Raw genomic sequence first — 72089 nt, 5'->3', positions numbered from 1 at the left:
CATCTTTAAATTTTATTAACGCATGCATTTGCACTAGACATACCACACTCTGGCCTCTATTCTGCCAGTCCAAATGAGAACGCGCGAAAGATAGAGCACATTAATAAATGTGCAGCTCACGAGCACGAGCACAAGCACAAGCACAAGCACAAGGATATTATTGTTTATAAATAATTTGCATATAGTGGCCCTTATCAGCCGAATTATTGCTAAATATTCTAGACACCAGCTCTAATCAGGAGCCGGAAACCTGTTAGGTTTAGTTCATTGGATGCAAGGTTGGCTTGAAATTAGGCACTGTGAAGATCGGAGTGATCAACACCTCGAACAAGACACTAGAGCTACTGTTGAAAACCTACAAGACATGCTACAAGTCCAAGACACCTAGTAGAACAAGCCCGGAAGGGAAGACACCAAGAGAAGGAGCAAAATGAATTCCAGAAGGCGTCACTGTTGTAATTCATCTGGCTTCGATGGATGCTACCTCTAGTGGTTGCCCTTCAATTCTCGGTGCCCGCTTGATGTGTGGGGGTTGGTCTTGCAGCGTAAAGTCGGAGCTGCTGCGTCAAGGGATGTGGCTAGGCAACGATGAAAACGTTTGTAGCAACGGGACAATTTTTTTGTAGGGACGGCAGGTGATGGAGCCGCCCTTACAGTGGGCGTGCTCAGGACCCACAAGACCAGCCGCCTCTATAAATGGCACAGTAGGGGCGGCTGGTGGTATGAGCCGCCCCTACAAGTGAGTCGATTTGTAGGGGCGGCTCACTCACCAGCCGCCCCCGGTGTTGTGATTTGTAGGGGCGGCTCAATCACCAGCCGCCCCTATAAATGCCCCACGTATAAAAACCTGCAGCCCCTTCTTCCTCCTCGGGTCACTCACTTCAACCCGTGAAAAAGGTAGGGAGGCCTTGGGCACCTCCCAAAAATTGCTCTACTAAGGGGGAAAGTTTTGATCTCAAATCATTTGGTGGATAGGTTGTAGAAGGTAAGAAAATATTATTTCACACTTTTTTTGAAGTTTTAATGGTTGGTTAGTGAGTAATTAGAGTTTTGCTTTTCTCCCTCTTCTATGGTGGTTGAGCTACTTATGAAGCAAATGAGACCCAAGTTTTGAATGTACTAGGATAAATTAGGTAGGAGAACAAGATCATACCCTTATTTGATCCATGTTTCTTGATTTTAGTGAACAATTAGTTAGTCTAGATCTAGGGTTTATTTTTTTATTAATTTTGTTTTTGTAAATTTATGTTTGATGAAATTGGACTAGGGTTTACATGAAAGATATTGGGTAAAATATTAATCGTTGCTAATTATTGTCTTTAAAATTGTTTATTGTAATCAACAAATATGCATTTTAATTATTTATGGATAAATAGGCCATTAATTAATTTTCCTCCACCATGGTATGTTTGTATGCTTCATGTAATTATATTTGATTTATATTCATATATATCTGAAATATATATAATTATTCTTAAGTAATTATTAATTTGATTTTTATATATATCTGAATAAGCAGTCCTTTAATGTTTTTTATTATTGTTGTAAAAGATGGAGTACAGGAACTGTTGGATGTATGGTTCGTTAAGGTTCAAGGCAGGTTTTCGTGAAGAGGTGGATAAATTTATTGAAGCCGTAGAGAAGCATGCAACGACGTTGACAGAGAATAATGATACAATTATTTATCCATGTAAAGATTGCAAGAACCGTATGGTATGGATAGATGTGACTATTATCAGATCACATTTGATTATGCGAGGATTTGTTGAGGACTACACAATGTGGATTCATCATAGTGAAACAGTTATTGTTAACGACGATGATGAGGAGGAATACGACGACAAACCCCTAGAATCCCTGTCCCAATATTCAGTAGAGCTTGATGCACGAATGGATCCCGAGTTTAGCAATGAACAAGGTGGTGATGCTGGTGGTTGGGATGGTAACGACGAAGGTGGTGCCAATAATGATGACGGAGGACGTGTCGGGGATGAAGATAATTTGGAGGACATGATTCGAGCCCTTGGACCAGAGATTTTACTAAAAAGCCCGAAAGGTCTAGAAAATTTGGAAAGAATGACAAAAGCATCAAAGAAGACTGTGTATTGTGTTGAAAAGGACTATCCGACACATTGGACATTGCTACATTTTGTGCTTGAGCTACTTATCCTGAAGGCTAAGTACGACTAATCAGACTGTAGTTTCAATGATCTATTGCATCTTCTGTCATGGGTGCTGCCACAACCAAACTTAGTTCCCGCCAACACATACCAAGCGAAGAAGGTCATAAGTCCATTGACAATGGGGGTTGAAAAAATCCATGCATGCCCCAACCACTGTATCATTTTCGTGGCGAAACGTTCAAGTCACTAGATAAATATCTCTGGTATGGGGCTAGCCGATACAAGAACAATGACCTTTACGGTGGGAATGAAGCCTCCACGAGGAAAAAGAGGAATTTGTGGCCATCACCCGCATGTGCTACTTCTTTTTTAAGATCTCACAGAAGACGATTGGCAAGAAAGAGCTAAGTGACCTATATGAATTTATGGTGGAGACATAAAACCAACTAGAGATGTGTTTACCTCCTGCTTTTTTTGATATAATGACATATCTCATGATTCACATGGTTCATCAGATACAGGCGCTGGGCCCTTGCTACTTTCATGAAATGTGGTCCTACGAGCAGTTCATGTCAGTTCTAAGCCAATACGTGCATAATCGAGCATACCCAGAGGGCTCCATGATAGAGGGTTACAGTACTGAAGAAGTCATCGAGGGCTGTTAAGAGTACCTAAAAATATAGAAAGGGATTGGTAAACCCGATTCTGGTCACAAGGGTAGGCTGGCTAGGAAGGGCACCAGTGGTAGAAAAGTGTTCATCGACCATGATTATAAAAAGTGAGTCGAGCGCATTATAGTGTCTTGTAGAGTACACAACTGATGCAACCGTATATTGATGAACACTTATCTATCATTATGGCAGAGAGAAATAGTCGTTCAGATGATTGGGTCATGAAACAACACAAGCAACGACTAACTACATGGTTGAAGGACCAAAACATACTGCCTGGAGAAAACCATAGACTCTATTACCATCAGTAGGTTGATGGAGGGGGCATCGAGACAAGTGACATCTTGGAAAGCTTATGACATCATTGGGTAAACGTACTATACCAACACAAAGGATAATAAATATGTGAACCAAAACAGCGGCGTTCGAATAGAAGCTCTCGATGGAGTGGGGTGAAAGATTCAATACTTTGGTATCATTGAAGAGATATGGAAACTTGACTATGGAAGGAATATAACAGTAGCCCTGTTTTGATGTCGCTGGATCAAACAACACCAACTAGATAAGATCGAATTGAGAGTCCTAGATCTCAAGAATCTAGGCTACCAAGATGACCCTTGGGTGCTCGTTTCATGTGTTGCACAAGTTTTCTATATGCCTGACCCACAAAATAACCTCTCCCTGAAGAAGAAGACAAAGCACGTGGTTGTCTCCAAGAAACAGGCACTTATTACTACTGCAACATGTTCGGACTACTATTGAAACACTTAAAACAAGCACTTAACACTTTATGAAATGAAGAAATAACCAAAATAAAAGTTAGAGATCTTGACGAGTTATACAACTTTTATATTCATCACCTTTACAGCTGAAATCATTTAGTGGTTGAAAATCAGGTTTAAAGTTGTCATTTTCTAAAATTCAAAATTTAAATTGTCCAAAATTAGTGATAAAGATAGATGATCAGACTAAAATGATTGAGCATAATTTAAAAAAAAATCGAAAAAAACATCACATTTGGAGTTAGTATGAGGGAGAAAAATGAGTTACAAGTTTCAACCACAGATTAAAAAGAGAAATCACACTTGTTCATCATTGATCATCATGAACAGTTGTGATTTTTCTTTTTAATCTTTGGCTAAATTTTGTAACTCCAAATATGATGATTTTTTCCTAAAATTTTCTAAAGTCATGCCCTATTAAGTTACTGTGTTGATTTGGTCATTCTTTTCGTTTGACAAAGTTTGAGCAATTAAAATTTTCAAATTTTAAAAAATTACAAGTTCTAACAAGATTTTGAAACACCAAATGATTTCAGCTGGAAAAGTGATAAATACCAAATACGTATAGCTCATCAAGATCCAAAACTTTTATTTTGGTTATTTCTTCATATAATAAAGTGATAGTAAACATTGTTCATAAATCAACATGTCTCTCATATAGTTCATGAAACTATGAGTGATATGTGAATTTGTTAACAATGTTTACTAATACTTTATCAAATGAATAAGTGACCAAAATAAAAGTTGTAGATAGTGATGAGTTCAACAACTTTTATGTTTACCACTTTTCTAGTTGAAATTATTTATGGTTTTAAAATCTTGTTTGAAGTTGCCATTTATTAAAATTCAAAATTTGAACTGTTCAAATTTGGTCAAATGAAAATATGACCAAAATATAAGTTGTACATCTTGATGAGTTCTACAACTTTGGTATTCATGAGTTTTTCAGCTGAAATCATTTAGTGTTTCAAAATCTTGTTTGAAGTTGTCATTTTTGGAAATTCAAATTTTGAATCGTTCAAATTTCATCACAAGAAAAGATGACCAAAATAAAAGTTGTATATCTTGATGAGTTGTACCACTTTTATATTCATGACTTTTTCAGTTGAAATCATATACTCTTTCAAAATATTGTTTCAAGTTGTAATTGTTTGAATTTCAAATTTTAAATCGTTCAAACAAAGTCACATGATAAGATGACCAAAACAAAAGTTGTACATGTTGATGAGTTATACAATCTTCATGTTTACAACATTTTTATTTTAGGTCATTTAATGTCCTAAAATTATAGTCGAAGTTTTAAAATTCATTTTTTTAATTTTTAATTTTTTTTGTTTTCTATATTGTTTTGAATATCAGCAAATTGTTTATATATATTTGTGCATATATAGAATAATACAAAATATTATATACATTTACTTTGTGTTTTTTGATATAAAAAATACAGAATTAATAATTTAATAAAATGAAAAATATTTGTAGGGGCGGCTATATTAGGAACCGCCGCTACAAATGCATTTGTAGGGGCGGCTGGTGTTTTAAGCTGCCCCTACAAATCGTCCTGGGTATATAAGCACGGGCGCTCGGGGGCCGAAATTTCGTAAGTGTTGGGCGCTCACTTCTTCCTCCCGACGCCGTCAGGCTGCCAATTTTTCCCCGGCGCCCCGCCGCCACCGCCTCCCAGAGCTCTCCCGACGCCGGCGCCCCCTCTCCGCACCCCCGGGCCATAGCTCGACATCCTTGGGCCACCAGGACGCCGCGTGCCCTATCTCCATGGTGGCTAGGGTTTGAGAGCCCTCGGTCGGCCGACCTGCTGCCTCCTCCCCATCTCCGACCTTGAGCTCTGCCAACCCGCTCCATCGCCCGAGCCGCCAAGCAAGTTAGGGTTTGTGGCCGTGCCGTCCACATCCACAACCCGGTCTACCGCCGCCTTGTTTCCGACCTTGAGGTGCCGCGCGCCTGCTCCCCGCCCTCCCATGGCCTAGGTGCTCATGCGCTCCGGCGTCTGTGCTCCCTCCCCCGGCGAGCGGCCACTATGCTCAAGCTCTCCGACGTCCGTGCTCCTTCCCTAGCGTCCAAGCTCCCTCCCCTGGCTAGCAGCCCCGGTGCCCATTAGGGTCCAACAGTCGCACACCTCCAACGGCGAGTGGCCCGGCTGCCCGTGCTCTCAGGCGTCCTCGCACCTCCACCGGCGTCCGCGCTCCTCCATAGCTTCCCCTACACCTGACAGGTTTGAGTACCTTATCCTGATGAATCTAATGCCATACTATTAGTCAGTACTATTTTCTTCTTCCAAGATGTTTCCAGTTCTTCATATGGAGTATGTATTCACCAGTTCAGTAAGTACTAGTCTTTTCTCTTTTTGACTAACGAGAATGCCAATGAAAAAGAGACGGCTTTAGCATGAGCATGAATCTTTTAAATTTGATTTTTGGTGTGTTGACAAGCTAAGTTCTGTACTACTACACGATGCAATAGTCAAACTTGGTAGGCTTTAAGTTTCCAAAACCTGACCATTTCGTAGCTTTGTAGTCTCTCCATGGATCAATTATACTGAAAAGCTTAGTCTACTATGACGTCACTAGTCATAGAGATTTTGCAAGTACTTATCTAAACTTGTTATTCTAGGAGATGGCAACTGTGTACTACTACTATCTGCTGCCTATCGATCTATTACCATCTTTGTTCTTCCATGTTGCCAATTCATTCATTTGTATGATGATTCATCAGTTTAGTACTTGTTATTGTTTTTAGTACTCTTTGATTAACTAGAATACTAGTGGAAAAGCGACAGCTTTAGCATAAGCATGAATCCTTTTTAATTGATTTAAGGTGTGTTGACTAAATGCAATACCCAAACTTGCTATTCCTTTGAATTTCTAAAAATCCATAATTCTGATAGACACTAGAAATAGTTGTTACAAGTTGTCATTTTGAAACTATGCAGTCTCAACATGGATCACTTGTATCGAAAAGCTCAGTCAACTATGACCTTATTAGTCGGAGAGATTTAGCAAGCACTTGTCTGAACTTGTTATGCTAGATGATGATGTGTGAGTCATATATTCAGTGCATGTCGATATACAAGATTTTATACTCTGTTCAAATGTTCAGACTATACACACTGTTTATTCAAGCAGAGATATGCATTTGATGAACTTATTGAATGTCCTCTCTTAGTAAATAGTACTATACACCCCTATTTTCTTACTTTGTTTCGCGCTCAGTGTTCCTAGACCCTAGTGATGTACTGTCATAGTCATAGTCGAGATAATCACCACTGGAGGGTGTCCTGGGTGGAATCAGTTATTAAGGATGAGAAACTGGATCATCATGAAATAGAAGTACAGATGTAGATGAGAAATTAGATGGACTAATTCTTGCTTGGATCAAATGAGGCGAATGCCACAGCCTTATATAAGCTAATAAATTCAGCTTTACGATCAACTCTTTCTCTTTTGTTCTGATCTCATCATTAAAAATTTGGAAGCGTTAAGGTTCAATTCTCACAGGCGAAGCTATTTGATGTGGCTAGTTCTTTCTTCTTCTCCTTACGAAACTTCCTTCTATCTTACAGATCTATCAGGCAACAGAAAAAAGAAATTCTAATGCATATGAGGTAGCTCATATGATGATCGAATGACCCCCTACTTATAAGCAGCTGTTGTTTTTTTTGTCACCTTTCCTATCCTCTATGTTTGGGAAGCAGCAGATGCTTTTTTTACATATTTTTCTCTCTATGTTTGTTAAGCAGCTGTTACTTTTTTTTGCCAAATCTCCCCTCTCCTCTTGTCGATAGAATATCGTCGGTAGTCCTCCTAGGGGTATCCCATGAAGGTAGATTGATCAGCAGAGGAGCATGAGCTCAAGAACAAGAAGGTAACAGAGACACACAAGTTAGATAGGTTCAGGCCATCAGTATGACGTAATACCCTACTCTTGTGGTCTGTTGGTTTGTATTAGCTATCGTATGATATTGCGTGAGTTTGGAGGGGGTCCCTGCCCGCCTTATATAGTCCGAGGAGCAGGGTTACAAGTCGGTTAGATCTGAGAGATAACCGGAAAGTAATAACTGATTACAGGAATCTTGGAATCATACATATCTAAACAGATCTCGTAGTATCTTGAGGATATCTTCTAGATGTCTTGCGGAAGGCGCTGACCAGAGTCGTGCCCTGCAAGGCTTCGTCTTGTGGGCTGGGCCACCCCTGAGGGCGCAGCCCATGTGGTCTGCCATGGGTATCCGGGGTCATACCCCCCATAGCTAATCCCCGAGCGCCTTGTACCCAAAGTGCAACGCCGTCTTGAGCTTGTCCGGGTAGGTGTGAACGAAGCCAAGCAATCGAACTCATGGTCTGACCACCATGATGAGTTGCCGAGCAGTTGTGAGCAGTTGCCGAGCAGTTGTGAGCAGTTGTGAGCAGTCATGTGGTGCTAGGGTCAGAAACATAAAAGTAATACAAAGACTAGCTGAGCAGGCAGCCAGTCCCCGAGCCGTTTACGGAGATATCTGGAAACCCCAACTGTGGAGAAAAAATTGGAGTAATGGTTGTACAGTAACTATTACCGAGCCTCAATAAATGGCGGAGAAGTCAGTGATTTATTCGACGAGTGATAACCAACGGTAGCGATAAATTAGCGACGTGGGATGCGGTTGCGTGAAAGCCCATGTTACGGCCCAACAAGCCGCGTCGAAGAATTCGGAGGGGCGCAAATCGTGGGAATGGTTTCCCAAAAACCCTCGAATGCGAAAGGGTGGGAAAAGTGCTTTATAACTGCGCCGCCGCATCCCTCGTTCATACCTTTGTCACTTTGCCATTTTGTCTACATCCTCAGCCCTCACATTTCTAGATTCGCATCCATGCATGCTCCCGAGGCCAGTCCCCATCCAGATCTAAGACATGGCACCGAAGAGGAGAGCTGTGAACCCAAAGAAGGTGAGCCCAAAGAAGGCAGGAACGAGAGCCAGTCGCGACGACGAGTGGGTGCCATCGCGCATGGGGGAAGCGAAGCTTGAGAGATTGGTGGAGGAGGGCGTGCTTCCTGACCGTGTCACCGCCTGATGGCGGCCAGCCAATGGTGAGCCCTTCCCGATGCCTAACACGAATGAAGCTATAGTCTTCGAGGATTATTTCTGGCATGGGTTGGGGTTCCCTGTTCATCCTTTTTATGGGATTTGCTGGAGTTCTGGGCGATTAGTCTGTGTAATCTCTATCCCAACACCATATTACACATCTCAGTCTTTATTCATTTCTGTGAGACGTTTCTGGGGGTTCTGCTGCATTTCAACCTCTTCAAACACCTGTTCTGGTTGAAGAAGGGCAGCGGTGGATCCAAGGTGGTCGGCGGCGTATATCTTTAGCTCCAGGATGGAAAGGCCAACGAGTACATTAATGTACCGCTGAACACTTCTCTGAAAGGGTGGAACTCCAAGTGGTTCTACATGAAACAGAGTCATCCTACAATCCGCTGCGACGTCCATCATATCTCAGAGAACCAAAAAAGTTGGTCAGAGAAACTGAACAGTGCTAACATGGAACAAGTGAGGGAGCTCCTCGACCTGCTTGAAGGCATAGAGATTAGCGGTGAACTAGTGGCGGCGAGCTTCATAGTGCGCCAAATCTAGCCCTATAAAGAGAGGGCCCACCCAGGCTTTGACTATAGAGGTGATGACGATGGGACCCAGGAGAGGACAGAACGACTGACAAAACAAATTGTCCTAGAGCGGGCCATAGAGCTATTCGCTTCCAACGCCTTGTTCAGCTAGCCAAAGCAAACGAGGGCCTTCAACTGTACAAATCTGCCTCCTTAGGTAACCATCTTGATTGTTTTTTTCTGATACTTTTAATCCTAAAGCATTGTCGAGCAGTGAACTGATTCACTTATGCAAAGATCCATTCATAGGAATGGGCGGTGTACTTCTCTGGTGTGCCGAGGGGTGATTGGCCAAGGGGTGTAGATGCCTAGCCACCGGCTCGGCCTGAGGGAGATGCGGCCAGCGCTTCGTTAGAGCCTGAGGATGGTCGGACAGAAAATTCGCCCATAGTATCAGAGAAAGTCTAGGGAAAAAGAGCAGCAGCAGATGAGCCGGCCTAAAAAGAGGAAGACGGTGGCCACCGGTCCCCTCAAACTAGGCGGCATCTCGCTTGGTGGAGACCAGACCACTCGACAGCGGAGGACCACGGTGCTCAAGTGGTCGGACGACGATGAAACTTCGGTGGCTCCTCCGCTGAGCACTGAAGCACCTCCACGCAGCATTCGCGCGGAGGAACAAGTGAGGAGAGGCGAAGAAGTTCCCGAGCATCGGGCAACGGGAGTCCCCAAGCAGCAGATGACGGGAGTCCCTACACAGCAGGTGGAGGGAGTTGTAGAGCGGCAGGCGGCATAGAGGCCAACGGTGGAGGAAACCGGACCTCCACCCTAGAGTACGAGAGTCGACCCCATTGCCGCGCCTAGGTGTTCGGGTAGGCATCACCGGTTCAAGAAATAGTTCCGACAGACCAAACTATGAGTATACTTTCCTTAGAGATACTTTGTTGTCATTTCTTAGCTTTTTTGGCGCTTGACGAACTAATCTGATGTAGAGCAAAACGTGCGGAGGGTCTGACCCCATCAGTCCAGACTACCAAACCACCAAGGGCTGATCCCATGGTGGAAGCAACACCGACAGCTACCGTCCTAGAGTCACCAAGGGCTCGGCAGCCGAAGGAGGAGTCAACCGCTGCTGTTGGCGATCTTGGTGATGACGAACGAGTAGCGTTGGTGATGGATGGATCGGTGGCAGTGCCTAAGGCAACGGCTAGAATCACCGGACCTTTGGGAGTAGAGACTAGAGTTGCCGGCAATGTGCTAGAGTCTGGGGCGGTGAAGCCGGTGGTGTCCAAGGAGCAAATGGTGCTTCCTGAGGCATCGTAGGGCATGGTCAGAGCCGCTGTCTAGCCACGGAGCCCCCCAGGGGTGCCTCGAGCTGCAACAGAAGAGGACAAGGTGGAGGAGATCAAGCGCGCTGAACCTCGACCCCAAGCTATCTGAATCCTCCATAAGCGCAGCGATGAGGTGGTGGTTATCGAGGACGAAGACACCACCAGGGAGATGAGGAGATTGAAGACCACCCTCGCTGGAGTGATGAAACAAATCGAGGTTAGTACTACATCTGGAGTGGTCATCTTTGACGTTGGAGATCGAAGTTCATCATTATAATTATGTATTTGCAGGGGATAACTCGGACTGCCGAGCAACGTCACCAGCTGATAAAGAGGATGGAACCCCTCACCGAAGAGAACGAAAAACTCAGAGAGGCCATGAACCTGATGGAGAGAAACATCTAGAGAGCCTGGCATGAGCGAGACCTTGCTGAGTCCAACACCCGAGATCTGGAACAACAGAAGGGGGTCCTATCTGAGTAGCTGGCGGCTGCATCCGAGCAGCTGCGGAGCAAGTCTGAGGAGCTGGCGAGTGCCTCCACGCAACTGGAACAGACTTTCGAGCAGCTCAGAAGTGTATCCAAGCAGAAAATAGGTACGGTATATCAGCGAATGTACTTTGTATTGCTGAACAACCATATTTTTGGTGATAACTATTGTGCTTGTAGAGCAAAGCGTGGAGCTTGGCCAACTGCATCAAGCCATCGAATAACTCTGACGGGAGAAGGCGAAAGAGTCAGACCGAGCAGACAAACTAGCCGAGGAGCTAAAAGGTGAATACCTCCTGGTCGGAGTTACTGTTGAAGTAGTTACCTTGTATGATGGAACATTGTAATGCTTGCAGGCTACCGTCATAAAGCCAAGGCACAGTTTGATGTGCTGGTGCAAGAGGCCAGGACCCAAAGGGATAACTTCAACGCTATAGTCACCGTAATTAAACCGATGCTTGACTACATCGACCTGGAACTGGCTCCTTCGCCTATTGATAGGTAGCAACATTCAGACACCATCATCCAGAGGTGCAAAGCGGCATGGGAGAACTTCAAGATCCTCAACCGTGATGCCATTGTGACCGTCGCTACTCACGCCCTTGCGGTGATTCGGTCCCACTACCCAGCCATCGACCTTCAGGCAATAGAAGGTGGGTTCGACGAAGGGCTAAGCAAGGTAGAAACCTAGCAACTGGAGGATGAGGTGGAGGACGCAGCGAAGAAGTTGATCGACGATATAGACTTCTTTGGCGAGACGGACGGTGATGGCGGAGCACAATGATCTGCTCGGAGGGTATTGTCTGTAAATTGTGGACAGTGTGGTTAGAAAGCGCGAAAGCGCAAAAAACACTTATGTATATGATAAATGTTATAAGGTGCATGTGTATGCAGTTAGCTTGTATTTTGGCGAAAAAATATTCTTAGTTTTAACCATAATGCAATTATATGTAGTACAAGTAGCATCCAAGTAGTTGGTTTGCTACTGAACCCCATGGCCTCGGCTAGCCCATGGTCCATAACGTCGACCGTGGAGCCCGTGCATGTGTAGGGGGAACAAGCATGAACAAGGAACCATAGCCGACCACCCATAACGCAGAGCACGGAGCCCATGGCATGTGTAGGGTATGATCGGAGACTGGGTCTTCTCCATAGAGAACAGAACGGAACGTGTGCTGCTCGGCGGTTATCGAAATAACTTGGAGATATAGGTAGTATAAGCGGCATCTGAGCAATTAGTTCTGTGCTGAGCTCTCGGCCTTGGCTAGCCCATAGTCCATAACGTCGAGCATAGAGCCTATGGACATGTAGGAGGAACAGGCATGATCAAGGAACCATAGCCGACCACCCATAACACAGAGCGTAGAGCTCGTGGCACGTGTAGGGAGAGATCGGGGACTGGGTCTTCTCTGAAGAGAATAGAAAAGAAAGTATGCTGCTCGCTGATCGATGAAATATCTTGGAGATTTGGAGCAAAGTGTTCAGCGATTTGGAGAAAATCGTTTGGCGATTTGGAGAAAATGTGTTCAGCGATTTGGAGAAAATGTGTTCGACAAAAACGTTAGAAATTTGGAGAAACGTGGTCGGCGCAGTTATGGCGATTTTGAATTGGAGTTCGCTATGGAGTAGCATAGAGCTCGGCAACCGTAAGTGGGGGTTAAACCACAATGGAGAAAAAGTGGAGACAAGTTATGGAGACCAAAACTTTATTCAACATAAAGTGGAGAGTACATATGTAAAGGGTTTCAAGGATAGAAACATATAAGGTGCTCGATGTGCCATGAGTTGGGAACATCGATTCCGTCTAAGTCACATAGGCGATAAGGCCCTAGTCAGGTGACCTCTTTGATGATGTAAGGCCCTTCCCAAGGGGAGAAGAGCCTGTGCATCCCTTCAGTTTTTTATTTTCTATGGAGAATGAGGTCACCGATAGCAAATGAACGACCTTTGACATTACAGTTGTAGTACCTCCGCAAGTCTTCTAGATATTTGGCTATGCGGATGCAGGTGATTAGGCGTTCTTCCTCGGCCTTGTCGACGTCCTCTGTCCGAACAGCTACGGCATGCTCTTCATCATAATTTTCCACCCTAGGTGCTTAGAATGCAATATCCGCTGGTAGTATGGCTTCTGAGCCGTAGACCAAGAAGTATGGAGAAACACCGGTGCTACGACTAGCTTGAGTACGCAGTCCCCAGACTACAGCTGGTAGCTCCTTGAGCCATCTACCCGGGTGCTTTTCTTCTTTCTGATATAGTCTCTTTTTGAGGGCATCAAGGATCATGCCATTCGCCCATTTGACCTAGCCATTGGCTCTAGGATGAGCAATGGAGACGTATTTGACAGAGATGCAATGGTCCTCGTAGAAGTCCCAAAAGTGATGGCCAGTAAATATAGTTCTGAGGTCGGTAATAATACTGTTCGGGAGACCAAATCTATGGATGATGTCTTCGAAGAGCTTGACTGCTTTCTTTGTAGTAGCCGAGATGAGCGGTTTATACTCAATCCACTTGGAGAACTTATCAATGGTGACGTATACGTACCGGAAGCCACCTGGCACTGGCTTAAAAGGGCCAATCATGTCTAGTCCCCAGCATGCAAAGGGCTAGGAAGATGGAATGGTCTGGAGTTCTTGTGCCGGCGCGTGTATTTGCTTGGCAAAAAATTGGCATCCTTCACAACATTGGACGAGGTCTTCTACATCAGAGATGGCCGTGGGCCAGTAAAAGCCAGCTCGGAAAGCTTTGCCGACCAGTGTTCTCGAAGCCACGTGGTTGCCGCAGGAACCAGAGTGAATTTTGAGAAGTAACTTCACTCTGTCTTCTTGGATGATGTATTTTTGCAGAATCCCTTCCTTGGCACTTTTTCTCATCAAGTTGCCGTCCACCAGCACGTAATGTTTGCTTCGACAGATTAGGCATTTGGTTTCAGTCTTATTGGTGGGTACTTCGGTGCTGGTAAGGTACTTGATGAATTCTTTCCTCCAATCGGTAGCCGGCAAAGGTACCACCAGTACCAGCTGCTCGGTGGGGGGGACTTCCTGAACTTCCTTAACTTCTTTAATGGATGGCGCCAGGAGATCTTGAATGAAGACCCCCGGTGGAATCACGGCGCGAGAAGAGCCCAACTTGGATAAATGGTTGGCGAGCTGATTCTGGTCGCATACCATGTGGTGGTACTCGATGTCGTAGAATTTTCCTTGAAGCTTCCTGATTTTGGCGCAATATGTATCCATCTTCTCACTGGAGCAAGACCAATCTTTGCTATGTTGGTTGATGACCAGTGAGGAGTCCCCATATACCATGAGGCATTTGACGCCGAGCTCAATGGCTATACGGAGTCCATGGAGACATGCTTCATATTCGACGACGTTGTTGGAGGCCGGAAAGTGTATCCAGAGAACGTATCGGAGCTTATCCTTGGTCGGCATAATGAACAGAATGCCCGCACTAGCACCATTAATGTTAAGGGTGCTGTCGAAGTACATCACCTAGTGCTCGGGGCAAGTGGCGGCGATGGGCTCTTGGATCTTGGTCCACTCAGCGACGAAATCAGCAAGCGCCTGAGACTTGATCGTAGGCCTGCTTCTGAATTCAATGGAGTAAGTGCTGAGCTTGATAGCCCACTTGATGATACGGCCGTTGGCCTCTTTGTTACGGAGGATGTCCCCTAGAGGGAACTCGGTGACCACGACGATCTTATAATACTCGAAGTAGTGATGGAGCTTACACGATGTGATCAGGATGGCATACAGCAGTTTCTGGACCTAAGGATAACAAGTCTTGGGCTTGTTAAGAACCTCACTAATGAAATATACTAGATGTTGCACCTTATAGGTGTGCCCAGCCTCCTCACATTCGACCACAATTGTTGTGCTGATGACGCGAGAAGTAGCGGCGATATAAATCAGGATAGTTTCGTCTGGCTGTGGCACCGTCATGGTCGGAGGCTTTGTTAGGAATAACTTAAGCTACTCAAAAGTTATGTCTGCCTCTTCTAACCAGGAAAAGCGCTCAGAGGCCTTGAGGAGTTTGGAGAAAGGTAGCCTTTTTTGTCGAGGCGCGATATGAAGCGGCTTAAGGCAGTCATGCAGCCTGTAAGCTTTTGTATATCCTTGACGCATGTTGGCTGTTTCATGTTGGTGATTGCAGAGACCTTGTCAGGATTGGGTTCGATGCCACGAGCGCTGACAATGTAGCCTAGTAGTATACCGGATGGAACTCCAAAGATGCACTTTTAAGGGTTTAACTTCCATCGGTACTTTTTTAGGTTGGTGAATGTTTCTTCAAGGTCGGCAATAAGATTATCAGCGGTCCTGGACTTGACGACCACATCATCAATGTAAGCTTCGACATTGCGGCTGATCTGTTGATCGAGGCACATCTAGATGGCCCTTTGATAGGTCGCCCTAGCGTTCTTGAGTCCGAAGGACATGGTGGTGTAGCAGTATGCACCGAAGGGTGTGATGAACGATGTCTTGATCTGGTCTTCTTCCTTGAGAGGGATCTGGTGATAGCCGGAGTAACAGTCAAGGAAGGAGAGCAGTTCGCAGCTAGCGGTGGAGTCTACAACCTCGTCTATCCGAGGCAAATCGAAGGGGTCCTTAGGGCAGTGTTTGTTAAGATCAGTGTAATCAACGCATATTCTCCATTCTTTATTCTTTTTTCAAATGAGAATAGGGTTTGCTAACAACTCAGGATGATACACTTCTTTTATAAATCCGACAGCTAAGAGCCATTTTATTTCTACCCTAATAGCCTCCTTCTTGTCTGGCGTGAATCGGTAGAGTTTTTGCTTGATCGGTTTGGCGGTCGCCGAGACATTCAAGGAGTGCTCGATCTTCTCCCATGGTACCCCGGCATGTCTACAAGTTTCCAAGCAAACACATCGACATTGGCACGTAGGAAGGAGACGAGCGCACTTTCCTATTTAGGGTCAAGGTGAGCCCCAATCTTCACGGTCTTGGAGGGGTCATTGAGGCCGAGGCCGACCTATTTTATATCCTTGGACATGGCGGAGGCATGGGTAGGCTCTAGCTCTAGGATCTCCATGTCATCGATGGGCAATGTCTTGGCTTCGGTGGCCATGCTGGCCATCTGGATGGAGAGGTCGGTGGCTTTGGTGAGAGCAAGACTCTCTATCTCGCAGGTGTAGGCGATGGAGAGATTGGCCCACAGGGCTCGAACATCTTTAGGTGAAGGCATCTTCAGCACCAGATACGCGTAGTGCGATACAGCCATGAACTTGGCCAGAGCTGGCTAACCAAGTATGGCATGGTAGGCAGTGTTGAAGTCGGTGATGTAGAAGTTGATGTGTTCGACGCGGTAGTTGCTTGCCGTGCTGAACTGTACTGGTAGGGTGATCTCTCCAAGCGATTTGTAGGCCCTGCTAGGTACCACACCCCAAAAGGAGGAGTCGAAGGGTGTGATATCTGATAACCCAAGGCCTAGCTCCTTTAGGGCTCCGGTGAAGAGGAGATTCAGAGCGCTCCCACCATCGACAAGCACCTTTCTGAAAAGCACCTTCTGGACGGTTGCGTCGAGGACAAGGGGGAAATGCCCTGTGTAGGGGATGTCCACCCACTGGTCAGCCCTGCTGAAGGTGATAGGGACCTCGGACCATGGGCAATAACTAGGGTTGGCAGTGGCATCTTCCGTAGTGATGGAGAGCACCCACCGTGCGGTGAGCTTCCATTCTCTTCTGCTTTCAGTGGAGGTGAGGCCCCCAAAGATGGTGGCGACCAACTTGTCATGGTCCTAGAAGGCATTGTGGTTGTCCCCAGGTGGTCGGTGGCCTCTGGCTCCGTCGTTGGCTTTGTCTTCCTGCTTTTTGTCCTAAAACTCCTTAGCCAAGCCAAGGCAGTTCTTCATCTTGTGTTTGGCGTTCTTGTGAAGAGGGCACAAGCCATTGAGGATCTTTTGATACTGCTCGGCATAGTTGTGCTTGGCATGAGGTTGACTGATGGCGGCGGCGATGTGGTCTGGCTGGCGGCGGTGATTTTAGCTAGATTTGGGTCCTTCTGTTCGATCATGGCTGCTGTCACGATGGTAACTGCGGTCGTCAAAGCAGCGGTCGCTGTGGCATCAGTCGTCGGGGTAGACGTCGTAGTGGCAAGGTGGGCGATGAGGGCCCACATCCTCGTTGAAGTGCACCTCAGCTTCCTCAACGTCGGCGTACTGGTTGGTAGTAGTGATCATCTCACCAATGCCTATGGGCAGCTTGTGGTTGAACTTAGAGCGAAGCTCACGATGGTGGAGTCCTTAGATGAAGGTGGTGATGACCTCAACTTCTATGATGCTGGGAATAGAATTCCTCATCTCAAAAAAGCATTGAATGTAGCTACGGAGGAGCTTGGATGGCTTTTGGTTGATGCGGTTGAGATCATGCTTGGTGCCCGACCGAGTACACGTAGCCATATAATTGTCGGTGAAAACTTTTTTTAGCTCTTCCCAGGATCCGATGGAGTCTGGGGCAAGGCTAGTAAACCAGCTCATGGCGGGTGGCGTGAGCATGACAGGGAGATAGTTCGCCATGACACTAGTGTCTCCTCCGGCGGTGCGGATAGCGGTGGCGTTAGCCTGTAGCCACTGTGTTGGATTCGTCCTTCCCTCATAGGGCTCGACCCCAGTGATTTTAAAACCACAGGGCTACTGAAGTGTTCAGAGCGCCCTCGTAAATGCTGGGGGCCCTTTGGGGTTGTGGTCGGCGTCAGCCACAGCGTTGCTGGCATCGATCGGCTCGAGAGCTGAGTCTGGGTTTCCGTACTCCTACTTGTACTCTTGGCAACAGCGTACTTCGTCTTCATGGCGATCGAAACGACATTGCTCAGTACACCGTCGTGCATCCTGGAGGTTGCTGAGGTGCACTCAAGCATCCTATTCGACATCCTGGTCGTGTTGGCGATGGTGTACGATGCGGTGGCCCTCGGCTCCCCCTAGAGAGGTATTGACTGGTCGGCGAAACAACTTTGACTGGGGCGGCGATTGGATCTCGACACAGCTGATGGACGAATCGTGCTTGTAGAGCATGAAGGTCTCTGATCATTGCGGATTTCATTAACCAAACAGTGTGCCGCTTTAAGCATGGCAGCGACCTTGACGAGCTCAGGTGTCTACATGAGGCGAGCGAGCTCATTGGCGGCCACTGCCAGCTTGGTGCTTGGAATCTTGAAGACGTCGTAGCCATCAACATGGACAAACTCTTCATCGAGGTCGCGGTGGAGCGGGAGTGGCCTTCCTTGTGAGTCGAGCCGATTCTTTCGAGCAGCCTCGGCCCTCGCAATGGTTGCCTCGTTTTCTCGGCGCTACGCGTGGTTGACATTTCGGTTCTCATGAGCGACATGTTCCTCCTTGGTTTCACCATTCCGAGGAGGGCTGTCGATGCTAACGATGAAGATCGCGCCACCCCGAAAGGGTGGGAGAAGAAGTTGCTCGGTGAAGGTTTCGGCGAGGGTTTCCATAGAGCCCTGAGACTCGGAGCCTATATTTTTCTCCAGGATGGTCTGGAGGGACGCTCTGGGGCACCAACCTTTGTGTAGCATGTTGACAACTGGCGGAGGCTAGATGGCGAGCTGGTCGGCGAGTGGATGGGCGTCTCCCACCTGGTCAGCTAATTTTCCCCTCAGGGCATCTTGGTAAGTAGCGGCTACGTTGGTGAGCCCGAAGGGCAGAGCTGTAACTCCTGGAGTTTTCTGAGCAGCCTCCGATAGATTTGGATCAAAGGGTGGTCAGCGCTAAACCAAAGTGTCCAGGGTCGATTCGGTGATGGAGAGGCAATCGGTAAGCTTTAGACCGACCTGATCGATGCACTCGATCAGATCGTCGTTGTTGATCTGCCTCCTCTAGTAGCGAGGAAGCGGGCAGCGAATTGCTGATGAAGGTGACCTCGGAGGTGGTTCTAAGATCGGATCTATAGTCGTAGGTGTGGGGATGATCGGCGCAGAAATGATCTACGCCGGCTCGAGGAGCTCTCCGACTTCGTCAGCGTTGATGATCCAGGAGATCGATCTGACCGTGAAGATCTAGCCGGGCTATAGGAGGGACGAAGAGCCTGCAGAAAAAAACCATCTTGTTCCACAAGGAAACAGCACGTAGTCCCCTACCTAGGGCACCAACTGTCGATAGAATATCGTCGGCGGTCCTCCGAGGGGTATCCCACAAAGGTAGATTGATCAGTAGAGGAGCGTGAGATCAAGAACAAGAAGGTAACAGAGACACATGAGTTAGATAGGTTCATGCCGTCAGTATGACGAATACCCTACTCATGTGGTCTGTTGGTTTGTATTAGCTATCGTACGATATTGCGTGAGTTTGGAGGGGGTCCCTTCCTGCCTTATATAGTCCGGGGAGCAGGGTTACAAGTCGGTTAGATCTGAGAGATAACCAAAAAGTAATAACTGATTACAGGAATCTTGGGATCATACATATCCTAACAGATCTTGTAGTATCTTGAGGATATCTTCTAGATGTCTTGCGGAAGGCGCCGACCAGAGTTGAGCCCTGCAAGGCTTCGTCTTGTGGGCTGGGCCACCCCTGAGGACGCAGCCCATGTGGTCTGACGTGGGTATCCGTGGTCATACCCCCCACACCTCTCCTCTCCTTTATTTTGCCGATGATGAAATTGTCTAAGTCCATACATTATATTGAATATGAGCTGATGATCAAGAACTTATGAGGAACTTGGCATCATTACCAGCTGCCCCTACTGTCTTTTTCTATATGCTCACTATTTTTTATATATGCTCACTGTGTTTATGATGTCTTTATGCTCCAAGTTCTTTATCAAATGAAGATTGACATGTTTCTAAGGCCTCTACCTCTACTACTACTATTATTACTCGTTTTGTGAGTTAGTTTGAACTTGATTGATGGCTATTTTCTTCACTTCCACTAGGAAATGGACCCTTGCTATGTTGTTTTCAATGGGAAGAAACTTAGGATTTACATGTCTTGGCATAAGGCTAGTGAACATGTGCTTGGGTTCAAAAATGCTATACACAAGAAATACAACAACTATGACCATACACTTAGAGATTTCAATGCCTATGTTGGAGCAGCAACTACCTCCCCTAATCTAGTCCCAACTAATTGTGGTGAAAGCATCCCCCTTAGAGTGGTAAGAGTGGTTCTTGCAAGAATGTGGTGATTATTAGTCTGTTGGTGATGGTGTTTGGACTTTAGATGAGGCTTTCCATGAGCTGCCAATGCAACTGCAATACTTAGGCCTGTGATGACACAATTACATGGTCGATGTAGTTGGATAACACAATTGTATGATAATTTGATTATGGTGTCTGAGGCTTATTAGTTTGGATAACATTAATTTATGTTGGCAGCGATATTTTGGTTGTAATGCAACATTATCTATTAATAATACTGATGCTGCTTTGTAGACCCTCCTCTCCTAGTCCTATTACTTCTACTCTTCTCCTCTCCTGTCCTCTGCTCCTACTTCTCCTACTCCTCTTCTCTTTTGTTCCTCTACTATAATTGTTTTTCTTGACATAAATTTAGGAGAAGATATGATCGAACTCCCTTCGCTGGATCTGCCAAATAATTATGTGTATGATCTAGACTTCCAACCAGCATTGGGGAGGGCAAACCACCTATATCCAAGCATAGTAAGTAGCATGTTTTAAAGACACCTCTATAGATATTTTGTTCTAATATACATAATTCTTAAATGTAGACAATTCATCCTATACTATGGTTCAGAGAGACACTCTCAAATTTCATGGTTGATTTCCTCAATGTTGATATATTCCCTATAGATGGTCGACTCAAGCAATGTCGAATTGGCTTTTCTATTCTCGCTAGTGCGGGTAACCAACAAGGTATGGTTTTATACATTGATAGGACGAGCAGCGGTCAATCTTATGACATTAGTGCGCAAAAATATGTTGTGCAAGCATGTTTAAGAGCGTTTCAAAATATTGGGTACAATATTCCTACATACTCCTTCATTAGGATTGCTGCTTTGAATGTGGGCCTCCACCACGATATTGGACTATTTTGTGCAAAGCTTGCCGAGGATAACATGAATGATGTGGTCAGTCTCATAACTTATATCCAGATTAATTGTTATGTCTATATATATGCATGGTTCTGATAACTACATTTTTCCCAACACTTGCAGATTCAGGAGAACAACGTAACATACGTAAGTTGTAGCTTTGAAGCCATTTTAAACTAGGCCATATATCACTTGGGTCGTTATAAATGGGAATATGGTAGCCCTGTTCTCACTTCCGAGGGAATCCAGGAAAAAATCTTGTGACTAGGAGTGAAGATTCTCGACCAATGCTTATCGTCATCAGTAGACCTTGTGAACGATCTTGTGAAGTAAGGGAGAGTGCACTAGTAAATACATTGCGCTAGATCAGTGACATTTTGACATATGAAATGAATGATCTGTACTTCTCCGTGTACGCAGTAGGACGTTAGAAAATTCTAGGAAGTTAAATTACTGTTAGTTGTAATAATGAACTGATCTAAATTATTATGTTTTGTAATAAATAAATTTAAATTATTATGTGTTTGTAATGAATGGGTTTGCAATGAAGTAATTTAAATTATTATGAGTTTGTAATGCATATATCTTTTTGTCAATTAGTTGTTGATATAATGTCCTTATGAATTATATTATATTATATATATATATGTATATATGTTCTGTTCACATTTAAATTTTCAAATTTCAAATTTTTTATGTGAAAATGTACTGTAGGAATGGTTTTATATTGAATCGTCCCTACAAATAGGAATTAAAGGGGCGGCTGGTATTACAACCGCCTCTATAAATTATTTTTGTAGAGGCGGCTGGTGTTACCAACCGCCCCTACAAATACAGTTGTAGGAGCGCCTAGTGACAAAAGCCGTATCTACTAATCGATTTGTAGGGGCGACTTGCGAACCACTCCTACAAACCCTTGATTTGTAAAGACAGTGTGATAGGAGCGGCTGACAAAACCGTCTCTATAAACCATTGTTCCTACAAATGCTTACTTTAGTAGTAACCTAACGAACTTGTTGCCCATGTCTGACATGCGGATCAGACTCCACCAGCTCCCATCTGAATATCCCGCCATCACCATGCAAACCACCCTCTATTTATGTACCTCCACGGCCAGTTGGCCATCGCAACAAGCAATAACACTTCATCCAAGACCAAGCCAGGTAGCGTCATCTACCAATGGTGGCGGCGGCCAAGCTCGTCCTGCTCTCGTACGTGGCCACCGGCAGCTGCTCCTGCGCCGCATGGGATCTGAACGTTATCCGGATGCCCACAGTGCGAGCGATAGATGATGCCGCGGCCCGTCTCCAGGAAGGCGTGGCCACGCCGCTAATCCACACGCTGCTAGGCTCCGGCGGAGACCTGGGACGGCTCGCCGGCGTGCCGTGCGACAACTGGCGGCTGGCCGTGGAGGCCTACAACAAGCGCGACTGGAAGACGGTGCCCGCCAACTGCGGGGACTACGTCGGCCAGTACATGCTCGGCCAGCAATACCGCCGAGACTCCCGCGTCTCGTCGACAAGGCCATCGCGTACGCCGAGGGGCTCAAGCTCGCTGGCAATGGCAAGGAGGTGTGGGTGTTCGATGTCGACGAGACCTCGATCTCCACGCTCTCCCCTACTACGCCAAAGAGGGCTTCGGGTACGTACACACACGACACGATTCAACCAACGGACGTAATCAATATCTATATCTATATTTATATATATATATCTAAATTTATATCTATATCTACATCTATACCTACTAATAAAAAGAAAAAAAATTATTTACTTTTTTTTCTGCTCCATGTTGGATTTAAGAAAGAGTTCATAAATTAACCGGATACGGCTCACCTGCTTTGCTTTCCGTTCAGGGAAAGTCCGCAGCAGATAAATGTATTCCGTTCTATTCGGTTGCCCCCGCAGTATCGCACCGGAGAAATTTCTCTACCCCGGTGGCCATCACATCACAAGGAAAAATAGAAAAAATACATCCGACAAAATTTTCCTGCCCCGGTGGCAATCACATCACAGGAAAAAAAGAGAAAACTACTAGCACTGTAGAGTTTGAACTAGAGCATATGTAAACGACCGGATGGTTTAGATACCACTATGGTATTACTAGAATAAGGGCCTGTTTGAATTCCTGCTCTAAGTTTTAGAGCTTAGGTCTTCAAACAGATAATCTAAAGTTAGCTCTAAACTTTAGTTCATCACACATTAGAGCTTTAGATCTCAAACGTGAGTTAATCTATATCTAATAATATTAATTTATATCTATATCTAATAATAAAGAGACAAAATTTCTACCGTACTTTTTTTCTCTCTCTCCTTCCCGTGTTTTTTTCTATCTATCTATTATTTTTCCGTGTCCATGTTGGATTTAAAAGAGAGTCCATCAATTAACTAGATACGGCTCACCTGCTTTTCCGTACAGAGAAAGTCCCATTCAGTAGTCCCCGCAGTTTCACTTCGCACCGGAGAAAAATTTTCTACCCCGGTGACCATCGCATCACGGGAAAAAAGAGAAAAACACTAGCAATATATGTAGAGTTCGAACCAGAACGTACGCAAACGACAGGATGGTTTACATATATACCACCATGGTATTAGTAGATTAAAGGCCTGTGTGGATCTCCTACTCTAAACTTTAAAGTTCTAAACTTTAGAACTAAAGTCTCCAAACAGATAGTCTAAAGTTAGCTCTAAACTTTAGTCTACCTAACATTAGAGCTTTAGACCACAAAAGTGAACTAAAATGCTCGAAAGTTTTTAGAGCTCTTAAGTTTAGAGAAAGAGATCCAAACAGACCCTAAAGCTCATTAAATTAAGTAATCAATAGTAGAAATAAAAAAACCAATCAATATATGAAAATATGGTTGCATATTGTGGAGAATAATAATCTTGCCAAAATCAGGATAAGGCACATTCAATGTTGGAGGGAGAACGCTTTTAGAGTACGAGGTCCGTTTATGCAGACTACATATGCACAGAGATAACAATCTTTATATATATATATATATGTCGATAGAATATCGTTGGCAGTCCTTCGAAGAGTATGCTATGAAGGTAGATTGATCGGCAGAAAGGTGTGTAATTAAGAATAAGAAGGCAACAGAGACACACGAGTTAGACAGGTTCAGGCCGTCAGTATAACGTAATACCCTACTCCTATGGTCTGTTGGTTTATATTGGCTATCGTATGATATTACGTGAGTTTGGAGGGGGTCCCTGCCCGCCTTATATAGTCTGAGGGGTAGGATTACAAGTTGGTTAGATATGAGAGATAACCGGAAAGTAATAACAGATTACAGAAATCATGGGATCATACGTATCCTAACAGATCTCGTATTATCTTCAGGATATCTTCCCGGTGTCTTGCGGAAGGTGCCGAGCAGAGTCGTGCCCCGCAAGGCTTCATCTTGTGGGCTGGGCCACCCCTGGAGGCGCAGCCCATGTGATCTGCCGTGGGTATCCGGGATCGTAGCCCCCACAGCTAGTCCTTAAGCGTCTTGTACCCATTGTGCAACGCTGTCTTGAGCATGTCCGAGCAGGTGCGAACAAAGCGGAGCAATCAAACTCATGGTCCGACCACTGTGATGAGTTGTCGAGCTGTTGTGAGCAGTTGCCGAGCAGCATGAACCGTCGCCGAGCAGCGCAAGCCATCGCCGCGCAGCGTGAACCATCGCCGAGCAGCGTGCGCCGTCGCCGAGCAGTGTAACCCAAGTACGGCTTGCCATAAGGGTGTAAGGAGCTCAAGTGCAGAATCGAAAATTTTCTCACGGTGGACCCAGTGTGCCCACTTAGAGTCCGACCACGAGAAAGGGAGATAGTCTTCTTCAGCTTTAAGAGGCGCAGAATCTTCCAGAATAAAGCAAACACATTCACCGCAAGGTGAAGTGTGCCCACTTAGTCCCTGAGCCTGACAGTAGATGACATAGTCATGTGGTGCCAGGGTCTAAAGTAGAAAAATAGTAGAAGACCAGCCGAGCAGACAGTCAGTCCCTGAGCGTAGCCTCGAAATGAGAAAAAGCACATTCACCGTAAGGTGAAGTGTGCCCACTTAGTACCCGAGCCTGACAGTAGGTGATGTGGTCACGTGGTGTCAGGGTCAGAAACAACGGTCAACAGGAGAAAGTCCCCAGTGCGATGAGGAACCGAGACGTAGTGCAGACGCAGTCCCCGAGCCACAAGAGGAAATCTTGGAGAAATTAAATCGCAGAGAAAATATCGGAGTAATGGCTATATAGTAGTAATTACTGAGCCGTAACGGTTGGCAGAGAAGTCGGCGAATATTCAGCGAGCCATAACAAATTGCGAAGATAAATGGGCGATACGAGCCGCGGTTGCATGAAAGCCCAGGTAATGTCCCACCTTGCTGTTGCGGAGAATTGGAAGAGGCGCCAATCGTGGAAGCGGTTTCCCAAAAACCCTCAAATGCGAAAAGGTGGGGTGAGTGCTTTATAACAGTGCCGCCGCACCCCGCACTCCTACCTTTGACACTTTGTCATTTCATCTTCTTCCTTAGCCCTCGCATTTCCAGATTCACATCCATGCGCGATTCTACCCCCTCTCCCCATCTGGATCTGAGAGATGGCGCCGAAGAGGGGAGCTGTGAACTCAAAGAAGGCGAGCCCAAAGAAGGCGAGCGCCAGAGCCAATCGTGACAAATAGTGGCTGCTGTCGCGCATGGGGGAGGCAGAGCTCAACAGATTGGTGGAGGCGGGCGTTCTTCCTAACTACATCACCGCCGGATGGTGGCCGGCCCTCGGTGAGCCCTTCCCCATGCCTCATATCGACAAAGCTGTGGTATTTGAGGACTACTTTTGGCGTGGATTAGGTTTTCCTATTCATCTATTCTTGAGGGATTTGTTGGAGTTCTGGAGAGTCAGTCTGTGCAACCTCCACCCAAACACCATATTGCACATATCTATCTTCATCCATTTCTATGAGGCGTATCTTGGAATCCTTCCCCACTTTAACCTCTTCCGTCACCTGTTCTGGCTGAAGAAGAAAGGCGACGGAGGTTCCAAGGTGGTCGGTGGAGTGTATCTTCAGCTGCACAATAGAATGGCTGGCGAGTACCTTACTGTGTTGTTGAACACGTCGCTGAAGGGGTGGAACGCCAGGTGGTTCTACATGAAGCAGAGCCAGCGCCGACCACATCCCGGAGAGACAGAAGAGCTGGTCGAAGATGCCAAGTAGCGCTGATATGGAGCAAGTGAGGGAGTTCCTTGGCTTAATAAAGGGCGTGAGGACCAACGGTGGATTGGTGGCGGTGAGCTTTATAGTGCGCCACGTCCAGCCCTGCAAGGAGAGGGCTCACACAACCTTTGATTTCAAGGGGGAGACTGATGGTACTCGGGAGAGGATGGAGATGCTGTCGAGGGACGTTGTGCAGGAGCGGGCCACAGAGCTATTCGCTCCACTTGCCTCATTCAACTTGCCAGGGCAGATGAGACCCTTTCACTGCCAGAATCTGCCTCCACAGGTAAATATCTCAATTGTGTGTTCCTGATGCTTTTTATCTTTTGTCGTTGCCGAGCAGTGGACTGATTCACTTATGCGAAGATCCATTTGCAGGAAAGAGCGGTGTACTTCTCGGGCGTGCCGAGGGGCGATTGGCCACATGTAGTAGATGCCTAGCCACCGATGTAGCCTGAGGAGGGAGCCGTTAGCATCTCGTCAGAGAGTCCATCCCCAGTCTCGAAGAAAGTCTGGGGGAAGAGGGCAGCGGCAGACGAGCCGGCCCAAAAGAAGAGAAAGATGGCTGGTGCCGCTCCCCTCAAGCCGAGCGGTATCTCGCTTGGTGGTGACCAGACCACTCAGACATGGAGTACCATGATGTCCGAGTGGTCGGATGACGACAAAGTTCCAGTGGCTTCTCCACCAAGCACGAAGGTGCCTCCACGCAGCACACGCGGGGAGGAGCAATCGAAGGGAGGGGAGGAAATCCCCCAACAGCAGCCGACGAGAGTTCTCGAGCAGCAAGCGAAGGGAGTCCTCAAGCAGCCGGCAAGGGGAGTTCTAGAGCGGCGGGCAGAGGGAGTCCACGAGCAGTAGGCGAGGGGAGTCCTAGAGCAGCGGGCGGAGGAGAGGCCGATGGTGGAGACCGTGGGACCTCCACCCCAAGACATAGGCATTGACCCTAAGGCCACGGCTAGGGGCTCGGGTAGGCAGCGCCGGTTCAGAAAAATCTACCAGAAAGCCGCTACGTAAGTACCCTTATCTTAGAGTTATTTGGTTGTCATATCCTTATCCTTTTTTGGTGATTGATGAGCTGATCTGATGTAGAGCTAGGCATATGGAGGATCTAACCCCGCCCGTCCAGACTGATGAGCAACCGAAGGCTAGTCCCTAGGCAGAGGAGATGATGGTGGACCCCATCCTAGAGTTTCTGGATGCTCGGCGGCCTACGGAGGAGTCAACCACCACTGCTAGTGGACTTGGCAGCGGCATACAGTGGGCGTCGACGGTGGACGAGTCAGTGACGATGCCCGGGGCAACGGTGGAAACTGTCGGGTCTTCAGCGGCGAATGCAGGAGATGCTGGTGCCACACCTGAGTCTAGGGCGGCAGAGCCAGTGGCGCCCGAGGAGCAAACAGTGCCCCCCGAGGCATCACAGGGTGTGGTCGGACCTGCTGTCCAGCCATGGAGCCCCCCAGTGGTGCCTCTAGCCATGGCGGAGGATGAGGTGGAAGAGATCGAATTTGAGGAATCTCGGCCCCAAGCTATCTGAATCCTCCGCAGACGTGGTGATGAGGTGGTGGTTGTTGAGGAGGAGGACACCACTAGGGAGCTGAGGAGACTAGAGTCTACCCTTGCTAAAGTGATGAAGCAGATCAAGGTCAGTATTGCATCTGTAATGTTCATCTTTAACGTTGGAGATTGTTCTTCTTCATAATCTCAGCATTTTTGCAGGGGATAACTCGGACCACCGAGCAACGACGCTAGCTGATAAAGAGGATGGAGCCCCTCACCAAGGAGAATGAAAAACTCAAAGAGGTGATGAAACTTATGGAGAAGAACATCCAGAGGGCCCAGCGTGAGCGAGACCTTGATGAGTCCAATGCGCAGGACCTGGAGTACCAGAAGGGCGTCCTATCCAAGCAGCTGGCAACCATGTCTGAGCAGCTGCGTGGCAAGTCTGAGCAGCTGACCACTATCTCTGAGCAGTTGTCGAGTGCTTTCGAGCAACTAGAGCAGAAGTCCAAGCAGCTCAGGAACGTATCTGAGTAGAAAGTAGGTATGGCGTATCGGTGAATGTGCTTTGTATTGTTGAACACCCATATTTTTGCTAACGACTGTTGTGCTTGTAGAGCAAGATGCAGAGCTCGTCCAGCTGCGCCAAACCATCGAGCAACTTTGAGAGGAGAAAACAAAGGAGTTAGGGCGAGCAGACAAACTGGCCGAAGAGCTAAAAGGTGAGTACTTCCTAGTCGGAGTTACTGTTGAAGTAGTTTCCTTGCTTGATGGAACCTTATAACACTTGTAGACTACCGTCAGAGTGTCAAGGCACAGTTTGATGTGCTGGTGCAGGAGGCTAGGACCCAAAGGGACAAGTTTGAGGCCATAGTCATCGGAGTCAAACCGGTGCTCAACTGCGTCGACCTAGAGGCAGCTCCTCAGCCCGACAATAGGACGCCACATTTGGACACCATCATCAAGAGGTGCAAGGCAGCGTGGGAGAACTTCAAGAGCTTCAACTACGACGCCATTGTTACCACCATTACTCATGCCCTTGCGGTGGTCCGATCCAACTACCCAACCATTGACCTTCAGACGATAGGGGCCGAATTTACCGAAGGGATGGGCGAGGCAGAGCACCAGCAGCTAGAGGATGAGGTGGAGGAAGCAGCGAAGAAGCTGACCAGCGACATCGACCTGTTCGACGAGACGGACGGCAATGGCGAAGCTCGGTGATCTGCTTAGAGAATTATGTTGTATTGACTGGAGAGAGTAGTTAGAATGCGCAAGGGCACAAACAAATATTTATGTATATGTATAAATGTTGATATGTGCATGTTTATGCAGTTTGCTGGTAGTGCGGTGAAAAAATTGTTGTAGTATTAACCCTAACGCAATTATACGTAGTATAAGTAGCGTTCGAGCAGTTAGTTTGTTACTGAAATCTTTGGCCTTAGCTAGCCCATAGTCCATAACGTCGAGCACGGAGCCTGCGCAGGTGTAGAAGGAACAGGCGTGACCAAGGAACCACAGCCGACCACCCATAACGCAGAGCGCGGAGCCCGTAGCACGTGTAGGGAGAGATCAGAGACTGGGTCTTCTCCATAGAGAACAGAGTGGAACATGTGCTGCTCGGCGGTTGGCAAAATAACTTGGAGATAAACCTAGTATAAGTGGCGTCCGAGCAGTTGGTTCTTCACTAAGCTCTCAGCCTTTGCTAGCCCATAGTCCATAACATCCAGCATGGAGCCCGTGCACATATAGGAGGAACAGGCGTGACCAAGGAACCACAGCTGACCACCCATAACACAGAGCGTGGAGCTCGTAGCATGTGTAGGGAGAGATTGGAGACTGGGTCTTCTCCATAGAGGACAAAACAGAACATATGCTGCTCGGTGGTCGGCGAAACATTTCGGAGATATGAAGAAATGCGGCGGAGTGTTTACGGCGAGCACATGTTGGAGATATGGAGAATCGTGGCGGAGTGTTTACGGTGAGCACATGTTGGAGATATGGAGAATCGTGGTGGAGTGTTTATGGCAATCACATGTTGGAGATATGGAGAATCATGGCGGAGCAGTTACGGCGATCTCGTATTGGAGTTCGTTAAGGAGTAGCTTAGAGCTCGGCGACCGTAAGTGGAGATTAAATCATAATGGAGAAATAATGGAGACAAATTATGGCGACCAAAACTTTATTCATCATGGAGTGGAGAATACATATCTAGAGTATTTCAAGGATAGAAACGTATAAGGAGCTTGATGTGCCATGAATTGGGGATATCGATTCTGTCCAAGTCATGTAGGCGATAAGACCCTAGTCAGGTAACTTCTTTAACGACGTAAGGCCTTTCCTAGGGGGAGGAGAGCTCGTGCATCCCTTCAGTTTTTTGTTTTCCGTGGAGAACGAGGTCGCCAATAGCAAATGAATGACCTTTGATGTTACGGTTGTAGTATCTCCATAAGCCTTCTAGATATTTGGCTGTGCGGACATAGGTGATCAGGCATTCCTCCTTGGCCCTGTCGACGTCTTCTATTCAAATAGCTGCGGCTTGCTCTTCATCATAATTTTCCACCCTAGGTTCTCGAAAGGCAACATCCTCTGGGAGTACAGCTTCTGAGCCGTAGACCAAGAAATATGGAGACACACCGGAGCTGTGACTAGCTTGAGTGCATCGTCCCCAGACCACAACTGGTAACTCTTTGAGCCATCTGCCTGGATGCTTTTCTTCTTTCTGATACAACCTCTTTTTGAGGGCATCAAGGATCATGCCATTCGTCCGTTTGACCTGGCCGTTGGCTCTAGGATGGGTAACGGAGACGTATTTGACGGAGATGCATCGATCTTCATAGAAGTCCCAAAAATGATGGCCAGTAAATGTAGTTTCAAGGTCGGTGATAATGCTATTCGGAAGACCGAATCTGCAGATGATATCTTCGAAGAGCTCGACTTCTTTGTTTGTAGTAGCCAAGACAAGTGGTTTATACTCGATCCACTTGGAGAACTTGTCGATGGTGATATATACGTACCAAAAACCACCTGGCGCTAGCTTGAAAGGCCCAATCATATCTAATCCCCAGCATGCGTAAGGCCAGGAAGCTGGGATGGTCTGCAGTTCTTATGCCGACACATGTATTTGCTTGGCGAAAAATTGGCATCCTTCACAACGTTGGACGAGGTCTTCTACATCGGAGATGGCCATGGGTCAGTAAAAACTAGCTCAGAAAGCTTTGCCGACCAGGTTTCTCGAGGCCACGTGGTTGTTGCAGGAACCAGAGTAAATTTCGAGAAGTAGCTTCACTCCCTTTTCTTGGGTGATGCATTTCTGTAGTATCCCTTCCTTGGCACTTTTATTCATCAAGTTGCCATCCACCAGCACGTAATGCTTGCTTCGATGAATTAGGTGTTTGGCTTCAGTCTTGTCGGCGGGTACTTCAGCGCTAGTGAGGTACTTGATGAACTGTTCCCTCCAATCGGTGGTCGGCGAAGGTACTGTAAGTACCAGCTACTCGGCAGGGGGAACTTCTTGAACTTCCTTATCTTCCTTAATGGATGGAGCCAAAAGATCTTGAACAAAGATCCCGGCGGGATCATGGCGCGAGAGGAGCCTAACTTGGATAGGTGGTTAGCAAGCTAATTTTGATCTCGTACCACGTGGTGGTACTCAATACCATAGAATTTCCCTTCAAGCTTCCTGATTTCGGCGCAATATGCATCCATCTTTTCACTGGAGCAGGATCAGTCTTTGTTGAGCTAGTTGATGACCAGCGCAGAGTCCCCGTTTACCATGAGGCGCTTAACGCCGAGCTCAATGGCTATACAAAGTCCGTGGAGGCACGCCTCATATTCGGTGGCATTGTTGGAGGCTAGAAAATATATTCGGAGAACATATCGAAGTTTATCCTTGGTCAGCATGATGAACAGAATGCCCGTACTAGCACCATTGATGTTGAGAGCGCCGTCGAAGTACATCACCTAGTGCTCGAGGTAAGTAGCGGTGATGGGCTCTTGAATCTTGGTCCACTCAGCGACAAAATCATCAAGCGCCTAAGACTTGATGGTAGGCCTGCTTTTGAATTCGATGGAGCAAGTGCCGAGCTCGATAGCCCACTTGATGATGCATCCGTTGGCCTCCTTATTGCAGAGAATGTCCTCTAGAGGGAACTCGGTGACCACGGCGATCTTGTAATACTTGAAGGAGTGGCGGAGCTTGCACGACGTAATCAGAATTGTGTATAGCAGCTTTTGGACCTAAGGATACCGAGTCTTGGGCTCATTAAGGACCACGCTGATGAAGTATACCGGACATTGCACCTTATAGGCGTGCCCGGCCTCCTCGTGTTCGACGACGATAGCTGTGCTAACGACGCGAGAAGTGGCGACGATGTAGATCAGGAGAGTTTCATCTAGCCGTCACGCCATCATGATCGGAGGCTTTGTTTGGAACAACTTGAGCTGCGTGAAAGCTATGTCTACCTCCTCTGACCAGGAAAAGTGCTTAGAGGCCTTGAGGAGTTTGAAGAACAGTAGTCCCTTTTCATCGAGGCGCGATATGAAGCGGCTTAAAGCAGCCATGTAGCCTGTAAGCTTGTGTATATCCATGACACCTGTAGGCTATTTCATGTTGGTGATGGTAGAGATCTTGTTGGGGTCGGGTTTGATGCCACGTGCGCTAACGATGTAGCCTAGGAGTATACCGGATGGAACTCCAAAGATGCACTTTGAAGGGTTCAGCATCCATCGGTACCTTTTCAGGTTGGTGAACGTTTCTTCGAGGTCGGCGATGAGATTATCAATGGTCTTGGACTTGACAACCACATCATTGATATAAGCTTCGATGTTGCGACTGATCTGTTGATCGAGGCACATCTGGATGTCCCTTTGGTAGGTCACCCCGACATTCTTGAGTCCGAAGGACATGGTGGTGTAGCAGTACGCACCGAAGGACATGATGAATGAGGTCTTGATCTGGTCTTCTTCCTTGAGGGAGATCTGGTGATAGCCGAAGTAACAGTCGAGGAAGGAGAGTAGTTCACAACCGGTGGTGGAGTCTACAACCTCATCTATCCAAGGCAGACTAAAGGGGTCTTTAGGGCAGTGTTTGTTAAGACCAGTGTAATCGACACACATTATCCATTCTTTATTCTTTTTTTGAATGAGAATAGGGTTTGCTAACCACTCAGGATGATACACTTCTTTTATGAATCTGGTAGCTAGGAGCCATTTTATTTCTACCCAAATAGCCTCCTTCTTGTCTAGTGCGAATCGATAGAATTTCTGCTTGATCGGTTTGGCAGTCGGCGAGACATTCAAGGAGTGCTTGATCTTCTCCTATGGTACCCTGGCATGTCTATAGGTTTCCAAGCAAACACATCAGCGTTGGCACCTAGGAAGGAGACAAGCGTGCTTTCTTATTTGGGGTCGAGGTGAGCCCCAATCTTCATAGTCTTGGAGGGGTCATCGAGGCCGAGGCCAACTTCCTTAGTTTCCTTAGACTTGGCAGAGGCGCAAGGAGGCTCCAGCAACGGGATCTCTAAGTCATCGGTGGGCAACGTCTTGGCGTCGGTGACCACACTAGCCATTTGGATGGAGAGGTCGGTGGCTTCGGCGAGGGCGAGACTCTCTATCTTGTAGGGCCAGGACTCCTGCAGGCGAAGGCATCTTCAGCACTAGATAAGCATAGTGTGGTATAGCCATGAACTTGGCTAGAGCTAGCTGACCAAGTATGGCGTGCTAGGCGGTGTTGAAGTCGGCGACATAGAAGTTGATGTGCTTGATGCGGTAGTTGCTTGTCGTGCCGAACTGTACTGGTAGTGTGATCTCTCCAAGCGGTTTGGATGCCCTGCTAGGTACCACACCCTAGAAGGAGGAGTCTAAGGGTGTGAGATCTATTATCCCGAGGCCTAACTCCTTTAGGGCTTCGACGAAGAGGAAGTTCAGAGCGATCCCACCGTCGACGAGCACTTTTCTAAAAAGCACTTTCTAGATGGTTGCATCGAGGATGAGGGGGAAACGCCCTATGTAGGGGATGTCTGCCCACTGGTCGGCCCTGCTAAAGGTGATGGGGACCGTGGACCAAGGGCAATAGCTGGGTTGGCGGCAGCATCTTCCGTAGTGACGGCGAGCACCCATCGGGCGGCGAGCTTCCGTTCTCTTCTGCTCTCGGTGGAAGCGAGGCCCCTGAAGATGGTGGCGACCATGTTGTCATGATCTTGGAAGTCATTGTTATTGCCCCAGGTGGTCAGCGGCCTTCGGCTCTGTTGTTAGTGTCGTTGTCTGGCTTTTTGTCCTAGAACTCCTTAGCCAAGCCGAGGCAGTCCTTCATCTTATGCTTGGTGTTCTTGTGGAGAGGATATGGGCCATCGAGGATCTTCTTGTACTACTTGTCGTAGTTGTGCTTAGCACGAGGTTCATTAACGGCGGCGAAGATGTGGTCTAGTCGGCGACGGCAATTTTGACTAGACTTGGATCCTTCTCGCCGATCACGGCCACTGTCCCGATGGTAACTGCGGTCGTCATAGCGGTGGTCGTTGTGGCATCGATCGTTGGGGCGGTCGTCACTGCGGTGAGTTGGGTGATGAGTGCCTGCATCCTCATTGAAGCGCACCTCGGCTTCCTTGGCGTCAACGTACTGGTTGGCGGTCGTGATCATCTCGCCAATCCTTGTGGGCGGCTCGCGGTTGAACTTGGAGCAAAGCTCGCGATGATAGAGTCCTCGGATGAAGGCGGTGATGACCTTAGCTTTTGTGATGTTGGGAATAGAATTCCTCATCTTAGAAAAGCGTCTGATGTAGCTACGGAGGAGCTTGGACGACTTCTGGTAGATGTGGTTGAGATCATGCTGGGTGCTCGGCCGAGTGCATAGAGCCATGTAGTTGTCGTTGAAGACCTTCTTTAGCTCTTCCTAGGATCTGATGGAATCTAGGGCGAGGCTTGTGAACTAGTTCATGGCGGTTGGCGTTAGCATGATGGGAAGATAGTTCACAATGACACCGGTGTCTCCTCCAACGGCACAGACAGCAGTGGCATAAGCCTGTAGACACTGTATTGGGTTCATCCTTCCCTCGTAGGGCTCAACCCTAGTGATTTTGAAACCACGGGGCCACTGGAGTGTTCAGAGTGCCATCATGAATGCTGGCGGCCCTTTGGGGTTGTCGGCGCCGTCATCTACAGCATTGCGACGTTGAGTGGCTCGAGAGCTAAGTCTAGGTTACCGTACTCTTGCTCATACTCCTGCCGGCGGCATACTTCTTCTTCATGGCGACCGAAGCAGTGTTCGTCAATACGTCGTCGCGCATCTCAGAGATTGTTGAGGTGCACTCGAATGTCCTGGTCGACCTCCTGGTCGTGCTGGCGGTGATGTTCAATGCGGTTGCCCCTAGCTCCACCCTGGAGGGGTTGCCTATCGTTGCGGTGCTAGTCGGTGAAGCAACTTGGGTGGTGATCGGATCTTGGCATGGCTGATCGGCGAATCGAACTTGTGGAGTATGAAGGTCTCTAATCTTGGCGAATCTCATTGACCTGGCACTGTGCCGCTTTGAGCATGGCGGCGACCTTGGCAACCTCCGGTGTCTGTGGGAGCCGAGCGAGCTCATTGGTGGCCACGACTAGGTTGGCGCTTGGGGTCTTATAGAGGTCGTGGCCGTCAACACAAACAAACTCATCGTCAAGGTTGCATTGAAGTTGGCATGGCCTTCCTTGTGAGTCAAGCTGCTGCTTGGCCATCTCAAGGGCGACCTTGTTTCTCAGCGCTGTGCTCCGTTGATGTTTCAGTTCTTGTGAGCAGCGCGTTCCTCCTTGGTTTTGCCGTTCTGAGGGGGCTATTGATGCTGACGTTGAAGATTGTGCCACCACGGAGAGGAGGGAGAGGAAGTAGTTCGGTGATGGTTTCGGCGACGGTCTCCGTAGAGCCCTAGGACTCGAAGTCCGGATTCTCTTCTAGGATGGTTCAGAGGGATGCTCCAGGGCGTCGACCGATGTGCAACATGTTGACTATCGGCGGAGGCTAGTCAGTGATCGGGCCGGCGGGAGGTTGGACATCTCCAACCTGGTCGGCGAACTTGCCCCTTAGGGCATCCTAGTAGGCGGCGGCGACGTTGGTGAGCCCAAAGGGTATAGCTGCAACCCCTGGAGTTTTTTGAGCAGCCACCGACAGATCTGGATCGGAGGGTGGTCGGCGCTAAACCAGAGTGTCTAGAGCCAATTCAGCGATGGAGAGGCAATCGGCGAGCTTCTGACCAACCTGATCGATGGATGCGATTAGATCGTCGTTGTTGATCTGTCTCCTCTGGTAGCGAGGAAGTGGGCGGCGAGTTGTCGATAAAGGCGACCTCGGAGCAGGTTCTGAGATTGGATCTACAGTCGTAGGTGTTGGGTGATCGGCGCAGAATCGATCTGCACTGGCTCGATGAGCTCTCCGACTCCGTTAGCATTGATGATCCACGAGATTGATTCGACCGTGAAGACCTGGTCGGGCTGCGGGAGGGACGAAGAGCCTGCGGAACGTACCATCTTGTTCGATATAGAAACGACACGCACTCTCCTACCTGGCGCACCAACTATCGACATAATATCGTCGGCAGTCCTCCGAGAGGTATCCCATGAAGGTAGATTGATCGACAGAGAGGCGTGTAATCAAGAACAAGAAGGCAACAGAGACACACGAGTTAGACAGGTTCCGGCCATCAGTATGTCGTGATACCCTACTCCTATGGTCTGTTGGTTTGTATTGGCTATCGTATGATATTGCTTGAGTTTGGAGGATGTCCCTGCACGCCTTATATAGTCCAGGACAGGGTTACAAGTCGGTTAGATCTGAGAGATAACCAGAAAGTAATAACAGATTACAAGAATCATAGGATCATACGTATCCTAACAGATCTCGTAGTATCTTCAGGATATCTTCTCGGTGTCTTGCGGAAGGCGCCGAGCAGAGTCGTACCCCGCAAGGCTTCATCTTGTGGGCTGGGCCGCCCCTGGGGGCGCAGCCCATGTGATCTGCCGTGGGTTTTCGGGGTCGTACCCCCACAATATGTAAATATATCTATATACATTCTTTACCTATAATATATTTTCCATTTCTAAAAAATACATACTCTACCTATAATATAAAATATGGAGGCTTTTCGTTATATAGCAACCCACCATATATGCACAGGTCGAATTAGAATAGAGGGCACAACCATGATCCCGTTTCCGCCAATAAATATAGAAACAGAAATGAGATATACCTTCAATAGACACGCTGTATTTGCTTATGTTGAGGTAAAGAGAATACCACAGTTAGTATTATACAGTAGCAACATATGTATGGTATGAAAAGTAAAGCCATGATATATTTACGTATAGATATTTTTGATATTTGCAATTGAAAAATATATATCAAGGTTGTATTTTAATTTGATACATGCTTAATAGGATATTGATATATTATTGTAATAATTAACTTATATTATAGATGTCATGGTTACCATAAAATAAATTATACCTTTTAAATTTTATACAAAGGGTAAACCGTAAATAATTTTTATCTTTCATGTCGTTTTTTACGAACGTTTTATAGTTTTTCCTCCTGTTGCGATGCACAGGCGCATTTTGCTAGTAAAACTATAACACGCTACGTACGTGCTGCCTGGTCATGACGTATGTGTACACGTACTATTGCTGGCACACAAGAGTACGCTCCAGGGCACGTTTAGTTGGCCGGAATTTGGATATGCAAAGTTTGCATAGTGCTAGATTCCCTACTATATCATTTTATTTGTATTTAATAATAATTGTTCAACCGTTGACTAATTAAGCTTAAAATGTTTGTCTCGCAAAGTACAACTAAACTGTACAATTAATTTTTAATTTTGTCTACTTTTAGTATTCCATGCATGTACCACAAGTTTGATGTGATGAGAAATCTTCTTTTTACATAGTGCCAAAGTTGGAAACTAACAAGGGCCCAGCGAAGTTTGCATCCACATATCCACGGGAACTTGAATGAAGTCGTCAGAATTAAGGCCAAAGCTAACCGGTGTATCGATGCTTAATTTTTTCATTTTTTTCTATATTTCAGGAGCGTGATTATATTTTGTCGTTGTTTTAGGATAATGCTATTTTTGGTCTATAGACAAATTGTTTATTTATATTATGTTGTTTTTAATTAAGATCGTTATTGAAAATCCAGACATCTGAAATAGAACTCCCAAATATATATAAAAAATATATTAACATTAATGATATGTAATAAGTATTATTAGATTAATTATGAAATATATTTTCACAATAAACCTAGTTGAAGATCTAAATATATATAGTCTACTATATAAACAAAAAACATTCAAGGTCTCTCCTTTCTCCACTGTACAGTACGTCTGAGGCAGGGAAGGACAAGTGGTGTTGGAACATTTGGACGGCAATCCATGTGATCATTGATAATTTGCATTAGCTCAGCTGACGAGTGGTTAATTGGCCCACTCGACCAATAATGCGGGGCTACAAAATTTTACATATTAATTAGCCGTCACCCACTGCTGATGCATGGCTGTATGATTTGTCGCGCCCAATTTTACATAGCAAAATCAAGTACTTATATATGTACATTCAAGATGTCCAAACACACATATACCAACAAATTATAATAACATTAAAGTAAAGTACTTATTACATCGCATATCTCATCATAATGTTAATACATAGTTTTGCTCATTGGCAACATTATTACACAAGCGGAAAACTAGCTCAATCTGTATATCATCCTAATAGTCCTGGACATCCTCCGGAAACTCCTCATACATGTTATCTGTTACCCATCCGGGATTTTCAATGAATGTAAAGTAAGTGTAAGCTCATCATGCTTAGCAAGTATATCAAAGGGATCTATGAGGCTCAAAGGCTAGACACAGTTTGACTGCGGTTCGCAATTTTAGTTGTTCAAGTTTTAGCATCCTGAATCACTACTTTAGTGAATAACCCCAAATCCCAAGTGATATTAATATATAATCAAGATTATATCAATTCTCAACCATCCATAGTAACCACTAATCATGAAGGATCCAGATCGCTCGTATCTGTGAGCACGGCTGTTATAACAGGTCAAATATTTCTGCAGAAATTGTATAACTTTACCCACCGAGCCATGATTCCCAATGCCAGGGTTTGCAAAGCCCACAACACCTCTACCTAGGATGTGTGGCAGGGTTTCACTACGTAACCCTTTGCTAGTCGCACTAACAAGTCGTAGCTGCTAAGGTTTCAGCCATCTAGCCGTATGTGGCCCTCCTCTAGGAGTGACACACATGGTCGCGGCACGGTACACACACCCTAGCAGGGAAGGAAATATACCAACTAGTGCCCCCCTCTTGCCCTTACGGAAAGCTACAGACGAGCTAGTACAATCTAGTTAATAGGTTAAAGTCAGAGTCATATAACACTCGGAGTTGTACGAAACCTCCTAGGTGGCCGCTTCAGAATTAAGTCCTTATAGAGAGGCAGTACTCAACCCCGTACTCTAGCCCCCTAATTATTGCTAAAAAAACTCCATTTTATCACATTGCATAATGCCTTTAGTCATGTTTAACAATTATTTTATGTTAAGCGCTGCAGCATCTATCCAAAATGCATACCAAAACCCTAGGTAACAAGGATATGTGGTACAAGCAATAATCTTGGTAAACTCCTTAAGGTATTTCAAATTAGACACATGCATGAATATGAATTGTAAAGTTCATAGGTACATGGGGCCTTTGCTATACTTGCCTTCCTCAAAGTTCTCTTCTGGGTACTGCTGATCTTCTTGTTGATCCTCAGTCACCACGAACTGCTCACCCTCTAAACGTGTTTCAATTCACCAATCAAGCATCCAATCCAATCATTACATGCATACAAATAGACTTCTATTAAAATACTACACCAAACAGTAGAAACATAGATTGAAAAGCTTATAAATCTATTCTACGTACGGCTACGAACACGTGAGTGAAAGAATCACTCAAATCGGACTTAAAACGTAAAAGTTATGCATAAAATAAGGTTCAATGGCATTTTTGTAAATAAACTGAACTCAAATTTGAATTTAAACTAATAAAATCTAAATTTGAATGATTTATGGATGGCGTGCATTATTACGGAAAACTACATGGTCTAAAATGAATAAAAATAGGACTAAAAAATAATTCATTTGAACTGAACTGGACCGTGGGTTGACTGCGTGGTTGCTGACTCGACAGCCACGTGTCAGCATGTCAGTGGTGCGGCGCACCACGTGTGCGTGGGCGCGCGCTGACGCGGCGCTGTGGACTGAGTCCACGGTCCGCGGTGGATCGGTTACACACCAAAGCGGTGCGTTTTAATCTCGACCGTTTATCCAAGATCTGACAGCGAGGAGTGAATGGGATACCTCTCGTCGCTTGCACTGTGCCTGTGGCGAGCCCGCCATGGCTGGCGGCGAGCCGTGCGCCACGGCGAACGCCAGTACAACGTTCTAGACCACCCTGGGTCAAACCGAGCACACAGGAATGACGTACAAGCTCACGCGAATTCAATGGGGTGCAAACCTAGGGCGGGAAATATGTCGAACTGACAGTCCCCACGGCGACGCCATGGCTGGTGCGCCTGGAGCTCACCGATACGGCGCTCCAGGGCGTTATCCGAAGGAATAGGGGCACAGGAAGGTAGAGAAGCTCACCGCGAGTCGGATGGAGGTGGTCGCGGCGTCTAGGAGAGCTCCAAAGGGTTGGGTCGATGGCGGTGGCGAACTGGAGAAAGAGAACAAGGCGCGGGTGAGGGTTAATCCGAGCGACGGGTTACCAAATTGAAGAATCGAGGATACCTACAGCTCCGGTGGGTCACGGCGGATCTCCAAGGCGCGTCGGCGTTGATGATTGGGCTCGAGAACAGCGGAGTGCAGGGCGGCGGTGAGTGAGCTCGAGCGAACGAACAGAAGGCAGAGAGGGAGGGCTCGGCTACGGCTTTATAGGCCGGACGGGTGCTATGGTAGATGGAAGGGAAGCGCGTGGAGCTGCGGTGGAAGGAAGGGAGTGATGCTCGGGTGGATTTGGTCGGCTTCCATGCGGGTGCGGGCATAGCGGTGTGTTGCCAGAGACAGCAGCGCCATCACCGGCAGCGAAGAAAGGAAGGGGAGGACAGGCGCTGACGAGCGGGTCCCGGTCGCCAGAGAAAGGGAGAGAGAGCGGGCGTGGGCGTGACGTGGGGTAGGCCGATGCGGGCCGCGACGCCAAGCTGGGCCACGCGGTGAGTAGCAGGCACGCGCGGAGCGACGTGAAGCGTGCCACGAGCGGGCCAGTGCGGAGCAGGCCACGTGCAGGAGGAGAAGGAAGGGAGGGGAGGCGCTGGATAGGCCGCCAGCAGGCCAGGCCGGTTGCCGACGTGGGAAAAGAAAAAGAAGAACTAGGCCGGTTCGGGAGTTGGGCTGGAAAGGGAGAAAAGAAAGTTTTTCAAAATTAAATCCTTTTCTATTTCTAGTTTTCAAATCCAAGCCAAATTCAAATGAAATTTGAATTCAAGTTCAAAAAACCTAGCCCTACACTTATCCAAAAATAGTATGCTTTGGCATGAATGCAACAAACATGTTTTTAGACCTTATAGTTAATTTTAATTAATCAAAATTTATTATTTGGCCAAGGTTAAAAATACATAGAAAATCAAATAAATGCTCAAAGTTAATTACTAATTTGCAAATGACATTTTAGGGTGTTACAATGATTGTTTCGAACATGCATTTTGAAGTCAGGGCGCATCCATTTCTAGACAGGGAAGTACCAGACCATCTCTAAGAGTCTTCCGATCCCACCTCTCATCTCATTAAAACTGTTATATTAGGGGAGATAATTCACTTTTTCTTCTCCAACAGACCCCAATATGGCCCTTTTTTTTGACCGCCTAAAAACACCCCTTCAACCCTCAAATAGAGGGTTGCATCTCCCCCAATAAGCTGGGCCCACCTCAACTGTCACTCTCCTCCCTCCTCCCTCTTGCCTCTCTCTGCCATGGAGTCAAGCACACCCGTCAAGCACCGCTGCCACTGCTGCCAATGGACGGCCCGCTCGCCGCTGCGCCTCGGCCTACCAATAGCCATGGCCGCCACTGCCCTCAGCTAGGTCCGCGCGCCGCTGCCGGTGCAGGCCATGGCCGCCAGAGCCACCGGCCAAATCCACCAGCCACGAGGACAAGGCCCCGCCGGCGTGCTCGGGGCTGTTGGAGGGGCGCTTTTGCCCGAGCTTCTACCATGGTTGGTGTGCTCGCGTCCGTGGCTAGCCAGCGTGCTCGCGACCATAGCCAGCTGGCATGCTCACGACTGTGCCATGGCCGGGCGGAGGGGCACCATGGCTACTGTGCCTCCGACATGACGTGATGCGCGGACAAGATGAATCGACGGAAGAGGAAAAAAAGGGAAAATAAATAAACAAATTATAACTGAAAGGTGGGTCCCACATTTTGGGAGGGATTTTAGATGGTATATGCTGTAGCACCTCCCCAGTAATCTAAAAAAAGTTATTGGGCTACCCAATACTATTTTATTGGGGGAGTTATATCAGGGAGCTTCTGGAGATGTTCTTAATGTAGTAGTTAGTAGTGAATATATGAGCCGTATATTGACCAGTAATATATTTGTTGATCTATGGTCTAAACTATATGTTTAACAACTTGCAGCCTTGCTAATCAGCATGTTTCTTTTCTTGATCACAGTACTAAGCCGTACAACGCGACGAGCTTCAACGAGTACGTGCTGGAGGGGAGCGCGCCGGTGCTGCCGGAGACGCTGCGGCTCTTCAAGAAGCTCATCTCGCTCGGCATCAAGCCGGTGCTCCTGACGGGCCGCAGTGAGGACCAGAGGGCCATCACCGTGGCCAACCACCGCCGCCAGGGTTACTCCGGCTAGGAGAAGCTGCTGCTCATGCCCATCGGCTTCAAGGCCACGGCCATCGCCTTCAAGTCCGGTGAGCGGCAGAAGCACCAGGACGCCGGCTACGTCCACTACTACACAAACTTTACTAGAGGCGGGCGTTTTCGGTTTCCCGCGGCGGGCAAAGCCGTCCGCCGTGGCCTAGAGGCCACGGTAAATCATGGCTTAACCGCGGTGGGTGGCTTTGCCCGCCGCGGTTAACCGATTTACCGTGGCGGGCGGTGTAACGTGCCCGCTACGGTAAATATACTTTTACCACGGCGGGCACGTTACACCGCCCGCCGCAGTAAATTATTTTACCACGGCAGACACCTTTTGTGGCCCGCCGCGCTTATGTTCATTAGCCGTGGCGGACTTTATTATTTACCCGCCTCGGTAAATTATTTCCTGAATTAAAAAAATACATCAGGCATATAAATTCAAATTCAAATCACATCCAGATTTCACATATTAAACTTAAAAAGTATGCAAGCATTACACATGAGATAATATACATATATATACATTCACTTAGTCATTCTTGTCATCGTTAATTCATTACATTTATATATTAAAGTCGTTATACATGCGCTAAGGTGTAATCATGCGGACGCATCATCGTGGGCCATTTCCTCAGCCTCTCGTACTCTGGTAAAATCGCTAGCGGACTGTTCTCATTGAAGAACGTGCTCCCTTCAAGCATGCATTTGTCTAAGACAAACTTACATATGTTCATCTTTGTCTGCTTGAAGCTGTGTTGGGTGCTCTGCACGTCTCTCGACCAGTTCAATCTATTCTTGAGCACCCTCCAACTGCTGCTGTACTGCTTGCACACCCTCAGGAACTCATAGGCGTAGAAGCCATAGGTTTGTGATCCTACCGGTTGTTTGGCACACTGCATGATCGATACACAAGCATTACAACACAGGCATTAGAACGCATATGAACAGAAAGCACAAATAAACCTTTCAAATACTTACCGGAAAGTTGCGTCTGATTTTGATACGTTTCTTATGCTTAGCCTTAAAATTCTCTGTTCTTCGACCATAGTATTCAGGATCCTTCACGTACTCCTTATAAGCGCTATATGAAATGTACTAGTATTAGGCAGGGCATTAGAACGCATATGAGAAGACAGTTCAGTCACTTACACTCTGAGGCAATCTTCAAAGGCCTTGTACCCTTTTAAGTTTGGCACTGTCAACGAATCAAATATGCAGGCCCTGCCATCTTGAGGGTAGATGATAAATGCAACCCAGTGACCCTTAAGGCCTTAGTTGCGCCATTGAAACAAAATACAGGTTACGACGAGAAATAATAATTCTAGCTAGCTACCCACTTATCTCTACAGGCATGTCTTCGACTTACCCAAAGTGGTAGGCAGCTAGGATACACCCATTTCCCCTGATCTTCTTCATTGCTCCTAGTATGTACCTTCAAATGTTCAACTTCTCATTGTCCATCAGTTTCTTCCTGTGCGCCTCTCTCTGTCGCTTGGTCAAGTCTTTCATGGTTGGATGATTGTCATCTAGGTGGTAACTAATGATGATTCTTTGAGCAATATGCATTGGAGATAGATAGATAACATCAAGTTTTAGTTCCTTGGATATATAGGCCATCAACCTACAAGAACAAGCCATTGTGGCATATATAAGTAGTCTTGACCGATTCAAAGGCAGGTGATATGTGAAACTCGTAATTCATCACTTACATAGAGAACAAGGTGACTTGGGCGATGTCAAGGTCTTGTTCCCGTAGTAGTCTGTACATGTCATGGAAGTCCACGGGGAGTTCTACATCGTTGTCGGGCTAGTGGAAGTACTCCGCCACAACCTTGACTAGAAAACCATGCAGGCCAGCTTTTGCCGCTTCCATGTACCAGAGATGAAACCTCCTTGTCTCCCACCTTTCCTCGTCGACGAGTTAGGCCTTGGTTATCATGAACTTCCCATGCTCGTAATGGCCGGGGCAGTCATCCGATTCAGGAAATAGATGGAAAGGTGATCTCGGCCTGGGATAGAAATGTTAGTACCATATTATGGCAAAGAAAAGTTATTAGCAAATTATGCTTGCCGCTACCATACCTTTCGACCTCAAGTGAGTATGTGAGCTGCCCTTGGTCGCCTTTAGTCTTCACCGGTGGTGGAGGACAGTGGCTTATGCTCGCAATGGTAGCAGGCGGTGTCTTTGCCCCTGGTTCCTCCATGCCTCCTGGTCCTTTGCTCGTGCCCTTAGACAGACTACCGGGAGGTGGAGGTGGACTTGTTGTTGGAGGAGGAGAACGAGGGTGAGGGCTTGTGCCTCCTGGTCCTTTGCTCGTGCCCTTAGATGGACTACCGAGAGGTGGAGGTGGACTTGTTAGAGGAGGAGAACGAGGGTGAGGGCTTGTGCCTTGGGGTGAGTTCCTTCCCTTGTCATCCCCGCCATTGCCTTTGTCATCACCGTCGCCGTGATCTAGATCATCGGGGGGACAAGATCCAGCAACGGATGGTTGTGATGCTGGTGTCACCGTCAACATAGAAGTTGGCGTCGAGAGAATGGTCTCTATGTCGTCCTTGTTCCATAGGACTTCGGAACCCAAGGTAGCTCCAAGGATCATTACCCCTTCTGCAGTTGGATATTCCATTTCAAATTCTTCGTATTCAGTCGCATACCATGTAAGTATCATGGCAGCATAGTTGGCAGGGATCTGGTCTTGGTTGAAATCTTTGATATCTTCTTTGGGGTGCATGTAACCCTCACCCACGATCAACTTTTTCACCCTGCCAAACGGGATCGTGAGGTGGACGCGCTTGGGTTCCCAGATGTCGTCGACAGGGTGCCTTGGGTGATCCTCGATCATCGGCAGTGGTTTCCCTTATGTCTGCCCTTATGGAACTTGAGGCACGGCCACGCTAGCCTGGCGAAGCATCTGTGACCTCATCGACACCATATCTGGGTTATTGCTCGTGAAGGCTTCTTTTATGGACCAGCTGATCATTTCGGCCACGCCTTGATCATAGCCCTTCAAAAAGATGCCCTCCTTATACCTCTGCCTTGACCAGTATGTGGCAGCGTCGGATTGCCATGACTCCACTGAGTTCTAGCTCATCTTCGACGACATGCCACGGACACGGCCACAGTGCTCGAGGGTTCCCAGCGCTAGGGTTAGTAAGTCCTGGCCCCTGCGAACCTCGAAGCTATCCTTGGATTTAGCGGCCTCGATGAGAGCCCTCTCCACCTCCTCAAACTTGGGCTCATTGAACTTGCTCGCGCCCTCCTTGAGCTTCTTTAGCTTGTGGGCATAGATGAAGTCCTTAGCCCTCAAGTCTACACCGTCGTACGGATTGGGAAGCCCGGTGGCAGCTCTAGCCCTTTCTTCCTCCCGCCACTAGGGCCTCTTACCAGCAAACCAGTCATGCCCAAGTGGTGGGGGTGTAGGTTCTTCTTTGCGAGTGCGCTAGACTTGGCGCTCTTTGCCTTTGCTTCTTCTATTGTTCTTTGTTTGTAGAACTCTTCCCAGTGATGTTCCTTCACCATAGTGTATTTGACACAGGTTGACTTGCCTAGCTTCAGGTACTACCTGGTCAGCATGGACCTAAAGTTTCTAAAGGCTCTTCCTGCCACATGCATGACCCACTCCCTGCACTTGTTTAGATCGGCATCCTCGGGATAATGGAAGCTCCTCGTCACCTCACCCCAGATATGTGTCTTGTAGTCGACCGAGACATTGTTCCACTCCTCCCAAGTGATCTCCACCTTGTCCTTGACTATACATGCCACCTGGTTGCTGAACTTGGCAAGGACCATGGGTGGCGACAACAGGTTCCCCTCTGGTCCCACCTCATGGATCACATGGACTTCGCCGTGGGTTTCCCTTCGGTGCCTCCCATGTTCCCCCCTTCTCAGATTTGTCCTTTGACCCCTAGACTTGCCTGAAGTGGTGGGAGATGGAGCGGGGGTTTCTTTGTCCCTGACTTGTTCCTCCTCGAAATTCAATTCTCGAGGCACCACCGGCATCTGTTCAGGGTTTGGAGACCATGCACTTTCAACTTCATCGTCCCTCGGTTGGTAGGTTGGATCATCTTTGTCCTCTGTATGATGTTTCTTTGTTGGCCTTGGGGTCATGGACACTTGGCTCTCGAGGCTAGTTGATGATGATGCACTAGGGGTAGGGTCGCGCCATTCGCTTATCGGTTCCTCCACCATTGGAAAGCTACAATGAATACATATTTCAGTTGTATAGACACAGTTATAGAGTAGTAAAGTAGAGTAGTACTAGAGTAGTAAAGTAGAGTAGTACTAGAGTAGTAAAGTAGTAGTAGTTGGCTCAGATTTGCCCCATTGTCATCACATCGCTTTTAAACTAGTTGCTTGTATCTGGTATACAAGCCATCCTAGTTTAGCGGGGGCACTCGATTATCATCACTGCTGCCTCAGCATAAAAGGGTTCACGTCATTGCATATGCCACTACCATAGCTTAGAAGTGTGAAAAGAATCATCATTGCAAATACCAAACAAAAGCCATCAAGATAGTTTCAAAATTCAGCCCCAAAGGGCTAAGTCCTTCGGCCATCAAGATAGAGTAGAAGACTAGAGGAGATGAGAGTAGAGTAGAGTAGAGTAGAGTAGAGTAAGAGGAGTAGAGTAAGAGCTGTACAGCTCAAAAGTTTGTTTGGCATCATAGGCAGCAATAAACCCCCATCACAGCTCAATCAAATTTAGTCAGTAAGAGTAAGAGTAGTAGAGGAACTGCTCAATTTAGTCAGCAAGACAGCAGCCAGCAAGACATCCTTTAGTCAGCAAGACAGCAGCTAGCAACGTCCAAGAGTGTTGGAGTACTTTGGGCCTTGTCATTCATAATTCTGCTTATCCCTATGATACAATCACCTCTTTTAGAGTGCAGCTTCATGTTCCTTTCTCCATGGAGATTATTATTTCAATGAGTTGGGCAATCTGGTCAGTTCGAAATGATGCTATTTTTAGAAATTTGCAGCCTCAAATCAGTAATGCGAAGTATCATTTCAGAAGAGATTTTTCTCAAGTTATACTTAGAGCAAAGAAAGCTTATGTACCTACAATTAGTCAATGGCTAGAAGCTTATGTGTAATAGCTTTAATTTTCTTTGTTACTTTCTTTGTATCATAACCTCTGTTGTAAACACTTGTACATTAATAATAAAAGCACAGTAGGGGCCGGCACCCTCCTATTTTCCTCAAAAAAAGCATCCTTGAGCAAGCCATTGATTGTCAGGTCGACATTTTTCAGGTCGACTTTGAACAGCATATGCAGTGCTTGCCTCTTGGACGAGTCAAGCGGCTCCTGGAAAACCTACCGAAAAGCGTTCAACACCTGAGTAGTTGGGTGCTGCTTGGGCGTTGCGGGATCCCACTTCAACAAGAGCACCCTCTGCGCTTTGGAGGGTGGCGTTCGTGGCACGCAAGTGGCATTTGGCCATGAGACGGCCGATGCGACAAAGTGAAGCCGATGATGGCGAGCGACGAGACCGATGTCGAGGCAGGGCCTTGAGGACCGGGGTTTGCAATAGTATGAAGCTCAGGACAGCACTTTGCAATTACAAACTTGCACAGGGAAAGGTATGCTAAAGCTTAAAAATGATAAAATCACTAGTTTATATTGAATCCTTTAATCTGCTAAACTTCACAATAATGGAGATATACTGTAGGATTATAGGATCAAACTGAACAGTTACTTTAGTCTATCTACTACTACTAATGGTTTAGCACTAGGTGTTTGTTAGAGCTTGTTTTGGGTGTCAATGTTATGCAATTGCACTTCAATTGTGCGTCTGATTATGGTTATGAAACTACATTCTGCAACATCATATGAACTCAAACAAATTTAGAAGGCATCCTTTCCAGCAAGATCTCCTAAAATTAGTTCACAAGTTTCATCTGACAGTACTGACGACTACTCATGGACAAACTAAACCTCCTAAATCAGGGAATGCAGCAGTACTAGACAACTACATGTTGCAGAAACATTCATCACCTAATGTTGTTGAGATTTGAAGAATGTAATTATAGAACCAAGGTACTACTACCAGATAAACTTCTCCAGCAGGGATCATTTCCAAGAAATAAGCAAGCAGAGTAGAATTTAGTTTGCTGGAACATAGTTCTTACCTCGGCCTAGGCGCAGCAGGTTCCAAGTGAGGAGGTAGCGGCTATGGCTCCAGGCTCCGAGGACGGGGCCCGGCATGTGGACGGTGACCGGGGAGGAGGACGGGGGCGGGGGGCGCGTGCGATGGCCGTGGAGGAGCTCGGTGGCCGGCACTAGGGTTCCGTGGACGGGGCCTAGCGCGGAGGAGCTCGATGGCCGGAGCAAGGGTTCTGGGGAGAGGAGGATGGGGGTGGGGCATAGGCACGGGGGAGGAGGATGGGGGTGTGGGGCGCGTGTGGTGGCCGCGGAGGAACTCGGTGGCCGGCGCTAGGGTTCCGGGGATGGGGCCCAGCGTGGAGGAGCTCGGCGGTCAGAGCAAGGGTTTTGGGGAGAGGAGGACGGGGGCGGGGCATGGGCATGGGGGAGGAGGACGGGGGCGGGGGGCGCGTGCGGTGGCCGTGGAGGAGCTCGGTAGCTGGCGCTAGGGTTCTAGGGATGGGGCCCAGCGCGGAGGAGCTCGGCGGCCAGAGCAAGGGTTCTAGGGAGAAGAGGACAGGGGCGGGGCACAGGCACGGGGGAGGAGGACGAGGGCGGGGGTCACATATATAGCTATAGATTAACCGCGGCGGGCAATATAAGCCACCCACCGCGGTAAATGTTTACTGCAGCGGGCACCTTAGACTGCCCGCCGCGATTAATCTATTAACCGCGGCGGGCGCTGTTACGTGCCCGCCACGGTTAATATTTTTGCATTTCCTCATTCAATCTAACACTGATATTTATTATCAATCTAAAACTTATTTTTGCATTTTGCATTTGTTGTGTAGTAGTAGTAGAGTAGTGCTGTGTAGTAGTAGAGTACATGTGAGTAGTAGAGAGTAGTATTAGTTCAATAGATAGTAGTAGTAGGTTGAGTAGTACTAGTAGAGTAGTATTGTATAGTAGTAGTAGTAGATTCAGTAGTACTAGTAGAGTAGTATGGTTCCATGATATTAATAATAAGTTACAAAACTTGTCTTCAATAGATCGAGCTATATTATTACATATATGTCTCTGGGATACATATATCATTTTGGTGCAGGTGCTTTCACCGTCCTCTTCTCACCGTCGGGGCGGGCCCACGGCATCATCCTGGACTTATTGAATCGGTCCTCGATGGCCTTGATCTTCTTTGGATGATCGGTAAAAAGCTCAAGCTCTGTGTAGTTGTTGTATTGTTCGGGACTCTGCACCCCATCAGCTCCCATAATCCGCTGCTTTCCGGACACAACCACACGCCTTCTTGGGTCCTCTGTATATATATATAGTAGGCCACTTGCACGACATTGGTTGCTAGTACCCACGGGTCATCTTTGTAGCTGATACTTTTGAGGTCCACGGTGGTTAGCCCATAACTGTCCACTGCAATCGCATTCGGTTTGACCCACTGGCAACAGAAGACAGTTATGCGTAGGTTTTGGCCGTAGTCAAGTTCCCATATTTCTTTGACTTGCCCATAGTATTGCCTCCTCTGGCCCATGGACTCTTCTTCGCCCTCGTATCGAAAACCACAGTTCTGTGCCGAGCTCTTCTTGTCCTTGTCTTTCATGTGGAACCTGTAGCCCTGGACGTCATACCCTTGCCACGTGGTGATTTGGCTGGATGGGCCTAACACAAGCCTCTTAACGGTCTCCGTATCTTCATCAGGGCATCCTTCAAGGGGTATGTGTTGCTCTTTGAGCCACTCTATGAAATTGCTCTTGTGATGGTTCTAGACCCATGCCTCCGTGCGCCGTCCATCATTAGCGGCACGAATCTCTTCCAGGTGCTTTTCAATGTATTTCTCCATGCTCACTAACTGATGAAGGATGCTGTAATGAGCTTCTTGCACCGTTCGGTTTGCCACATCGGTGCGTACTTTTCGCCTGTGCACCCCATCCCTGAGGTTTTGCCTTCGTGTTGATGGACAGGCAGCCCAATCACCCTCCCATCTCTTATGTACCTCATACACCAGTTCATGGTCTCCTCCATTGTGTATGCCTCGATCATAGAGCCCTTCGGGTAAGTGCGGTTATGGACGTATCTATTGAGGGTGGACATGAACCGCTCGTACGTCCACATCTAGTGTAGGTACACGGGGCCCAGTTGATGGATCTGATCGACCATATGCATCATTAGGTGTGGCATAATATCAAAGTAAGATGGTGGAAAGCACATCTCGAGCTGGCAAAGGGTCTCCATGATGAACTCCTTCAGGGTAGGCAGCTCAGCCTTATCAATGACCTTCTAGGTGATGCGGTTAAAGAAGTATGACATCCGTGTGATGACCATCTTCACGTACTCTGGACGGATAGCCCTAATCACAATTGGTAGGAACACCGTCAGCATGACGTGGTAGTCGTGTGAGTTGTAGCCAGTCATTATGAGGTCTTTCATGGAGACCAGGCTCTTGATGTTGGAAGAGAAACCAGTCGGCACCTTGATACCCCTAAGCAACTTAAGAAAAGTCATCCTCTCGTCTTGCGTTAGGTTGCCGGCCACACCTAGGATATCGACTTTACCGTTCTGAGGCGGTCCCGGGTGAAGGTCCGGCCTGATGCCTAGATTGACAAGATCCATCCGTGACTTGATACCATCCTTTGTCTTGCCCTTGATGTCTAGCAGGACACCAATCGTGCTTTCAAAGACATTTTTCTCTAGGTGCATGCAGTCGATGGCATGGGGTGTATTCAGTGTTTTCCAATACGATAGGTACTTGAAGAAAATTGACTTCTTCTTGAAAGGAATGGTGGCGGGGACTTCCTCTGTTTGGTCCTGCTTTCGCTTCCTTGTCTGCTTGGGCCCCTCTTCAGGCGGCTTCTTCTTCTTTCCAAACTCCACCTGATCCATGTCCTTGACCATATCATACACCTTTGTCCCCCAACTAGTCTGCGTCGGTTGATCACGTTGCGGCTCGTCCTGATTGTCAAAGTATTTGTTCATAATACTTCTTCTATACCTGTGATTTTTGGCGAGGAACCGTCTGTGCCTCGTGTACACCATCTTATTGGATCCCTTAAGGTAAGTGTAGTAGGTCCCGTCGATGCAAATTACGCAGCTGGTCTTCCCTTTGATCTGCCCCGACAGTGAGAAGAGACCGGGGTAATCGGTGATGGTGACAAAGATGATTGCTTTTAGTGTGAACTTCTCCTTGCGGGATGCATCCACCATCTGGACCCCAACATCAAATAGTATCTTCATTTCCTCCATGAACGGCTCCAGGAACACATCTATATCATTGTCGGGCTGCTTCGGTCCGGAGATAAGCATGGTCAGCATAAGGTACCTACGCTTCTGACATAGATGGGGAGGTAGGTTGTACATGGTGAGCACGACGGGCCAAGTGCTGTGCGAGCTACTAAGCTCACCGAACGGGTTCATCCCGTTGGTACTCAGTGCGAACCTAACATGCCTAGGCTCCTTGCCAAACTCCGGGTAGGTCTCGTCGAAATCCTTCCACTGCTTGCCATCAGATGGGTGCCGTAGCTTGCCATCGTCTTTCAGGCGGTCAGCTGATGCATGCCAGGACATGAGCTTGGCATCGTCCGGGTTCCCGAATATTGCACGCAGGCGATCGGTCACGGGCAGGTACCACACCGACAGTGCTGGACTTTTCCTGTGCGTGTAACCCTCTTCTTCATCGTCCTGCTGAGCCATGATCTATTTGGCCGCACTGCTCTTCTTTGCCCCCTTCTTGTTCTTCTTTCGACTACCCCACAAGCCTCCCTCGTCTTTTGCATCCACGCAACAACCAGCATTTTTCTTATACCGACTAAAGCTGCAGTGCGGACAACTCGTCAAATTCTCATACTCATTGCCTCGATACAGGATGCAGTGGTTAGGACATGCATCAAACTTTCTAAGCTTCATCACCACTGGCCGGATCAGCTTCTTGGCCCGATAAGTTTTGGCGGGCACCTTGTTAGCCGTTGGGTACGTGGTGGCAAGGTAGCTTAACAACTCATTGAAGCTAGTGTCAGACCAACCATGACGAGCCTTCAACATCAACATATGGAGGTTAAAACAGAGCGCCGTGCACTCCTTCGGACAATCGCCGCTGTCCTTATAGAGAGGATCAACTGCCACCTGCTTCAACTCTCTGAAATTCTTCAACCACTTTGGGCAACCCAACACAACGTCGTCTTCATCGAAGTGTTTGACTAGATCTTCAACAAGCTGCACATCCTCGGGTTGGCTCACAGTATCCTGACCATCCCCACTGTCGCCGGCTTCGTCGACCATGTCTTGCATTAGATCATCCACCGTGATGTAATCATGACAACTGTTGTCACTGTCTGCTGGCGCAGCTGCTGCTAAAGATGATGAGGAGCCGGGTGCTCCTAAAGGATCTTTATTCACCGGTGGTGCTGTCGTTGTCGGCGTTGAAGAGCTCACTCCAGATGCACCGCCACTCGCACCAACTCTTTCGCCGTGAAATGTCTAGACTGTGTAGACCTCGACAAAACCATACATGATCAAATGAGTTTGCACCTCGCTGTCTCGGTGGGCTTTTAGGTTCTTGCAACGAGAACATGGACATATGGTTGTCATCCGCTTCAGTCTCTCACGGTGAGCTTTACCAGCAGCAATAAACTTCCTTAATTCAAAGAGGTACCGCGGATCATTCACTCTATCGATCCGGTACATCCATTCCGACATATCCATCATACCTGCGAACATTATCCATCACAATCAACATTAAATAAAAGAAGAATTAGGAGAAATTGATGATTTTTACGTCCAAAATCATGAAAAAGAGAGGAAATGACGATGTGAAAGATGAAGCATGCATCTATGATGAATCTAAAGTTAAAGAAATACATGACATCATTTTTTCCATTAAAATTGATCTAGATCTAGATCTAGATCTAGAGAGAACTCTAGGTGATGGAAATGGAGAGAGATGATGGAAGGAGAGAGGGAGAGCCTTTATGAACCTCTTATGATGTCCTCCTCCCTCAAATCCAAGCCCTTCAACTCAAATCAAAAGTTTCCTCAAATTTTAGGGCAAAGCCTCCCCCATGAGTTTGAGAGAGGAAGACCCGTGGAGAACATGGAGGGGTGTGTATTTGTACAGGCTTTACCGCGGCGGGCAAGATAAAGCGCCCGCCTCGGTAAATCAACTCTTTACCGCGGCGGGCAGTTTAAAGAGCCCGCCACGGTAAATCGTATTAACCGCGGCGGGCGATTCATACCGCCCGCCGCGGTAAATAACGATTTCCTGCGGCGGGCAAGTAAGGTGGCCTGCCGCGGTAAACCCTTTTCCCGCAGCGGGCGCCTCGGTGGCCGGCCTCGCTGGCCGGCCACCGGTTAACCGTGGCGGGCAAAAGAGGTGCCCGCCACGGAGCCCATTTTGACCACGCTGCGCAAATTGATTCATGTAGTAGTGGTCATTGTCGGGAACATGGGCGACCAGTGGAGCGACATCCTTGGCGCACCGGAGGGCGCGCGCACCTTCAAGCTGCCCGACCCCTTGTACTACATTGGCTAAGCTAGGAGGACACGCAACGCAACTTCGAGCTGCGTGATCATCCAATGGCCGATTTCCGTCCTGTTGCAGTGCTTGTTTGAGATGAACTGCTTTTAGATTACTGTTATATCTGCCCTCCGTGCTTGATTAATAATAACGAACTCCATGTTATCGTTTACTATTTGCCGTTGGTTTTCTGCTTGAACATAATTGCATTGCTATAAAAATCGTTGAACTATTGAAGAGGTTAACAATAAGCTGATAACATTGTAATGGAGAGGCCGGAATTTTTCATTTTATAAAAAAATGAAGATATCCGCAATAATGTTCAAAAAGAAAAGATAGATACGCTTGGTTCTGTGTTTTGGTACTGCCTATGTTTATAAATGCAGGTTGTTCTAATTTGGTTTTGTCCTAACCATAAAATTCTCTTTAACTTTAACCAATTAAGACATAATTTAAGGAATAAATTAATCCAGCGTTTTAGATATTAATATATTTTCCATGTAAAGTTAAATGTACCCAATTTTAATTAGATTTAGGACAAAGCTTAATGTGGGGTGACACCTGGCCTCCCACCCTCGCTAGAGACTAGGCGGGGGGGAGGGGGGGGGGGGGGGGACGAGGGTTTCCAACAGGCTTCGTGTGATGCGGGTCTTGAGTTCGGTGAAAGCGATGTGGGAAACGGAATAAATTTGGAGTAAATGCCCATTAATTCATAAAAAACATCTTGTTCGTAACAGTGACGCCCCTAGGTATTTATACTCAATACCCGGAGATGATGCGAAATTACATTAGGGCTAAGCCCCGAGAATAAATCATTTGATCGTTCCTGAGGGCATGATCGTAACTCTCCACGTCCTGGCCACCGCTCCTGATGACGTCGCTGCTGATGCTTCTTGGGCTTGCTAGATTCCAGGTCCCCTCAGGCTGGCCCGTCACGAGGGCGTGGGGGGGAGCCCTCCTCTCTGACCTGTGGATGTGCATCTTCCTCCGGTGGGGAAGCTGCAACAAAACAATGTCAAAAGTGAATCCTATTCCCGCACCTTCGCTCGGCACGCAGCAGCACGCGAGGGCGTCATGGGCGAGGGTCCCAGCGAAACTTGTTCCATCATGTTGGGGCGAGGTGAGGCCGGAGGTCTTCCCCCGGCCCCCAACACTTAAACAACCAATATTTTTAATAGAAGGGGTAAAAGTGAACCCATTCATTGAGATGAACTGTGGCTACACTATGGTCTAAAGAGGGTTGGCAGATTTATTTCAGACATCGTTAGTTGAGGGTGAAAGGAATCCATGGCAGCAATTGATGGAATAATTGGGAAGGCATGATCTTCGAACCCAAACACTGACTACTGAGGATGAAATAGGACGACGACTTGAGAATTCACACCGCCTTTCAAGAAGATCGCAGTACAGGGCAATTGTAGGAGTGGGCGACAAACGCAGGAGTTTAAATTGTTTAGAATTGTAGGATTTCTAAAAAAAATCAAAGGGCAGCTGGCTGCAGCTGCAGGAGCAACCCCGTCAACATTGTAGCAGCTGCAGCAGATACAGCTAGAGGAAAGAAGTTGCACAGAGCAGGACATGCTGCAGGCATGAAGCCAAACAGCTAGGCTGATTGGCAGCAGCCCAAACGGCCGCTTAAATTAGAACCGAACAGGCTTAAAGTCTTTTTATGGAAACTCCTTAACAATAAACTACAAGCTTCGATAGTACTAAAGAAGTGCTAGAAAGGAGATGTGAATTGTTGTTTATGTGACAAGCCTGGAAACGTCGATCACATTTTCTTGACATGTCCTCTAACGAGTAACGAGACTTGCATGGTGCATCCTGAGAAAGAGGCCATCCTCTCGTCTTGTGTCGAGGTCTAAGTTTATGGGAAGGTGGATCCATAGCAAAGCTTCATCTCCCTCGAACAACGTCGTTTTTTTTTCCCTTTTCGCGGGCCTTGCCTGGCCATCTGGCCCGGACACAACCCTTCTAAGTTTATGGCGATCGAGAAGATTTCACCAAACAACCCTTCTTTTTACGAAAGGACCCAAACAACCCTCCTAACGTGTGATGTTTTCGACTCTTACCATTTTTGTAGAAGTGGCCTCTCTCATACTTGAGCCAAAGTTGAAAGAAAGCGTGGATGAGATCAAGGAGATCGTCTTCGACTAGATGAAAGGCCTCAAACCAGCTACCTGCCCTATTTCAGATACTGGTGGAATGTAATTGTAACAGGGACAGTGTGTATGATTAAGACCTGTAATGTTTTCATGTAACACGCCGCTTATGATTAAGACCACTGTACCTTGTTGAGATAATAACTTTACCGCTTTCTTAAAAGCAGAGGAAACTCCTTAGAAAACAGTGAACGTCAAAAGGCGCATGATTACTGAGCTATGTACAGGTGCCTGCTAGTACACACCAAATCAGTGGTGATCAGTGCAATGCATGCAACACGCCGGCAGGCCTCGCATTATTGGGCTGGACCAGGCAGATTTGCCAGTACTCGCGGATCGGATGCGCCCGCCGCGTCCTGTCGCTCCATCGAGGCACGGTGGCCCGTGGCCCGTGGCCCGTGGCCCCACGACCCACCACTGCAGCTAGATTAGATGCGCCCGGCCGGCCACGAGGAGCTCACTAGGCCACGCACGAGAGAATTCCTAAGAATTTCCTATATGTAGGATGCATATGGACCTAGAATGTGTCATACAGGAAAATATCATGGTCTAGAGGATTTTAAAGTTTCCTAGTTCTTCTACTAACGATCCGAATGGCCAGATTTCATATAGCTCCCTTTGGTACAGATGCGTCCGGTGCTGAGTCAGATATTTGAGTTTGAGTCCTAAAATGTGAAACCTCGAGACTCCACATGGCACAAGCTCATCAACCAAATAAGGATGTATCTACGTGGCACTAGCTTCACATTATTAAGCTTTGTTATGGTGGTTGAAAAGTACTATCAGTGCTTTTAGCTGCCTTTTATTTTATTTTTCACTTAGTATTTCCTATTTCTTCCTTGTCCGATTTTTATTGATAGATGGTCCATATTTTTTTATATAACCATACCTCCAAAAGTACGTGTATAATAATGTTTCTTTGTGCGGGAATATAATCTATGCATGCTAATCTTTGGCTCTTTTCACTGATGTTTCTAGAGTCTACTTCCAGATCGATCAGACACTAGCAATAATGAGCGCATCGGGACATCTGATATACTACCCTACAATGCAACTTTGTGAGACACATTTTATCAGAACATAGAATTTCGAAGAAACTCCCCCTGCTGCTAATAGCACACGCTGTAGCAGCGCAGTGCAGATGCTAAGGAAAAAGGTGTTGGCGGGCGCAGAATAGTACATGACCTGGTTCCACAGGATCGGACGAGGTATCAAAGACGAGACGGGAGGAATGCATTCATGCTGCCATTGATCCAAGATTATATTACATAAGGCAAAAGGAAGATAAATAATTGTGCTTATCTTCTATATCTATATCTATATCTATATCTATATCTATATCTATATCTATATCTATATCTAATATTAAAGAGATAAATTTTTTCTCCACCTATTTTTTCGTTCACCTCTTCCTAACTACGCGGATGGTGGAGAGTCAGAACAACTCGCGTCTGACGATGTTAAATACAGAGTCCGATTGTAACACCCTAAAATTTGCTTCTCTTGAAATAGAGCTAAAATAATTTAATTTTGTATTTTTATGCTCATAAAAATATGGGAAAATAATAAATTTTCATTAGATTAAAATTTATCCTAAGATAGAAACGTGTTTGTTGCATTCATACCGTCGCACCTTGTGTTTCTATGTGCAAAATGTGTGTTTTTTTTAAATACGTTTAGGAGACGAATATCTATCTCTAGGAATTTTTCAGCTTTTTTCTAGAATTTAATTTTATACCTCCTTCACCTTAATCTTTATGTTCCAAGTTTTCAACAATCTTTTCATGAGATCTAAATATTTTATTTGGGTTCATCATGTTCCAAAGTCTCTAGGAAATTTTCCCAAATTTTTAGAGGTGTCGGAGTATTTTTCGTGGCTTAAATATCAAATCTGGACTAGTTTTTTTCTAGTAGATTCAGTTTTAACTCCGATTTGATCCGTTCAACTTGTGTTAGGTTCGTAATTTCATAATTTACATGTTCATACTACTGTTAGGTATGTTTTCAATTTTTAAAATTCAAGGTTACATTTAATTTATTACTTTACTAAAGGAAATCTTGTTTAATTCATAACTTCTTCGTTTTAGCTCTGATTTTTGTGACCTTCGCGTCTGTGTGTTCGTAGTGAGATGTAGATTCGTTTTGCAAACTTTTTATCTCGATTTTATGATAATTGGTGTACTGTTCTAATCTATAACTTTTGTTTGCTATGCATGATTGCTTCTGGATGCTTGTATTTTGTTGTGATTATCGAGTATAGATGGTGAGCAATTCGTCGGAGACCAACAGTATTACTTTGACAAGCCGGATCAGCAGAAGCATTTTGTTCAAGGCAAGTATAGCATGAGACCTTCCTTGTTGTCCTATTCACCTTAATATCATTTTAATCATATGCATGTGTCTACCTTGGCAACCGTAGTAATTTTCCTAGCTATTTGATATCCTAGATTCCTTGATACTAATGGGGTATTGCATTGGGTAGTATGATGCTATTACTCAATTAAAGACCATTATCTTGTAACTTGACTAATGGTATATGCAATAAATATTAAAAGATGATTTTTAGCAACATGGAATCAGGGGGCTAGAGCATTGAGTTGTTTTTATGGTGTTCTAGATTCCTCTCCCTAAGGACTTATCTGTAAGCGAACATCTAGGACTTACAGTACAGCTGTGAGGGCTACATGGCTCTGGCTTTAGCTCAGTATGAGGACCTTTTCTAGCGTGTTAGTGGTTACCTTTATTGGCGTAAAAATAGCTTACCGAATCGGGTATAGGACAGCCTGTGTCCCTTGTGTATAGACTATGTGTCATTATGCTATCGAGAAGGGGGTTCCTACATCTATTTGCCGAGTGAATCTAATGGCCCTAACTTGTTAGACGAACCTTTGAAATGCTTTATAGTGAACCTACCGATCTTCCTTGGAAGTGGGTCAAGAAATTAGCCACCTCGGGCGAAAGGGTAAATCATGACTCACAGTGAAAGTGTACAACCTCTGCAGAGTGTAAAACTGGTATATCAGCCGTGCTCACGGTCACGAGCGGCCTTGGACCCTTACGGAATAGATGAAGAACATGGATGATACCGATGACGAAGATGGCCATTAATGATTACAGTTTATGCTATTCATTATTCATGTTTGAATGGATCAAGATGCCTAAGAAGGGGGTGAATTGGGCTAATTCTAAATTTCTTTGCAATAATTAAACTCTACGGTTAGCCCAATTAACCCCTTGTGCCTAGAAAGTGTTTCTATTGATCTATCCCTAAGTTCCAATCCTACTCTAGCATGGCAATTCTAGGAATGTAAATGACAAGAATTGAATTGCTCAAAGTAAATGCTCAAAGTAAAGAGAGAAGGAGGAACGCGGCGATATTTTGGCGAGGTATCGGAGAGTCGCCACTCCCCACTAGTCCTCGTTGGAGCACCCGCGCAAGGGTGTAGCTCCCCCTTGATCTGTGTAAGGATCAAGTGCTCTCAACAGGTTGATTCTTCGACACTCCATCGCGGTGAATCACCCACAACCGCTCACAACTTGAGTTGGGTCATCCACAAGCTCTCTGGATGATCACTAAGCTCCCAATCACCACCAAGCCATCTAGATGATGGCGATCACCAAAAGTAACAAGCACGGACTCTCACTTGACCACGACAAGCCTAATGAGAAGGGTGGATTGACACTTTGCTACTCTTGATCTCACTAATGAGGGCTCTCTTTGGGATTCTCAAATCTCAATCACCTCACTAGGACCTTGCTCTTCTTGGCACTCTCAAAGGTGTTTCTCAGCTGTTGGAATGAGCAAAAGTACCCCCACACATGAATGGAGGTGGTATTTATAACACTGGCTAAAAAACAAACCGTTATGTGCCTCTACGGAGTAACCAGACGCTTCGGTTATGTTGACCGGACGCGCTGGTCAGTTCATCCTAAACTCTAGTGTTTAAAGTGTGACCAGACGCGTTCGGTCGTGATTTTCCCTCTCTAGAACCTTACTAGAATCGACCGGACGCTGGCCCTCAGTGTCCGGTCACTTCACATCTCAGCGTCCGGTCGCACCAGACAAAATCACCTTGGTCAAATGAACTGATCGGACTCTGAGCCAGCGTCCGGTCACATCGGAGTCAGCATCCGGTCAGTATTTGACCCTCCATTCACTTCCAACTCTTGATCGTATGTGAATGAAGTTTGCTCCATTGGATCTAAGGGCTATTTTGGAGCTACCTAGTGCTAGATTTAGCAAGTGTACACCCAACCTAACTCACTAGACTCACCTAGGTCAAGCTACCCACCCATACCACCCTTAATAGTACGGCCAAAGGAAACACAAAGTCCTAAACTACTCTAAGTGTCTCTTCAACTCCTAATGACACTTAGAACTAGTCCATCTTTAACCTTGTCGTCCATCCTTTGAAAACCAAAATGATTTCCATCGTAGGGGCATGACCACCATGATTACCCAATCGATCTCCATTACCGTGACCTAACTTAATTGCCTCTGCAAAACACATGTTAGTCACAGTAATCACGTATTGTCATTAATCACCAAAACCCAACTAGGGGCCTAGATGATTTTAATCTCCCCCTTTTTGGTGATTGATGACAATACCACCTCGAGTATGTGAAAGAGATGAGGTTTTTAACATGCTTGGTTTATATAAGCTTTTGGCAATAAGAACAAAAGTGTTAGGCAAGCTTATATGACCCAAGCCAACATGATATACTCAAAAGATATGAAATAAGCATGAGTACAAGTAATAAAGCTCATTTGCATCGGAGTAAAAACGTGGAAGCAAAAGAAAATGAGCATAGTACAAGTGATATGACATATAAATAATTCAAAGTAGAGAGCACACATGTCATATATCACGACCACGTAGATATCACTATCACATAAATATAGTTTAATGCATAAAAGTAAACACATGCCGAATGCATAATAGTGTATCACACATAAAACTCCAAATGTAATAGATAAGCTAATAGATAAATTAAGCTCCCCCTAGATATGTCGCTCCCCCTAAGTCTAACATACTCGATCCCTCTCCCCCTTTGGCGTCAAACACCAAAACCTAAGGGTCGGTTGGCGGGGCTACAGTAGACGAGTCAGGCGCTGAGGTACGAGGAGCGAGCTAGAACTAAGTGCCATCATCATCTGACATTGAGCTCTGAGTAGTCTGACCCTCTATAGCTAGAAGCGATGTTGAAGCAGTCTGGGTTAGATTAGAAACTAGAGCTGCTGTGGGCTGTGCTGGTATGACTATAGCAGCCGGCTCTGATGATGCCACTAAGGAAGGGAGCATCTCTGTAGTCCCAGTAATAGGTGCAACTATAGACAGACCTAGTACATGTAGATATGGCGGAGTAGGCTATTCTATCAATTCACTAAAAGATGCACCAAGGCTCCTGAACACTATAGTCTCTGGCACTAGCATTGAGGAAGTCTGAGCCGGTGTGAAGCCTGTCTAAAGAGGTGTGAACTGCGGGACTAGCACTGGCAAGGCAAACCACTAGGACACCTGCTCTGTAGGTGAAGCAAACTATGCTGGTGGTTGTCCCTGACTCTGATGCCCACTAGGCTGTAACGCTAGAGTCATAGAAGTGGTGGCAGTCTGACCAAGCTGGGGCGAAGACTGTGCAGTGGAGCCCCAATAGCTGTCACAATATGCTACATAAACCCAAGTAGCTGCTACTACATGAGGAGCTACTGCTGATGCATGGCCTGTTACTGCTGCTGTAGCGCCTACGTCTGTTGTTGCATAGCCAGCTGCTGTCGCTAAAACTCATCCTGTCGAGTCTGAAACTATGCGAAAGTAGCGGCTGTCTCCTATGCCTAGCGAGCCTGATCCTGCCTCATCCGCTCAAGTAGAGCAAGTAGAGCGGGGTCTGTCTATGGTGCAGGTGGAGCTGAACTAGAGCTACCGGCCACATGGTCATGTCCACGTGCAGGCATCTAAGGGATATCGAGGTAGTCCTCATTTGAGCTATCACTGGGGTCGCTCTCGACCATCCCCTCTAGCTGAGCATCTAACTGCTCCTCCTCAATAGCTGCTATGCCCTTGATAGTATCATCCTGCTGGGCTATAGTCTCTGGCACCTCTGGACGACAACACGGCTAGCTAGGTGCAGTCAGTGTACTATGGCAGATCATCTGAGTCAGGTTATATGCAGGGAACTCTGTTGTAGCACCATTGTACTTAGCTAGCATCTCAGGTGGCCTCACTGTAACTGCCTTATGAATAAGAAACATGATCTAGTGGGCATAGGGCAACTGTCGGTGACCTCTGAACCCCTCAGCAATAGTATCCTCCATCTCTGAAAGAAGGAGATCCCAAATGTCAAATACGGTCTGTTGCATCAGGGAGTTGAGAAGCCATAGCTGTATATGAGTCAAACCCTCTCTATATCCCATCCTTAGAAGCAATGTCCTCCTCATGATAGCCTCAAGCACGCGAGCAGTGGGAGTGAGATCACTAGGGTTCCTTCTCGACCCTTCGCCAAAAGGCTCTATGAAGCAATGATGAACCAAATCTGTAGGAGGCACCATACCGCCATGAGGGCATCTGGGAGGCACTGTCTGTCTATAGCAAACCTCATGTAGCCAAATGGGCTGCTCCTGAAGCCTGAGTATCTCCCTGCCCCTAGAGCTTTGTAGCCTGTAATCTCTGCCTCTGAATGCAAAGTGAATGTATCTGTGCTGTGGGTCAATCCATAGTGTAGCATAGAACTCCCGGACCTAAGATGGAACATACAATCCTTTTCGTCTAATCAAGTCTGTCAGCCCTGGTAGATATGTAAGGTAGGGGTGAATATGCTCTCCAGCTGCTGCAACAATAGACTCTATGTTGCACACCCTTTGAGATCTAAAAATAGCTCCACTATTAAGATATGCATTGTAGAAGTCCTCCTGCAGTGGTGTGTAGAAGCCCTCTGATGCACGCTCATCCCGCCTCAGCGGAAACCACTACTCAAAATCCACAAATTTGAGCTGTTGTACCTGCTTGGCCATGGAGGCCCTCAGATCTAGATGAGTCATTGGAGGTGGACCCTGTGGTCTGGGCAATGGACGAGAACTCCTCCATTGTGTATCTACCCTTAGTGTGACTGGAGCACGGGTATGACTAGAGCGGTAGAGCTATAGCTGAGGTGCCTGCTTTGTCTCCTTGGCCTGCTATCCCTCCTAAGTCTGCTCTGCTGCCTATGGCTACTGCTGTGACTCCCCCTGAGGCTGACTCTCATCCAAGACAACTCGCCGTCCCACAACTATGACAGTCCTAGCTGGACCACCATGATGGCGCTCAACCTACTCAAGTGCTTCTCTTGTCACTGGTGGAAGCTGATATGCAATAACAACACCACTACGAGCACCTCCTCTCTCAGCACGCTCTATAGCCTCTACAACTGCGGCTGCTCTGGCTATATCTGCATCTGGATACTTATGCTTCCTTGTTGCCAGCTTCTTTGTCGCCTTGCCTTTTGGATCTGTAGGCAAGCGAGGCGAACGCCTCGGATCCTCATCAACTGGACCACCTCCGACGTTCTTCACATGAGCCATCGGAAGGATCTGACAAGAACAACTGCTGTTGACAAGAAACAACTGCCAACTGTCACTTTTGAGGCTTGGCCTCGATTCATACTCATGAGCTTGGCCCCGAGTTGACTAACAACTGCAAAAAGGACCTGAACGGCACCAACTCGCTGCACGATAGAATACATAGGATATACAAATAATTTTAATTATCCATCTAGAGAAATGAAACCCTAAAAAAACAAGCAATTAGGTATGAAATTGAATCGAGGGCTTGCTATCTGACGAACCAATGAACCAAAGAGAAGAGGAACGATACACGGGGAACCACTAGGAATCACTGAGAAGTTAGGGTTCACGGTGAGTAGTGAATCGATGGCTAGGGTTCCGGCAGTGCTGGCACTAGGGCACGGGAGCAGATGGCATGGCGGCGCTGGCTCTAGGGCATGGAGGTGATGCTGTGGTTGTGGAGCTCGGCGGTGGCTTGGGCAGTGGAGTCACGGGGAGGCTGCCGTGGTTGGCTTGGGCGAAGGAGGCATGGTGAGGCTAGCACGGCGGCTCAGGTGGCTCTAGCATAGGAGGATGGGGCTGTGTGGCGACGTGGAGCTGGGCAGCACGGTGGCGTGGAGCTAGGCAGCATGACGGCTTGGAGCTAGGCAGTGTGCGGATAGAGGCGAGCTCAAGGCAGATTTGTGGCTCAAAAGCAGAACACGCCGCGATTAAATAGTGGCCCCCAACATGACAGGAAAGGAAACAGAGAAGAGTTGGAATCCCACACGATTTCTACTGACCAGACGCTCTGGTGGCTGTGACCGGACGTAGCCACCCATCGTCTGGTCGATTCTAGAGAGGTCCAAATCTCCTAGAATCTCGACCGGATGCGTTCGGTGGACACCGACTAGACGTAGCCAGAGTCTGGTGCAAGCTGCCATCATCATCTTCGATCGACCGGATGCTGGATCACCATCTGACCAGACACTGGGAGAACACAGTTTCAACGTCCGGTCACTCCTTCTCAGCAGCAGTTCACCTCCTGTGAACTAACTAGATGCTAGACTTTAGAGTCTGATGCAGCGTCCGGTCACTCCTTTTCCATCGAACCTTCAAAGTCCTTTGTGCTGTCTGTTCCCAATCAAGTCCCAACTCCAATAAGATCCAAATAAACACCAATTGGGACTGATGTGAGTGACCTCTCTCAAACCCTCATGTTTTTCAAAAATATTTTGGCTTAGGCTATAATTCTTTTTAAGAAAATAGGCAATATGAGGGCAATTGAAAATAAACAACAAAACAACATTTAAGCATATGCAATGCAATACTTGAAAGTAAATCTAGTTGCTTGTCAAGTTTGATCCAAGGTTAAGCTTCTTCACACGCTTTTCGGCGGTTATCTTAACCATGTTAGATAAGCCCTATATGCATTACCAAAGATTAAACATGTTGTATATCACAATGCAATGAAAGGGACAACACAAGCTCATCTTTTAGTAAAGTTGCTAAAATCAAGAACATTGAGCTCATTCCGCAATCTACAAAAAGTTACCTCATCTAACGGTTTAGTGAAGATATCTGCCAATTGATCCTCGGTCCTTACACCTTCTAATGATATATCATTTTTAGCAACATGATCTCTAAGAAAGTGACGATGGATATCTATGTGCTTGGTGCGAGAGTGTTGAACCGGATTATTTGCAAGTTTTACCGCACTTTCATTGTCGCACAAAAGAGATACTTTTTCTAGACCTACACCACAGTCTAGCAAACGTTTGCTTCTTATAAAGTATTTGTGCACAACAAGCACCCACGACAATGTATTCTGCTTCGGCGGTGGACAAGGCCACACTATTTTGTTTCTTGGAGGACCAAGACATAAGTGATCTACCAAGCAAATGGCACCCTCCGAATGTGCTTTTTCTATCAACTTTGCACCTGGTATAATCCAAATCGGAATAGCCAATTAATTCAAATCTAGCTCCTTTGGGATATCAAAGGCCAATGCTTGGTGTGTGCTTAAGATACCTAAGGATTCTTTTAACGGAAATTAAATAAGTTTCCTTAGGATTAGCTTGAAATCTAGCACACATACACATACTAAACATGATATCGGGCCTAGATGCGGTTAAATATAACAAGCTACCAATCATAGAGCGGTAGAGAGTTTAATCAACCATGTTACCTCCCTCATCTATGTCGAGATGTCCATTAGTTGGCATTAGTGTCTTGATTGGCTTACATTCATCCATCTTGAATCTCTTGAGAAGATCATTAGTATATTTCTCTTGAGAGATGAAAATCCCATCTCTTATTTTCTTGACTTGAAAACCAAGAAAGAATGTAAGCTCTCTAATCATTGACATCTCAAACTCCTTCGACATCAATTCACCAAACTCTTTGCAAAATTCTTCATTTGATGATCCAAAAATGATATCATCAACATACACTTGACAAATGAAGATATGCCCATCAAGCTTCTTGATGAATAGTGTGGTGTCGACCTTCCTAATGGTGAAGCCCTTCTCAAAGGGGAAGTCCCAAAGGCTCTCATACCAAGCTCTTGGGGCTTGCTTAAGCCCATATAATGCCTTAGACAACCTATAAACATGATTAGGATATCTAGGGTCTTCAAACCCGGGAGGATGATCTTGTAGTAGAGGTGTATTTCTTTTATTGACCACTTGAGGAGGAGATTGTGGAGCATCAACATCTTGTGCTTGTACCACCATTTGATTATGGGAGTCATGAGTGTCTTCATTTTCTACTCTCCTATCTTTTTCACCATCTTATGGCATATTTGATGAAGAAGGTGGATCAATCACTTGTGCATCATCTTCATCATCTTTAGGCTTGATGTCTCCAACTAGAATGTTCTTCATAGCCTCCCTCAATGGTTCATCACCTATATCATCAAGATTCTCATGTGCTCCTTGGGAGCCGTTAGATTCATCAAATTCCACATCATATGTTTCTTCAACCAAGCCGGTGGTATAATTAAATACTCTATATGCTTAGGACTTTGATGAGTAACCAACAAGAAAACCAATATCACAATGTCTTTGAAACTTCTCTAGGTGTTGCCGCTTCTTATAGATGTAGCATTTGCAACCAAACACCCTAAAGAAGGAGACGTCTAGCTTCTTTCCATTGAGCAACTCATAAGGTGTCTTGCCAAGGAACTTTTGAAGGAATAGGTGGTTGGATGCATAGCATGCGGTGTTGATAGCTTCCGCTCATAGAGCTTTGGGAGTGTTGTACTCATCAAGCATTGTTCTTGCAAGAGTGATCAATGTCTGGTTCTTCCTCTCAACTACACCATTTTGTTGAGGAGTATATGTTGCGAAGACCTCATGTTTGATTCCAACTTCATCACCATAGGCTTCAATGTTTGTGTTGTCAAATTCCTTCCTATTGTCACTTCTTATCTTCTTGAGCTTCACTTCAAAATCATTTTATGCTCTCTTGGCAAACTTCTTGAAGCATGATGCAACTTCGGATTTGTCATGAAGGAAAAATACCCATGTACATCTTAAATAGTCATCAACAATCATAAGACAATAAAGATTTCCTCCCAAACTCTTGTATGTTGTTGGCCCAAATAAGTCCATGTGAATTAGTTCTAGCACTCTTGTGGTTGACATGAAAGCTTTGGTTGGATGAGTATTTGCAACCTGCTTGCCTGCTTGACATGCACTACAAAGCTTGTCCTTTTCAAACTTCACATCCTTCAACCCTCTCACCAAGTTATTCTTCATTAGCTTCTTGAGTGAGCTTATCCCAACATGAGCATAGCCTCCCAAGTGTTGTTTTGGTGAATAGGCAAGTCTTCAAATTTGCATCTTCGAAGATGAAGTCTACTAGATATAGGTTGTTGTATCTAAATCCTTTGAATATCACTTGATCATCATCCTTCTTAGATACAACAACTTCCTTCTCGGTAAACAAGCATTGGAAGCCAAGATCACACAATTGTCCAACGGATAACAAGTTAAAGCTCAATGAAGCAACATATAGCACATTTGAGATTGAATGATCATTTGATATTGCCACTTTGCCCAATCCTTTAACCTTGCCCTTTGAGTTATCTCCAAATGTGATTCTTTCTTGTCCATCTACTTCTTCATCTAGTGAGGTGAACATACAAGGATCACCGGTCATATGTTGTGTGCAACCACTATCAATACCCAGTGACTTCCACCGGTCTTGTAGTTCATCTACACACAAGAGATCAAGCTTTAGGAACCCAAACTTATTGAGGGCCCTTCACCTTCTCAACAAGTGACTTAACAACCCAAATTTTCTTAGGCCTATTCTTGTTAGGAGGTCCTAAGAACATGACTTTTATCTTTCCACTAGAATCCTTTCTAAGCATGTAGTGAGCATTGAAGGCAAAAGGTTTAGCATGCTTGGGCAAGGGTTGTGGTGGTGGAGTTTGACACTCATGAGCAAAGTGACCTTCTTGTCCACACTCAAAACACTTCTTTGGCTTTGGCTTTTGTTGTTGTTGAGCTTGAGCCTTCTTCTCTTTGTTTGCCATGTACCCAATGCCACTTCTATCCATCTTCATGATGGTGTTCATTAGTAGCTCACTTTGAAGGTACTTGCCTCTAGTGAACTTGCTCAATTCAATATTGAGATGCTCTTTCTCCAACTTGAGCTTCTTGTTCTCTTCCTTAAGAGCATCATTGTTTTTCTCTTCCTTGAGCTTCTTGTTCTCTTCTTTGAGCTTTTCATTCTCAAGGATCAAACCATCATCATGAATAAGAGTTTCTAGCACTATAGACTTGGTGGTTTTGAGTTCTTCAAGATCTTTCTTGAGCTTTTCATTATCATTCTTGAGCTTGATAAACGCATCATAATCATTGGCCTCAACCACTTGCTTGCCCTTGCTACTAGAACTTTGCTCAATGCTCTCAATGATCAAATCATCACATGATGTAGCTATATCAATCTTAACAACACCGTTAGTAGCATCATGTGGCTCATTGGATAAGAATTCTTGAGCAATAACAAGATTATCATGATTAATCTTAAGAGTAGTATATTCATCTTTTAGCATATTATGGCTAGTGATGAGCTCTTTATGCATCCTCTCAAGTTTATCATGTTTATCTTTAAGCTCTTTCTTAGAAGATTTGACCTCCTTGAGTTTGGATGACATAGCTTCATTTGCTTCTCTAAGCTCAACACTAGCCTTTTTGGCTATATCACATTTAGCTAAAAGAGAATCATTTTTAGCTTCTAGCTTATCATTCTTAGCTCTAGTCTTTATAATGATCTTGGAGTATTTATTTAGTAAGTTAACAAGATCATCATAAGAAGGTGACTCATATAAATCATCATCACTATCCCTATCATCATTACTAGCATGTTCATCACCACAACTCTCATCATCATTTGATACCTTGCATTCACCCTTGGCCATAAGGCATAGGTGTGTAGAGGATGATGGCGGTGAAGATGATGAAGAGTTAATAACAATGGCGGCCACCTTCTCGTTGTCACTATCATCATCGGATGAGCCACTAGATGAATCAATGTCCGTGAGCCAATCACCAACGATGTATGCCTTTCCACTCTTCTTCTTCTTATGGAAGTCCTTCTTGCCATCTCTCTTCTTGTATGGCTTGTCTTTCTTTTTCTCATCTTCATCACTTGAGTCATCTTTCTTGCCCTTGTTCTTGTTCTTGAACTTGTCTTTCTTGGGCTTTGTGCATTGGTGAGCTAGATGACCAAGTTCTCCATAATTATAGCAATCCATCTCGAAGATTGGCTTCCTTCTAGAGCTAGTGAAAAACTTCTTCTTCTTGCCATCAAACTTGATGCCACTCTTGTTGAGCTTCTTTAGCATCTTGGTGGTTTTTTTCACCATGATAGCAAGGCTTGCATCATTAACTTCATCATCACTTGAGCTCTCATACTCAATCCTTGCTTTGCCCTTCTCTTGACTAGCTTTGAATGCTTAGTCCTTTTCTTTCTTCTTGTTAGAGGATGAGCCATCTTGAGGTGTGATGTGGATGTACATCTCATGAGCATTGATCTTTCCTAAGATTTGTGTTGGTGTAGTGGTGGAAAGATCACTTTGATGAAGCATGGTCACAGTGTGCCCATATTTGTCAATGGGGAGGACACTCAAGATCTTTCTTACAACATTGGATGGTTGAATTTGAGTTAGTCTAAGCCCATTGACTTCCTCTACAAGAATATTCAAATGTGAATACATTTCATTAGCACATTCTTTAGGAAGCATTTCAAAAGAGTTAAGCTTTTTCATGACAAGATGATAGCGTTCCTCATGCTAACTCTTTGTTCCCTCATGGAGTGCACAAACACCCGACCATAGTGCATGGGCGTCTTTGTGGTTTCTCACCCGGTTGAACACATCTTTACAAAGACCTCTAAATATGGTGTTTCTAGCCATTGCATTCCATTTTTCGTAATTCAACTCATCGCCTTGTGGGTGTGCAGCATCCCAAGGTTTTGGGAAACCTTGTAAGACGGCTCTAAGTATTCCAACATCTAGAGCTTCTAGGTATGCCTCCATGTGGATTTTCCAATATGGAAAATCATCCCCCTCAAAGATAGGAGGAGGTCCATCCTCGTGAGACATCTTTCACTAGGCGGTTAAGCCTAAATATATGAGCACGAGGCTCTGATACCAATTGAAAGGATCAAGATGCCCAAGAGAGGGGGGGTGAATTGGGCTAATTCTAAATTTCTTTGCAATAATTAGACTCTACGGTTAGCCCACTTAATCCCTTATGCCTAGAAAGTGTTTCTATTGATCTAATGCATAAAAGTTTAGCACCCTAAGTTCCAATCCTACTCTAGCATGGCAATTCTAGGAATGTAAATGACAAGAATTGAATTGCTCAAAGTAAATGCTTAAAGTAAAGAGAGAAGGAGGAACGTGATGATGTTTTGCCGAGGTATCGGAGAGTCGCCACTCCCCACTAGTCCTCATTGGAGCACCCGCGCAAGGGTGTAGCTCTCCCTTGATCTGCACAAGGATCAAGTGCTCTCTACGATTGATTCTTCGATACTCTGTCGCGGTGAATCACCCACAACCGCTCACAACTTGAGTTGGGTCATCCACAAGCTCTCTAGATGATCACCAAGCTCCCAATCACCACCAAGCCATCTAGGTGATGGCGATCACCAAGAGTAACAAGCACGGACTCTCACTTGACCACGACAAGCCTAGTGAGAAGGGTGGATGCACACTTTGCTACTCTTGATCTCACTAATGAGGTATCTCTTTGGGATTCTCAAATCTCAATCACCTCACTAGGACCTTGCTCTTCTTGGCACTCTCAAAGGTGTTTCTTAGCTGTTGGAATGAGCAAAAGTACCCCCACACACGAATGGAGGTGGTATTTATAACACCGACTGAAAAACAAACCGTTATGTGCCTCTACGGGGTGACCGGACGCTCCGGTCATATTGACTGAACGCGCCGGTTAGTTCACCTCGAACTCTAGTGTTTAAAGTGTGACTAGACACATCTGGTCATGATTTTCTCTCTCTGGAACCTTACTAAAATCGACCAGATGCTGGCCCTCAGAGTCCAGTCACTTCACCTCTCAGTGTCCGATCGCACCAGATGAAATCACCTTGGTCAAATGAACTGACCGGACTCTGAGCCAGCGTTCGGTCACACCGGAGCCAGCGTCCGGTCAGTATTTGACCCTCCATTCACTTCCAACTCTCGATCATATGTGAATGAAGTTTGCTCCATTAGATCTAAGGGCTATTTTGGAGCTACCTAGTGCTAGATTTAGCAAGTGTGCACCACACCTAACTCACTAGACTCACCTAGGTCAAGCTACCCATCCATACCCCTCTTAATAGTACGGCGAAAGGAAAAACAAAGTCCTAAACTACTCTAAGTGTCTCTTCAACTCCAAACGACACTTAGAACTAGTCCATCCTTAACCTTGCCGTCCATCTTTTGAAAACCAAAATGATTTCCATCGTAGGGGCATGACCACCATGACTACCCAATCGATCTCCATTACCATGACCTAACTTAATTGCCTCTGCAAAACACACATTAGTCACAGTAATCACGTATTATCATTAATCAACGAAACCCAACTAGAGGCCTAGATGCTTTCAATGTTTAGCTCATAATGTGTTTATGGGCTTATGATAACTTTGTTGCCACCCTGTTGCTAAAATCATGACTCAATAAAAGCTAAGCGTAGTTAAACCAGTGTCAGCCTTTTGAGCCGTATGAACCCTATGTTATAAT

The 72089-nt window shown here is 46.3% G+C and overlaps 1 pseudogene; it reads left to right on the top strand.

The window, feature by feature from the left end:
- Positions 1 to 22175: 22175 nt before the first annotated feature.
- LOC136518399 (stem 28 kDa glycoprotein-like) lies at positions 22176 to 54166 on the top strand (annotated as a pseudogene).
- The last annotated feature ends 17923 nt before the right edge of the window (positions 54167 to 72089 follow it).

Source organism: Miscanthus floridulus, chromosome 17 (assembly GCF_019320115.1).
Source record: "Miscanthus floridulus cultivar M001 chromosome 17, ASM1932011v1, whole genome shotgun sequence".
NCBI classification, from domain to species: Eukaryota; Viridiplantae; Streptophyta; class Magnoliopsida; order Poales; family Poaceae; genus Miscanthus; species Miscanthus floridulus.
This window is presented reverse-complemented; position numbering and strand designations above follow the sequence as displayed.